Consider the following 70,589-nt stretch of genomic DNA (forward strand, 5'->3'; position numbering starts at 1 on the left):
GCAGGGCTGGATCAGAGAGGGAGGAGGACAGGACAGGATGTGGGTAGAGCCCAAACAGCCTTCAAAAGCAGCTCAGAAGAGCAAGGATGAAAGCATTATGGTGGAGATTGAGAGGAGGTGGCTGAGCTTGACCCAAGGAAGAGACTCCCCAACCTTGCCTGACCCGGAGGAAGAAAAAGGGTGTCAACCTAACCTCATCCCTGCTGGTCACTCTGAGGCCCAGTGTTCAAAAAGGAGAAAAGGTTTATCAGCTTTCCAGCCCTGGAAAAACCAAGACAAAGTCGGCAGGGTGACGTCTGGGCCAGCAACTTCAACCAACAGGTGAGTCACAAACAGGCTGGTAAAAAATCAAGAGGGACCACTGTGACAGTCGTTACCTCTCGCCTCTTCTCTCGCCGTTCAATCTTTTTACTCAGTGGCACAAGCTTCCTCCTGCAGAAGAAGACACTGTTAGTGCTGTGTTCTAACCAGATCAAACATAAACGCACCCACAGAGCCCAGATCAGGGGTTGGGGGTCTACCAAGAGGCAAAAACCCAAAGCCAGACTGTTGGAGCCGAAGGACTCACTGTCTCTTGAGTGTCAGCTTGCGGATCCGGATCAAATACTGCGTGATCTTGGTGAAGCGCTGCTTGCACTTGTGGCGGATAAAGCGTGGCCAGTAGATGAGGTTCTCGTCTATCTCCTCCAGTGCCTTCTCGTAGTTCTTACTCAACCGGACCTGCCGGAAACGGGAAGGTGAGGAGTCTTGCAAAGGCTCTGAGATGCAATGGGAAAGCCAGAAGCATAATGTGGGCAGAGTCTGAGGGGCTTCTGCCCTAGCACTATGCCAATTGGGTGAGTGAAATTTTTCTGCCCACCCATGGCAGACCTCCAGTGCTGCACTCGGAGGTCTGCTGTAGTTGGGCAGAAGCTGAGAGTTGACCAGGATGCTGCTGTAGAGGGATCGAGGGCGGCAGCCACACTGTGAAGCCACTGCTGCTCTCTCCGGAACCAGGAAGTGACGTCAAAGGATTTTGTGACATCAAGCGACTATGATGTTACAGCCCTGAGTGTCACTGTCACTCCTTAAGCCTCTGAGCAAAGCAGCAGATTAGTAAGGAGTGTCCACCAGCCGCCTCAACTTCCTTTGTCTGAAAAAGGAGATAAGGTGCGCAGGAGAGAAGAGTGGTGGGCTAGAGTGCCTCTGACACTCTAGCCCACCACTCTCCTATCCACTTCTGCCTGTCCTTCTTTTCTTTTCAAATTCAGGGAGCAAAAGGAAGAACGGAGGTAGGCAACAGCTGGTGCAGTGCTGGATAAGGTGCATTTGACAAGCTGCCTTAGACACCAGACAATCTTGGGCTGGCCCTAAAGTCAATTGCTATTCTGGCTTGAGGAAAAAAATGCCTCGTGCCTAGGGCAGCTCTGCCTGGAGGTCAGCGCTTGTTTTAAATTCCTTGCTTAAGATACTACCAGCAAGACCCCTAAGTGGTGGGCCAGTTCAGGCAATACTTCAGAGCCTGAACCAGTCCTGTGCAATTAGCGACCTGTGTACTGGAGCTGTGCACTTAGCTCCTGCCCAGTTTTGCTAATCGCATAGGGATGACTTAGGGCACAACCCTAACCAGGTCTACTCAGAAGTAAGTCCTATTTTGTTCAATGGGGCTTACTCTCAGGAAAGTGTGGTTAGGATTGCAGCCACAGGTAGCAAAGTATCACTCAAACTTACCCAGTGATACTTGTAGGGAGGCAGTTAACACCCCATCTAAATATACAGCTTTTTCCTCTCTCAGAAAAAAATGGAACAATCCAATACAGTTCTTTGCAAAGGAAGCTAGCAAGTATCGGGGATCAGGTCCCCTCTTATCACACCATGCAGTGGTTACATTATTGGTCTGAAGACCAACTGCTCTTTATGTCACTCTCTGCCGTAATCTGTGCCATGAGAGCATGACAAAAATATTGAATCAATATAAGTACTTTACACACATCCCCAACCAAATAAATCCTGATTGGGGGGGGCACTTACTCGTTCCCAGAGCCTATTCGGGAAAGCAGAGCGTTCAATGGTCTTCATGTAAAGGTAACACTGCCCTAGGAAAGAGAAGAGGCAACACATCAATTAGGCGCCAGGGTGTGCCTCCTATCTTGGCTGTCAGATGCAGGAAATGTGCCACAAGAGAGACATAGCAGTAGCTCACCAAACGAGCACCTGCTTTTCATGCAGAAGGCCCCAGGTTTGATCCCTGGCAGCGACTCCAGGCAGGACAGAGAAAAAGTTCTGTCTGAAACCTTGGAGAGCTGCAGACAGTCAGTACTGAACTGGGCTTCTTCTAGCAGAGTCAATTAGCCCAAAGGAAGCATGCGCATGGGACAAAATGGCAAGGAATCCTCCCCAATGTTCTCACCTTTCTCTTCCTTGATGGTAGCATACTGGCTGTTGGCCAAGGGGCAGGAAGAGCGATTGCAGAGGCCTGTTACGTTGAACTCATTCCGGCAAAAGTTCTGTGTCTTTGTTCTGCAAGGAAGAGCCGTAGAATGAAACATCCATTCTGTGCATGTGGCATAAATTAGAGAATGTTCTTGTGTGTTGGTGCACAACCAGAGCATGGCAAATTATTCCCCCTGAAATAAGCTGAAGGTATTAAGTGGGAGATTTAAAAGTCACACATTGTAGTAGACATTGCAAAAAATGCTCAATTCTTTGCCCAACAGCAAACATAAGATACTCGCCCATCTAGTATCCAGTCTCCCACAATGACCCACCACTTGCCTGCGGGAAGCCCACCAGAGATGCGGGCACCATGACAGTGAAACCAGAAGTGGGTTGTGGTCACTATTTTTAGACATTCCGAGGCTTGGGGGGCCCTTCCGAGGAGTCCATGGGCTCCCTGCACCCTCAAGAGGCAGGTGCTGCCTCCAGTAAATACAAAAACTGCTTTTGCCCATGGCAGCAGCTCAATCCTGGCAATTGCCCCACCCCTGCAAAAATGCACAGCAGTAAGTAAGTACAGGATTCCTGTACAGACAACATCAAGATAATATACATGGGATAGAATGGTAAGGAATCCTCCCCAAGGTTCCCAAGAGTTTGGGAACTGCTGTAAGTTTTTGCAGGGGTGGGACAAAGGCAGAAAAATGACAACTCAGAATAAGTGATGCTCAGGGCACAATCCTAGCCAACTTTCTAGCACCAAAGTAAGGACAATGCAGCTCCGAGGTAAGGGAAAATACATTCCCTTACCTTGAGGAAGACTCTGCCACCCAATTGCACATGCCCCATTGGCACAGTTGTGTCAGTGCAGGAAAGTTGGTTAGGTTTTGGGCCTAAGAATTCTTATTAATTAGCTGGCATGAGTTTTTATATTGCTGTGTTTGTAGTTGTGGTTGCTTTACCACTTTGGGGAGATTTTATTCTGGAAAAGTGGTCTACAAATATATAAACAAAGAAATAAGACCACTTGGAACAGCAAATTCCACAACTCTTGAACGCAGGACCAAGTCGGGTCAAGGCAACAGAGTAGAAAAACTTACTTGATCTTAAAGGAGCAGAACTGCTTGTTGCCAAGAGTGTCCCAGACAACCTGACAAGAAAGAACACTCCATTAGTAGCTCCCCCAGCACAATCCTATCCCTCAGCCCCAAATCTCCTGGGTGGCCAGCAGAACATTAAAATGAGGATGGTTGGCAATCAGCACAGTGGATCTCAAATTTTGGCCACACAATTAACAAAGCATAAAAAAGAGGCAGACACCAGAGAGGGTGGAACAGCAACACCAGCAGCCCTGTCATGATACATTTGACCCCTGCTGTAGGAAACTTGGGCGACAAGAAATAAATAAAATCTAACTTGCATGACCAAATACTACTGTTGTAAATTGCCATTGTGTTTTATCTTGGACACACTGACTTTTGCATAGAAACATCATACTAAATGGGCATAGGGAAATCAGTTTTATACATTAGGCATCTATCTTCCTATTTTTGTATAGTGTGTGATATAATTCTTATACACATCATAGACATTTCACATTTTGGCATTTTCACCCCAGTGTTCACAATTTCCCCCCCTTATATCCATATTATTGTATCTCAATGTTTGTTTTTCTTGGCCCTGCCACTTCATGTTGTCCACCTCTTCAAAGTACCACTGGAAGGAACTGGCAATGACATCATTGCCAATTACTTCTGGTTGGGTGGCCAGATGCGACACCACAAACAGCAGCAAGAGGCTCGAGATGGACAGGAGGGCTTCTGTGAGCGCAGAAAAGCATGCTTGGGTGTCTCCTGCCGTTGTCCGTTGTGTTGCACTCCTGGTCTTGCTGCCAGGCAGCAGGTGTCCAGAGGTCCTGCGAGCACCACGAGACATCATCTCCAGCACTTCTGGTTGAGAAACACTGCTGTATTGAGCTGCCAACGTTGCATGGCAGGTAGACCTGGGCTCTGCATTGGGAAACCCAGTAGATCCAGGCTCCAAAGACTTTTCCAGCTGTTGCCACCCTCCCCCTGCCCTGTTTTATTCTCTCCCCACCCCTGTCCTGCCCATCCTTGTCACCACCCTCCCCCTGCCCCATTTCATCTCCTCCCCCTTTGGGAAAGTCCCCCCCCAAGAAACTTAGTACCCCCTGATAAAGTGCCTCTTGGAGTCTCTAAACAGCACATGCTCAGAGGCACTCTCTCCTCTAAGCACTTGTCCCAGGAAAGTGGAGCCCTGGTCAGCCACAGCACCTTTTCAGGCTCAGACCAGGTGGCTTCCCACGTGCAGCAGGAGGAGTCCCAGCTGGGTAGGAAGCAGCAGCTACTGGGGGGGGGGGCAGGAAAGGACCAGCTGAGCTTCTCCAGCCCCCCAAGCCCAGCCCCAGTTCTTTCCTCCTCCCCCAACTCACATCATCAGAGTGCATCTTCCAGGCAGGAGCACAACGAGGCTTGCCTCAACTGCAGGAGCAGATGGAGCAGCAAAAGGAGGAAGTCTCGCGAGATCCGGGGAAACAGACGCCAATCCGGGAGAAAGGGCAACCCTTGCAGCCAACATAGACCTAAGAAAGATCTAGAATGCCAAACCCACAAATATTGTTGCCTTCTGTGGATTTTTTTCACCTTCCCAGGAGTGATGCAAGAACCCTCCCATAAAAATCAATGTAAACATCCAGGATATTTCTCTCTCTCTCTCTCTCTCTCTCTCTCTCTCTCTCTCACTTACTTTGTATCTAGCTGGAACTATAGTGTAATGCAGCAATTTTCAGTCTCCTTCATCTCATGGCACACTGACAAGGCACTAAAATTGTCAAGGCACACCATCAGGTTTTTTGCAATTGACAAGGCACACCATGCTGCCAGTGGGGGTCTCACATCCCCATTGGCCCTACTAATAAATGACCTTCCCCCAAATTACAGTGGCACACCTATGGATCACTCACAGCACACCAGTGTGCCACGGCACAGTGGTTGAAAATGGCTGGTGTAATGTTTGACATCTAAGAGGATTTCCTGCTTAAGGCAGGGGGTTGGGCTAGATGACCTATTAGGCTCCTTCCAACTCTATGATTCTATGATTCCTGGAGATGCTGTTACAATCTCCAAAGTTGCTTTCAGTCACCAGAACATAAGAACAGCCCTGCTGGATCAGGTCAAAGGCCCATCCAGGCCATCTTCTTGTACCCCACAGTAGCCCACCAGATGCTTCTTGGAGCACACAAGACTACAAGAGACCTGCATCCTGTTGCCACTCCCTTGCATCTGGCTTTCTAAGGTAGCCTAAGATTAGGGGGCTACATGTACCCATCATGGCTGTAAATCATGATGGACTTTTCCTCCAGAAATCTGTCCAATCCTCTTTTAAAGGCATCCGGGTCAGATGCCATCACGCCATCCTGCGGCAAAGAGTTCCACAGGCTAATCACATGCTAGGTAAAGAAATATTTTATTTTGTCTGTCCTAATCAATTATAGTGGATATTTCCTGGTTCCAGCGCTGTGACTGAGGGAAAAGAACATCCCTCTATTCACTCTACCCATCCCCTGAATAACTTTGTATGTCTCAATCCTGTCCCCTCTCAGGCGCCTTTTTTCTAGACTAAAGAATCCCAAACACTGTAATCTTTCCTTCCCTGGAGATCAATGCCAGTTCCTGGAATCTCCAGGAAAATCCTGGGCAGGGTGTGCACTGCCCCATCTGGGGCTTTCTTCCTGGGGAGGGAATTGTCTTCTTAATTTGTGACTTGCATGACAGGCTCCCTTAAGAATGACAACTTGTTCTAAGTTGAGAGTATCTATGGAGCAGTTGTCGCTCCAGACTTTGCCCACTTGACCTGCACAATAAGTGTGCTCACTCCAGGTTTCCTTTGGTTCAGGGAGGTTTGCCTGTCTTTACTGCTATTTCTAGTTTCTGAGTCACAGCTAGGCAAAAATCCTGAATTGCTTGCTCCGCTGATGACTCACTCCCTCTGTAGGGGAGATTTAAAAATTACTTCTGTGAAAACCCGGAAATTTCCAATGAGGAGAATGAAAAGAGGTACTCTGTTCTTTTCTTGTCTCTGTGCTCTAACTGCAAAAGCTTGACCTGGGAGAGGTGGGGCTAATTGAAAGACACTGGGTTGGCTGGATGAAGCTGTGGGTGGAGCCACCAGCCACCCAAGGACCAATCAGAAAACGCTCAAGTTGCAGTGGCAGCTGCAACTGTTACCCTGCTTATGTCTGATCTCGAAAGCTAAGCAGGGTCAGGTTTGGTTAGTACTGGGGTGGGAGACCGCTTGGCATTACCGGGTGCTGTAGGCTTTCGAGTCTGAAGGTTGCCAACCAACCAGCTGCTCAATTGCCGTTTCCTCCTTTCTTTAACTGGCTTGTTGCTCATTGATGAATCCATAATGTTTAAGTTCCCAGGCATATGGTTACTTTGTTTCAGTATTATGAATAGTCATGCAGCCTTTTATGTATGTATTTCTATAGCATGTGCAATAGGTGTAAAATGCTTTAACAACCTCCAAGAAGTTGTAAAAGCTAGGGTTCGCACAGATCTCTTACAAAGTGTGATAAATGAGAGTACCTCTGCACATGTGCAGATTGCTTTCTTAGCACCACCTAAGTAACCACAACCATTGCTCCTGCTAACTGTGCAGAGAGGCACCTATTAAAGTGACTTTTCTCTTATATTTAGCAAGGGAAGGTAGATTGTCCTTGTCCACTCCAGCCTAGAGCCCATCTCAGTGGCTGTTTGCTGTGATTTTCTCCCTTAGATCTGTTTTTAAATTGCAAACCCCCTTGGGAAACCTTCTCTGCTGTGCAAACTAAACTGTATTGAGAACTTTTTTTATAGAAAAGCAGTAAATATACTTAATAATAATCACTTTGCAAGGAAGAGCCTCTCACTCAGTGGCTGGTAAAGACCCCAGCCTCAAGCTGACAGTACTGAGCTAACCCAGTGATTTGATTCACTATAAGGCAGCTTTCTATGTTCAATCAAATTCAAGGTCTGATTACTTGAAGGCCTATGTGAGTCAGTTCATTCACTATGGCAGGGGGTTCTTAACCTGAGCTCCATGAATTCATGGGTGGGGGCATGGATGAGCTTCAGGGGATCCATGAACCAGGTGCAAAAATAAATTAGTATGATTATATGCATTTTTGCATATAAAGCTAGGGTGCTCCATAGCTTTCATCAAAGCAGTCCACAACCCTAAAAAGGTTAAGAACCACTGCAGGTAGCCTCCAGCTGTTTTATCTGCCCATTTTAGAAAATCCCAAATGAAGATTTTGTTAGCTCTTTGCTCATGCAAAGCCAGAGACAAAGCTAACAAGTTGGTTCAAGGAAAGTTGCAGGCAGCTGAGTCAGCAGAATTACACTGCACCTGTGCCTGACACACCCTAGTTAATTGAGCAGACTCTGATTGGGTGCTCATACTACTTAAGCCTCAGTCTTCAGCTCCACTGGGGCAGTTGGTGTAAACTGTGAAACTGCTGCTGGAGACTTTGACGATCAGATAACTGTGTGTGTGTTGTAAATGACCTTGGATTGACTGTGATTTGTGGATACTGACTTGGATAAGGTAACGCTGGACTGCTATACTCTACGTGTATGACCTGGACTGTTTTTTGACTACTCTGTGTGTGCAACTCCTTTCTCAAATATACAACAGCAAATTCAAAGACTCTGCTGGTTTTTGTGCACCCTGCTCTACACTGGGACACACCCAAGGTTCCTTCAACCTTAACAGATTTCTCTCTTCTTAGTCCTGAGACAGAACCTCACTCTGTAACTCATCCCAACAAAAGTCTTTATCTTTATCTGTATTTATTTATCCAAATCACAGTCCTTAATGCATGCTTAAAGCACTACTTATTATTGCACCTCTGAGTTTACCAGATGAAGTAGCTGTGTTGATGGAGTACTTCTGTGTTTGAAAAAGCAGCTTGCCATCATCATCTTGACTGTCTTCATCAACTTTGGGGAGCTTTTGAAGAAATTGACTAGAACAGTGGTTCTCAAACTATGGGTCCAGGACTCACCAGTGGGCCACTTTCATTGTGGGGTCAAGGAAGAGGCAAGTCACTGAACTCCTGTGCAGCACAGGCATCTCTAGCGGTAGCAGAGATGTGCAGTCGGGGGAGGCAGAGCCTCACCAGACCAAACACAGGCCCCTCAGAGAGCTGCCTCAGGGCCCAATCCTATCCAATTTTCCAGTGCCACTGCTGCTGTGCCAGTGGCGGTGCACTGCATTCTTTGGTGGGGAGGCAATCACAGAGGCCTCCTCAAGTTAAGGGAATGCTTGTTTCCTTACCTTGGGGCTGCATTGCAGCTGCACCGGTGCTGAAAAGTTGGATAAGATTGGGCCCTCAGTCAGTTGGCTGCAATAATGGTTGCCTTCCAATGGAAAAAAAAAAGGGTGCCTTCATCAGCAAGCACTGGGGAGGCAGGAGGCAGATTTGCCTCAGTTCAGTCCAAGTCATGAAAATACCAAGGAGCTGTCTTTGAATTTATTTCTAGTTCAGGGGGATGGGACAGGACAGAGCACACACATAAGTGGATTTTGCAAGGTAGGTTTCTCTGACTCTGCCCCCGAGTGTGTGTGTGTGTGTGTGTGTGTGTGTGTGAGAGAGAGAGAGAGAGAGAGAGATGCTCTCTCTCCCCCATCCCCCCCAGCCTTGGACCTCATCACATGTCACTAGAAGAATCAAGGCTGTGTTTTAGTGTGATGTGTTCATATGTTCAGCTTCACAAACCACCCATGGATGTTTCTACCAAAAACAGAATTTGGAGAAAGACTCTGCGGAATCGGCACTCATACAAAGAATCACACAGCAGCTGAGGATATAGTGGCCTAGATGCAGGTGCGCAATATCTGGCTACCTTGGCCCAGACAGCAGATCTTTCATTATCTTTATTGGGAATGGTGGCTTCATGGCAGGACAGTAAAGGCTGCGTTTTCCAGAGAAAATAACAAGCTGTGAAATCTGTCTGAGGATACTCCATCTCAGGAATCATCAGCCTTCAGCATATCCCACATAATATGGCCATGTGACACTGAACTAGCTCTTATCATCCCAACAAATGACCTTGAAAGGAAATTGCACTTTGAAAAGACCTGCTGTTCTTACTAGTGGATTTTGTCCCTGGGTCAAGTAGCAGAAGGAGTAAATTAGCTGAAAGCTAGAACAAATGGATACCTCATTCACTGAGTATTAAGACTCAAGTCTTGGATATAATAAGAGGTAGGCTTCTGTGAAGGAAAAAGATTGGGGATGTACTAAGGTTAGGCCACTGGAAGATGATGGTTCCTTCCCAATGGCTAGACTGAATCTCTGAATGTCAATCACAATGTCTTACAAGAACAGTGGACTGCAAACACTGGGGACCACCCATAACATGAATGCATCCCATGGGAAATCTAGGGCTGGCTCACTCAGGAAGCCAACTGAGGGACATGCCTCAAGAGGCAAACAGGTGAAGGGTGTCTGCCACTTTCCTCCACCTGCCTCAGCCAGTCCCTGCCACCCCCAGGTTCAAAAAGGAGGAAGCAAATGGAACAGACAGGGAAGTGTAAGGGAGAGGAAAGTAGTGAGCTAGTTTAGAGACACTCTACCCCACCACTCTTCTCTTCCACACTTTCTCTTTTGCTCTGTTCCCCTCTTTTATGAATCCAGGACAAAAGATGACATTATACAACACCATGTGAGAGAGCAGTGGTAACATTTGGCTTGCCACCTCAGGTGCTGGGAGGTCTTGGGACACCCTTGAACCATGTTCTATCAGTTGCTTCAGCACATTCCAGAAGAGACCTAGTTAGGACTCCTCTTGAGAGGGGTGGGTGATGCAAGCTTCACTGCTTCCAAACATGACCTTTTGCTTCTACTCTTCGATCTCAGCTTCTTCACTACTGCTGTCTGTGAGTGGAAACTCTCGGAGAGCCTTCTGGGTGACGTAGCTTGTAGTCTGCATGGGGCACTCCTGGCTTAGAATTGCCTGCAGTGGGGGTGTAGTAAGCAAAACAAAAATCATGGGTATCGTTTCCTCAAGGACACACACCAAAAGTAATTCAGGATGAATGGGCATCACAGTCATCGCTCCCTGGAAGGAGTAATGCTACCGTTTCCAAGTACCACATTTTGTCAGTGCCACCAGGGCCACTAGAGATGGTGACTGGTCACAGCAGTGGAAAGCTTGCCCCACAGTTGGGGCTTTGCTCTGGCCCTCTTTCTCCAAACTGTGCCTTTGTTATAGGGCCAGGGAGCTGCACAGTCACACCTTGCTCACTGGTGCACCACTCTCTCACCCAGAATCATGTGGACACCAGGACAATGAGGTCAAGTACCACCCACCAACCTGTGAAGTCTCACTAGCGGTCTGAGAACCACTGGTCAAAAAATGCTGCCATTTTGGGTGGACATAACTTTTTTGTAATTGCATCCATCACCATCCCCTCGCCACCTTTCTTGGAAACTGTCTCTTGCATCTTCAGGTTTGCACAGAAGTGAAGTGTGATACTAGGTGTGTGGCAACACAGCAGATTAAGCCAGCCAACAATTTCCAGGAAAGGCTACTGGTCCTGATGGGTATATGCTACCTTCAGTCCTCCAAGTATCAGTTGCAGGGGAGCAATGACAGAAGAGGGATATGCATTTTACTCCTATCTTCCAAAGGCACCTGGTTGGCCACAGTGAGAAACAGGATGCTGGACTAAATGAGCCTTGGGCCTAACCCAGTAAGGCTCTTATTCTCATGTTCTTACTTACAATCTTCTCCTCTTTGGCTGGAGGGCTGCGGAGAAACCAGCACAGAGGAGCATAAGCAAGATTGATCCCACCGATGACAGCCATCAGCCAAGGAAAACCGATTGCTTGAACCAGAGCACCCCCTGTCGAGGGACCTGGAAGTCAAGCACATGGGGAAAAGGCATCACTTCTCTTGCTCTTAGTCTAGGAAAAAAAAGATGCCTGAGGTGGGACATGATTAAGACATATAAAATTATGTGAAGGCTGGATACAGGGATGTTCTTTTCCCTCTCACACAGCACCAGAACCAGGGGACATCCACTCAAATTGAGCACTAGGAGAGTCCGAAAAGAAAATATTTATTTGCCTAGTGTGTAATTAGTCTATGGAACTCCTAGCCAGAGGATGGGGTGATGGCATCTGGCCTAGATGCCTTGGAAAGGGGATTGGACACATTTCTGGAGGAAAAGTCCATCGCAGGTCAAAAGCCATGATGAGTATGTGCATATATGCAACCTCTGATTTTAGAAACGGGCTACCTTGGAATGCCAGATGCAAGGGAAGGTACCAGGATGCAGGCTTCTTGTTGTCTTGTGTGCTCCCTGAGCATTTTGGTGGGCCACTGTGAGATACAGGAAGCTGGATTAGATGGGACTTTGGCCTGATCCAGCTCTTCTTATATTGTTATGCTCTCCAACGCTGTACAAACACAAGACAGTGTGCTCACCTGTCCAGTACATTTTTCCAATCCATCTCCACCCCCACCCTAACTCTTTGGGCTTTCTGCACAATCTCTTTATTGTGTTACAAACATACATTTATCATTCCTTGGCAGGTGGATCTCTCATTTTCCTGTAAGGCTACAATTCAATGGCAGGAACACTGCAGTTTGAAGTGTGTGTGGGCGAGACAAGACTTGGGCATTGTGTGCATCAATGGCAGACTACCGCACAGAATGCATCATGGGAACCATCATGCGACCCTGATCTGCCTGTTAGGGAGTGCCCCACTCCTCAGTATGACTGCCAGTATAAGGTTATTGGATGTATATGTTGGCAACCTTCAGTCTCGAGAGACTCTGGTATCGCGCTCTGAATGGTGGTTCTGGAACAGCGTCTAGTGTGGCTGAAAAGGCCGATTCGGGAGTGACAATCTCTTCCACACTGGGAGCAAGTGCAGTCTGTCCCTGGTCTGTCTCCCTGGCTATGGGCCTTCCTTCTTTGCCTCTTAGCCTCAGACTGTTGGCCAAGTGTCTCTTCAAACTGGGAAAGGCCATGCTGCACAGCCTGCCTCCAAGCGGGCCGCTCAGAGGCCAGGGTTTCCCACCTGTTGAGGTCCACTCCTAAGGCCTTCAGATCCCTCTTGCAGATGTCCTTGTATCGCAGCTGTGGTCTACCTGTAGGGCACTTTCCTTGCACTAGTTCTCCATAGAGGAGATCCTTTGGGATCCGGCCATCATCCATTCTCACAACATGACCGAGCCAATGCATAACCAGAAGCAAATTCCTTCACTGGGCTCCTCATGGAAAACTGAACTACTATACTCCTCAAACGTACTGGCAGAGGTAGGGAAAAAGTGATGGATAGCAGCACCTCCCATCCTCGGCAAATGGGGGGAAGAAAGTGGCGCCACTGCTCCATCCCTCTTGCTTTCTCTGATGGGGACAGAAGACAGGAAGAGGAACTGCTGCCACCACTGCCAACTGCCACAGGAACTTATCATAAAGTTCTGTGGCAGGGCCACCACATCCTGTGGTAAGGAGTTCCACAGACTAATAATTATGTGCTGAATAAACGCATAGAGTTGGAAGGGTTCAACCCACTGGTTCAAACCTTGCCCTTCGGAACCGCAAACGGTAAGTCCTCCCTTTCTTTTGTGCCACATCCCTGCTGAAGACAGCTGTCATGTCTCCCCTTCGTCCCCTCTTCACCAGCTTAAGCACACCAGGTTTGCAAGAACTAGACAAAGTAACACTGCAGCGGTGGAGCGTTCATCCATACCAATCGCAAAGCCCATGCAGAAAGCCACGTCGGCAATGGCGTAGACACTGCCGTAAACTGAGGCGTGGCGAAGGTCCACCAAGTATCCCATGATAGGCATCATTGAGGCATCCACCATGCCTAGACACAAAAAGAAGTCATTTCACTAAGGGGCAGCAAAAGTGAGCAGCTCCTCCATCCCACGTATCAGACCATGCTGTGGTCAGTGTTGGTATCGATTGGATACAGTAACTCTATATTTCGTTGTTTTTAATGTCTTGATTGCAAGCCACGTCTGGAGCCCAGAACAGGACACTACTCTCTTCCCATCCATACCTCCTCTTCATTTTAAGGTACGAACAGCAGGAGGAGTAGAGGTAGGTGGCCTGAAGCAGAGAGCGGCTGCCCCTTTGCTAGTCAGTTGCTTTAGCTTCCGCCTCAGTTGGCCTATAGATGGGCTTTCCTGTCTCCAACATGCACCACCCTGTTGGGAACTATATGTCTGAGTGCTTCCCCCCCATCAGAAACTCCATGCACACCTAAAACTAGCATGTCCAAGAGAAAGCTAGCCTAGACGTTTTCTCTGTGATATCCTAGCTGTTTTGTAAGTTCAACCACGGGACCGCCCACCCGCTTTCCAAAGCAGTTCAGCTATTTCCAAACATGCAATTCTGAACAGCTTTGGGCAGAATTCAAAGTCTTTCAAAATCTTACCGAGGGCAAAACCGACTCCAACATTGGGTGCGATGAGACCATATATATTTTGAGCAAGGGGGATCTGTAGGGAGAAAGTCGGGACATGGGAGATGAGACCAAACTCCCAAGCACATTCTCTTATTTGCTACATATAGCATGGAGCAGAATATTGGGCTAGAGTGTCCCTGACTACCACTCTCCTTACCTACACACTTTCTCTTCCTTCTTGAATTCAGCAAGCATGAGGAGGAGGTGTGCCAGAGGTGGGTGAGCAGTTGATGGCAGGTAGCAGATGCTGCCCCACCAATACTACCGGAAGCAATCTCCTCAGTTGCCCTCATGGATTAACCAGGCTATCAGTACTGTGTGTCCAAATTAGCCTCTATAGGCATTCTTTTGGATTCACTTATGAATTGTAATTTTGATCAGGCCTTTTCCCTCATTTATGACAGTCTTTGGGAATCTGAACATCTATGGTTATCTTCCCATTTGAACCGGGTGTGCTCCCCAATTTATTATGGAATTTTCCCTTCATTTGCCAATGGTCATTCTTATTTTCAGTTCCTCACGAATCCCTTAGAGAGGAGGGCTTTTATGCTAGTACGGTTAAACATCTTTCCCTCTGCAGTGCTGACTGGTCGATACTCTAGGGTACCTTTGGACCAAAGGCGTTGCAACCATTGCGGCATAGAACCTGATTCTGTTACTCATTTTCTTTGTGTTTGTCCCGTGTTCAGTAAGCTTCGCCGCGTAATTTTGGGTCCTGTTATTTCTAGTTATTCTGGTCCCCCCAACCTTCTTGCAGCATTTCTTTTAAATGATTTTTCGCAAGAAATTATGCTTCTCGTAGCTAAGTTTCTTGCAAATTTGTTTATTTCCAATAGTTAAGACAGTCCCGATCGGGGTTTTAGTGTGTGTAATCTTATGGTTTTAATTTGTGGGTCATATCTGTGATTGTATTTATTTATTCTGTGTGATGCCATTAAAGGTTGTTGATTGATGGATTAACCAGGCCCAAGGGGGATAATAATACTGTACTTACCTTATAGGTTGTTGTCAGGACTATGTCACGATATAGCATATGAAGTACTTTCCACATTCAGAAGGCGTTACATGATTTTTTTTATTATTACAGCAAGCCCATTTTTTCCTCTGTGCACTTAAAATCTGAGTTACAGAGGGCCTTGCTATTTTTTGCCAGATGAATTTCTCTTAGGAGCCATTGAAAAAACTAATCTTGATTGGATGCAAGATATCACCATCCAGTTCTCTTTTAGGATTCTAACATAGATGGCAGAAGTGAGAGTGGCCTCTCTGTCACGGGTGTATCCCTGCATTGTCTGCTCCCTGCAACTGATCTTTCTGTACATGAGTCTTGAAAGACAGGTTGGTCATACTCACACAGAAAAGGCTGATTCCTACTACCACCATCCCAATCAGTGAACAGAGCCACCTGTAAAGAACAAACAGCAGAAAGCAATAGCGCAGCTTGAGGCAGACCCATTGGCCAGCCAAGGATCTTCCAGCACCTGAGGAGGAGAACCAAATACCACTCCCCCCCCCTTATCTGGTGTCACACCAACAGGTGCAGCAAGCTGGCACTCTGCCTCCTCCTCCCACCATGTTAACTGGATTTGAAAAGAGAAAAAGGAATAGAACAAAAGTGGAAGAGAAGATGGGCTAGGGTGTCTCCAAGGAGACACTCTAGCCTGCCATTCTCTTCTCCTCTCCTTCATTCCACTCTTTTCAAATGCAGCAAGTGCAGGAGAAGAAGCAGGTGTGGCAGCAGGAGCTGCAGAGGAAGCAGGCATGGATGGCAGCAGCACCCATTCGAATCCAAAACCTGAGGCATAAATGGGCCACTCCTGTCTGAAGGTACATGACACAACACATTTGTTGCAGCTAAGCCTATGTGGGTCTGATTTTCATTTCAAGAATCATCGGATTTAGCCACCTGGTGACTGGTTCCCCCGTCACCTCAGGCCTGTTGCTTCACAATTAGGAAGGTACTCCAGAGGGGTCCCCACATCATAATATGCTAACAGTATTTGTACAAACAGCCAAAAGACCTGCAAAGTGAAAACATCTGTGGTCCTCACTTACCGTCCCATTTTGTTGGCCATCATCCCAAATAAGTTAGTACCGATCAGGTAAGACACACTGGCAGGCAGGAAAGCTACCCCTGGAAAACAGAGAAGTGCCTGAAACAAAAGCACCCAGGATTTCCGAGAGAGGAACAGTACTGTATTCTCTTTCAAGCTTGAGCTGAAAATGACATCATGGATATCTAGATGGGAATGCATATCCTTCAACAATCCATGTTGGCATCCTTCAGACTATGGTATCGCGCTCTGAATGGTGGTTTTGGAACAGAGTGTCCTCTCCAGTGCACAAAGCCTGAGTAAAGTAGGTATGGAGGATAGACTGTTACCCATGCAGCAAATTCCCCCCTCTCCACGTTGCTGAAATGGTCCACTGGAAAGGCAGAAGCCAGTACGGTTGGTTCCAGCGGCGTCGCAGGAGTTGCCAGCGCGTGACTGTATACAGGTGCGAACTGCCTCAGGGACTCCGGCTCCTGATTTTGCCTCAAGGTTTTCTCCTGAAGCCTTTTCCATAACTGGATGTAGCCACAAGGCAGTGGAGGTTTGGGATCAGAGTTTTCCTTCTCTCAGATGAGCTGCCTTCCCAGGCTAACAAGTCCTATCTACCCGGTGGCTGTTTAGTCACCTCTTACGACAAGTACAGCCAAACTGAGGGCCTATTCCTATCCCCCAGCCCCCAGGGGCCCTTCAACAATGGTACATGACCATCAGTGCACTTGTTTCATATTTAAGTGGGACAGCAGTTCAGACCCCTTAATGGATAGACAGCAAAGGGAATGAAAAGGCTGCCTTCATGAGGTCTAGTAGTAGCTGTCAGGGTTATAGGGTTCTTTGGGGGCAGGGAGTAGAGCTCCAAGGCTTCTCCTAAAGGCAGGAGCAGTGACATCATCATTAGGAGTGCTTAACTCCTTTGAAAAAAATTTTTTCCCAAAGGCACTTTTTTCCAGGTTCAGTAGGAGGCAAAGTGAGAAATTTATCTAGGAGTATAAGTGGTAGTCTGTCAGCCTCCACATGGAAGGCAAAGGGGCAGGTGGATGGTAGGAGAAGAGGAGATACAACTGGAAGTACATCATCACGTCAATTGTTTTGCTTACAGTGTTTCTCAAACTGTGGGTCAGGACCCACCAGGTGAGTCATGAGCCATTTTCAGGTGGGTCCCCATTTCAATATTTTATTTTTAATATATTAGACTTGATGCTACCATGGGATGTGATTGCATTTGGGGAAATGTTACACATCTGTACTTTTAACAAACTAATATGTATACGCTTTTAACAGTGATAATAAATGGGACTTACTCCTGAGTAAGTGTAGATAGGATTGCAGCCTAGGATTGTTAAAAATTGTCCTGCTTGATGATGTCACTTCCGGTCATGACATCACTTCCGGTGGGTCCTGACAGATTCTCATTCTAAAAAGTGGGTCCTGGTGCTAAAAGTTTGAGAACCACTGGTTTACACAGTCTTACTGGGGCGTGACTAAGGGGTTTTTGTGACAGCTCCTGAACTTCAGAATTTACCAGTACACCACTGGTGGCTACTGTATTTCAACTGAGAGCCTGCTTGGTACAGTGGCTGGAGGAATGTGGGGTTTGGGTATAGGGAACCTGAGTTCAAATCCACTCTGAGGTAGAAAAGTATTGAACAGCCACAGGTCATCCCAACCAGTTACCAGCTATAATCTGGTAACTAATGGGCCACAATGTTGACTTTTTTAAGAAAAGGGAAATAAAACATGAAATAAAAAGCTGGGGTGGGAGAGAGAGTGTGAGGGTGTCCTACACTCCAGGGCTGGCAAAAGATTTCAGGGGCAAACTACCAACCATGGCCTCCTCCTACTCCACTGGGTCCAGAGAAAGTCATTACATCATCACCATACAGTTTGCCCTAGCCCAAATGAAGCAATCATCAACTGCTTCCTTCCTTGCCATTCATTCTTACCTGTACTCCGAACCAACAGAAAGACAATGTGCTCTGCAGTTCTAATTAAACCAGAATCAAATATTTGACTTCTGCTTATTGGCTGGCTGTTGCTTACCGTCAATTTACTTTCCTACAGATTATAAAAGTGCTTCATGCCCTTCTGTTTGTTTGAATATAATACCGCTTCCTGACTTGCTTTTAATTTCCTCTGTCCATCCTTTTTCTTTATCTGGGGCATCTCTAGGGAAATCTGTGCTCTTTCAATTTTGCTAAGAAACACCGGCTTAGAAAAACAGAAACAGGGATTGAAAATGCCCTGTGCCCGTTTTACAATATACTCAAACAGTGACATAAGAACATAAGAACAGCCCCACTGGATCAGGCCATAGGCCCATCTAGTCCAGCTTCCTGTATCTCACAGCAGCCCACCAAATGTCCCAGGGAGCACACCAGATAACAAGAGACCTGCATCCTGGTGCTCTCCCTTGCATCTGACATAGCCCATTTCTAAAATCAGGAGCTTGCACATACACATCATGGCTTGTAACCTGTAATGGATTTTTCCTCCAGGAACTTGTCCAATCCCCTTTTAAAGGCATCCAGGCCAGATGCCGTCACCACATCCTGTGGCAAGAAGTTCCACAGACCAACCACACGCTGAGTAAAGAAATATTTTCTTTTGTCTGTCCTAACTCTCCCAACACTCAATTTTAGTGGATGTCCACTGGTTCTGGTGTTATGTGAGAGTGTAAAGAGCATCTCTCTATCCACTTTATCCTTCCCATGCACAATTTTGTATGTCTCAATCATGTCCCCCCTCAGGCGTCTCTTTTCTAGGCTGAAGAGGCCCAAACGCTGTATCCTTTCCTCATAAGGAAGGTGCCCCAGCCCAGCAATCATCTTAGTTGCTCTCTTTTGCACCTTTTCCATTTCCACTATATCCTTTTTGAGATGTGGCGACCAGAACTGGACACAATACTCCAGGTGTGGCCTTACCATAGACGACATCCATCGTCTTGTCCCTCATCCACCCCATTCCTTCCAAAATAAGACAAATGAATGGTTTACAGACCAGTCCTATAATAGTGCCATCCCGCCAGCACTGAATCCATCTCGACAGCCGCCAGTGCTGGTAAGTACAGCACTGAGTGAGGCAGGGGGAGAGCAGAACAGAGGTGCGGAAGGGGCAGTTAAGGCCTGGGAGGAGAGTGGGGATCCTAATCCCTGTCCCAGGCCTGAAGGACCTACATGGACCTACATTTTGCTGGCACAGATCTGAGTAGCCCCTTTAGGAAGATTGGGGTTCCACACAGGGTAAGGGAACAAATGTTCCCTTATCCTGAGGAGACCACCAGTTTGCTCAGTTTCAGTGCTGGATACGGTGTGAGCCGTGTGGCCAAACTGCGCCAGGGCTGAATAGGATTGGATCGACCGACTAGGATGATGCATTTACTGTATTAGGACCAACACTCTACCACACACTGGCTCTCAAAACAGTACTTTGTTTCTGCACCCTTTAAAATTAATTACTGAAATGAAAACCTACATCTCTCATGCGTATGCTCAGAACAAGAGAGGAAGATCTACCTTTATCGATTGGTGTTGGGGGGGTGGAAGATCATGAGCACAGTGTCACCCTGCCATTCAAATGACTTTTCCCTTCTTCCCACACATCCCAGATCCAGCATAACCAATCTGCAACAACGTCACCCATCTTTGCTGGCTAACAGCCCAATCCTCTGCATGTCTACTCAGAAGTAAGTCCCATTAGAGTCAATGGGGCTTACTCCCAGGAAAGTGTGGATAGGATTGGGCTGTCATTCACCAAAACTTGAAGCTGGCAGAAAAAGACTGATGGATCACCTCCCCCCTAAAGGCCCTTATCTGGACGAGAGTTTCTCCTGGCTGCCTAGTGGTTAATTTGATTAGCAGCCTATCCCAGCAGTTCTGTGAACTTAGGTAGCAATTCAGTTGCAGTAGTAAATGTAGCTAAGAGCATCCCCAAAGGTCATTTTGCCCCAAATTGGATTTCAGTGTTTTATTTTGCTGCAAAAGTAGGCTATTCAATCTCATTATCCAGCACCCTCAGCAAGTTATTGCCTTGCTCGGAGTTTCCTTCCTTGGGCCTCGGGGAAAAAGGCTCTGGGGAAAATGAAAGTTCTTTCCAAAGCCAGGTGGCCCAATATATTTTTAAATTTTTCTCTTGAACACTGTAGGGCTTTTTTTGTTAAAGTCTCTCTCCACTAATTGGATCTCTCACATATAACCACATACACACAATTTGGCAGCATTTACACGCCGCAGAACATACACGAGTTATTTTCATAGGATGACCTCCGTGCAGAATTCATGCATTGTCCAACTTGGAAGTGTGATACCCTTGCAGGACCGTTGTCCTGTGGGAAAGGGCCTTGAGCGTGTGACATGGATCAGAATAGCTCACCCAGTGACTAGTCAGACAAGTACCATGTCTCTTCCTATCAGGGTTGGTGCCAGCTGTGAGGGAGGTCCTCTGGCACAAGCCCCTGTGGGCTTCCATCCACATGCATGTGCAAGTGAGCTGGCACCCATTAACCCCTTCCCCATCTGCCTAGAAGTTGGGCAGCTTTTCCATTCCTCTGCTGATCTCTCAACCACAGTTATTGCTCCCCCCCCCATCACCAGGTAAACACCCTGTGATTTGCTGAGCCATCAGGAGAGCAGTGACTGCATAAGGCCCTTCTCCTTCCCAGGTGCCAGCCATTTAAACATTCCCAGATGGCGCAGGTGTGGGACAGGCACATGCAGATCACATCAGTTGTGTGGGGCCTCGGCAGGTATCAGACAAAATTGTATGCATGACTCTTGCCGTGCTTCCTATCCTGCACTATCCAGAACAACGATTTTCAGCCGGTGTGCCATGGCACATTGATGTGCTGCAAATGGCCTGCAGGAGTTTTGGGGGAGGGTCATATATTAGTAGGGCCATTGGGGAATGCGACCACACTGCCCCCGGCTGGCAGTGTGGTGCAGCTGGTCAATTGTCAAAAAACTGATGGTTTGCCTTGACAATTTTAGTGCCTTCTCAGTGTGCCATGTGATAGTGGTGTCACTAGGGGAAAGCAAGCTGCACTGGCTGATGCACACAGGGGGTGACATCACCACTAGCCAAAAATTTGGTATTTTTGAATAATGCCATCATGTTATATATCAATCAATGTGTAATTTCATGCAGAATGCAATGAAACAAACTGCTTTTAAAGATATTTATTCTATCAAAAGTTATAGCCAAAAAACCATCATCATGCCCACCGCTCAGGGTGTTGCCTTGCCCACTGCATGGGAGGAGGTCCATCACGGGGGTGACGTGTAGGCCTCCCCATACTGGGTGACGCAAACCCCAGTGATGTCACTGCCGTGAGATGACAAAGGTGGAAAATCGCTGCTCCAGTATATGCCTCATAAGGACCAAACGACAAGTGACACAAGAGACCTGGGATCACATCCCCCGACACTTACACTTGAAAAGCATTCATGCGCATCAAATGTATTTGAAGCAGAGGTGCCCAAGAAAGGGAGGGGGAATATTCCATGTGACTTTTTGATCTGGTGTATTGTGTATGGTTATTTATTTTCTGCTTTGACTATCATGTTCTAGACAGGGACATATAAATGCCAGCAATAAGACTACACAAAGAAATAATCCGTTCATAACGAGGAAGAGTAGGATCAGGAACCTACCCAGCTGCCATTCCGGAGAGCACATGGTTTGCATCATCCAGATGGGCAAAGTGGCTTCTAGGATAGCAACCCCCATGTTAGCAAAGCAAATAGAGCCTGGAGGGAGAGAAGAGATATGGAATCTTTGTTATCATGATGCATTGTACAAAACACACAAATGGCACATTCACAGTCACAGAGCAAAAGGCAGATCCCTGCCCTGGAGAGTCTACAGTTGGGTTAAGTTCCAGATTTTATTATTTCCCGAAGTTGGGGGTATGGCCATTTTTTGCTCCATTTTTGGTGCATAACAAAACCGTCTTTCCTAAACTGATCCAAACCTGCTTAAAAAAACCATCGACCACCTTTAAATTCTTTAAATTGCTGGCTGTTTAAATTGCTGGCTGGGATGCCTCCTCCCTTTTCCTCCTTCCCATACTTATGTTTACTATTTAGCCTGATGAAGAATTGCCAGGAATCATAAGCCCATCATTTGATGATTCATTACTTTTTTTGGTCATAATTAAAGTACCGCCCTACTCTGGAATCTAAGTTTAGACCACAGAGAAATAGAAGGGCAAGGGTACCAGGAAATGAATATAAGCAAATGAGGTTGCACATTCCAGCTAGACTGCTATACAAATACTGTACTGTTACACAGCTCCTGGGCTGGCCCATTCATGAGGCCAACTGAGGTAGATGCCTCAGGCAACTGTTCAGTGGGGAGGATTCCACCTGCTTCCATCTGCTCCCAATTTTCTCATCGGTTCCACATAAGCTAATCTATGCCGGTGAATACCTAGAACTTCAAGGCAAAAAGTCTCAGTGGGGCAGAATGACACCTACCTGCTGCAATCAGAATGTACGGGTCCCACAGCAAAGTGAGCAGAGTGGTGCCTTTGATATTCTGGAAGACACATAAGACATGAAGGCAAAGCTGATAAAAAGAAACATACAATGCACCCAGTGACCCTAGACCAGTATGGTCAGCTGCAATCAACAGGATCCCTTTGGCTGAAGGTTCCACCCGGAAAAGGGTTCCTAGAATATAAGTAAGCATCCTTTATAAACAGCACTTCTGAGCAATTCTGTGGAGTGTCAAAGCATGTTTCCGCACTTTTGCCTCCATTGCACAGCCCAGCAAGGGGCTGCTGATGGTGATGAAGGTGCTTAGATACTTGGGCAACTTAAAGAAGAAGCTGGAAAGCACTCAACAATGAAGAAGTTGCCTACTGACCCATAAGTTCTACATTAGATGAATGGGCATTGTCCGCAGTTATTCATTATTTAGGAAAAGGCACTTGACACATGTTCAGAGAATGAATTTAGTAGGGGGAAGGAGTGGACTTCTACAGTAGGAGCAGTGATGTCATCAGCATCAGTGATGTCATCACCTTTTGGGAAGTCTTAACTGAGAAGAAGCATCAAGCTCATTAGGAGGCAAACTGAGAAATCTGCCTAGGGCCAGATATTAATGTCTAGACCAGAGGTGGTCAGACTTAATGTAGGAGCCTCATAAGATAAACTTCAAATGTTTGAGAGCCACAAGACATGGGCAAATATTACACATACATTTTTATTGTAACATGAGATGTATGCAATGGGCCAGCCCCATGTGCCATCTTATTTCAAGACAGTAGGCTATACACACAGTTGTACCTACCTCAGGTGAAATCTTTGAGGGGTGTAGGATGCAGAGCTGTAAAGCTAAAGCAAAAATATTACTGGCTTCTTTCTTGAAACATCATTCCTGAGTGCTATGAATGATCCTTGACCCTCCCTTTGTTTTTATGTACAGAAGCAGCTGCTTCATCAGGTTAACTCTCCTTGGCTTCTAAGCTCTGAATCTTGGTGGTGCCCAACTTACTTGGTCTTGAACACAGTGCAGGCCTGTCTCTCCGACTCTGACAAATGCCAGGACTTACCTCCATCCAGCAGGGCTAAGAATGCCAAGATCAGAAATGGGGAGGACTTCCCCACAAACTCATACATCACACTGCCAAAGGGAGCACCAACTGTAAGGGAAAAATTTTATAGTTGGGCTTGCTGGTGTGAACGTCAGTTGCAGCAGCATTAACAGCAAAAAGAACCACAGAGAAACAGCACCAGCAAGCGAAAAAGATAACCAGAGACCTGCATCTTGGTGCCACTCCCTTGCACCTGGCATTCTGAGATAGCCTGGTTCTAAAATCAGAAGGTTACACATACCCATCGTGGCTTGTAAATCGTGATGTACTTTTTTTTTCCAGAAATCTATCCAATCTCTCTTTAAAGGCATCAAGGCCAGGCACCACCACCACATCCTGTGACAAGGAGTTCCACCAACTAATTACTATTGTGATGATCCTCTTGAATACTGGTTTCAGAAGTTGACCAGGGGAATGATTTGGGGAGGTGTCGTATACTTGGTCTCACACTCCCAGGGTTTTGGGTGCTCAGAGTTGTTGGTTCTGAACCCTAGAGCCCTAGATCCCTGTTCGGTAGTACTGCCACCACCCTGTAAGAGCCAGTGCCTCAGTCCAGGGACACCGAGACCCTCTAGGCTTAACTATATCCCTTGTAGGCACTGAGCACTTTCTTTACTTGAAGTCTCAGTCCTCAAGTTTCTAGTCCACAATGAGGATTTTTGGTAGCTTGCTGAACGGCTAGGCAGGATTCTGAACCTTTGTCCCCAACAGACAATGAACCAACATGGTAAAAGGGTTTTTACTTTATTAAGTACAAAAGGTTACAAAAAATTACAAAAGGCAGCAAATGCTAGAGGCATAAAAACTTCTAGGAAATATATCAGCATAAAACAATAAAGCTAACTGGCTATCTCTATTATTTCCTAACGCTCACCTGGGTCAGCTTCTTTTGTAGATCCTCAGTTACCTAAGAGGCCACATGGTCCTGGCGGGGCAGGATGTGTGTCCACCACCTATCTCACCAAGAGACAAAGACCAAAGACCCTGTCCTCCGGAAGTGGGGCTGGAAGCTCGCCCTCTCAGCTCTTCCCTCCCCCCTGGAGATCTACAGCTGCATTCCATCCTTGATGGGCATCTTTCTGGCTGCCTAGGTGCTACATAATCACCTTCCATTGAGTTGTAAATTCTTAGCAGCTAGGACTGCAAGCCACTTCTGTGTTACTGTTTTAGCTTGGTTCAGGCTTTACATGTTACTAGGCCTAAACTGTACATATTCATGACAGGAGGAGAGATCAGGAAATAGGTCTTGTGAGTTTCATTAACAGCCCCCTAACTTGCCCCCCCCCATTTGAGAACAGGAGATGAGGCTGCATTACAACCACAGACTGAGTTGACCAAGAGCTGTCACTCAACTGTAATCTCATGCACTTCTACCTGCCCAATATGGACGAGGTTTACTCACCAAGTACCCCCAGAGCCAGGCCCCCTAATGCTATCCCCATAGCATTTCCTCGCTCACAGTCATCGGTATACACACTGGCAAGCATCCCAAGACCTGCAAAGAAAGGCAGCAAAAGAAGTCAAGTCAGCATCCAGTATTATTCAGCGACTAGGGCCAGCCCAAGATCTCCCCATGTCTGAGACAGAATGAAAATGGCTGTGAACACCCCCTTACTTGGCAGCATGCACCACCTTGTTGCATCAAATGCTGCCCTCTTAACCAAAGGCAATATCTGCTGGTACTGTTGCCATTGCTTCTTCTTCCTCCTTGGTCGCTGAAGTTGAAGACAAAGAGGAAATGAAACAGAAGAGGAAGTGCGAAGACGAGAATGATGAACTAGAGCATCAGAGACACTCTAGCCCACAACTCTCCTGTCCTCCACACTTTCTCTTCTGCTCCTTTTCATATTCCTTTTCAAATCTAGGGAGCACAAAGGAGAAGTGGCAAATGCAGCTGCAAACTCTTTTCTCCTCCAATCCTCCACTTGAGGCAATTGCCTCAATCTGCCAAGTAGATGGGGCCAGCCCTGGGGCTCTCATTTGCAGCCAGTATACCTGCTGTCAGAACATCATCTGCTATAGCCTGCACATGTGTCTTAAGGAGCAGAATGAGTGCCTATTTGGTGCGCAGATTCTGCGGCACTGCGAATAATACCCACCACCATATTACCTGCAACAGATGAACAGGAAGACCCAATGCCTTGAAGTGCTCGAGCTATGAACAGCAAAGTGTAGGTATTGGAGAAAGCAAACACTAAGAGAGAGAGAGAGAAATAAAAAGAGCACTGCTGTGTTACTAGATACTAAAGAATATGGTATCTTAGTATTATGAGATATTAAAGATATTAAAGAATACCTAATTCAGCATCCCATTTCCCAGAGTGGCCAACCAGAAGCCTCCAAGTGTGCAAAGAAATACTGAACATGTATTCTCATTGGAATCCTTACAACAATCCTACAAGGTAAGTATTATTATCCCCATAATGCAGGTAGGGAAAACTGAGGCCAAGAAGCTTATCAGGCACAATACTCACAGAGTGTCGAGAGGAACATGATGATAAATCCAAGAAACATCGGAATATGGTATCCTATCCTACAGGAGGGGAAAACATCTCAGTTTTGCATTCACTATCAAACACATAACCTTGGAAAGGAGGGTTTATGAAACCCCCCTTTTTTCTGGAGAAAGAGAAAGATTTCAAATCACCTCTCCCCAAGAAAAAAATCCAATATAATTTTCTAAAATACTTATTATAACAAAATAATTTATTAAAGGACTGGGCATACCTGTTGGTTAAGGGTCCGACAAAAGGGTTGGCTATAAGCTGCATCAAGGCCTTGGAAGCAAACATGAGTCCAACCTGCACATTCTCCTTTGTCAAAATGTCCATTCCATCTACACAATTATTACTTGGTGGTAAGGCAGTTGTGGGAAGAGGAGGTTCAGTTATCCCTTCAGTCTCATTGGCGTTTTCTGCAGCATCTTTGGCAGCACTGCCTAAGATGGTCACTGTGGTATTGCCATAGTAAGAGAACACAGAGGTAGAAGGGGCAGCAAAATAGAGTTCAGGGGCTGTTGGGACAGTCGTCAGAAGATCTGAGTGGCCACCATGTTTGTAGGTGGCAAATAGGAAGGAAGGGATGATTGGCACTGCAAGGAAATAAATCAGAGAGTTACCTAGCACTTCTGTGGCTTTGACACAAATTCAGAGATTTTCATAGAATTGGAAAGGATCCACAAGGTCATCTAGTCCAACCCCCTGCATGTAGCAGGACATCTTCCCAGCACATCTCCAGCCTGTGCCCATTGAGCCTATGCTTGAAGATCTACAGTGAGGAGATCTATAGAAGGTGTAGATCTGCTTGAAGGTCTACACCTCCCTTGGCAATCTGTCCTACTGCTGAACCGCCCTTGCCATCAAGAATTTCTTCCTGATGTCCAACCGGAATCTCCTTCCTTGCAGTTTGTAGCCAATAACACTGCTTCAGGTTGTCCTACAAAGGTACCTGTGAATCAGAAGTCTGTTGGCAAGGCAACAAGGGCTGTCTCAGTGTTCATTTGTCCTGCAAAGTTCACGTGTGCCAAAGACTTCATTCTACACCCCACGCTCCCAGGGGAGACCCAATTGGTCCCTGCCAAAACTCCTTTAGGAGTTATGGTAAGACTGGGATTTTCTGTTTAGCTTTTGGAGGGGGTTGATGCCCAGCAGTGATGCTAGGGAGTTATTTAGCAGTGGCTTTTCAGTTGTGCTATTTGGTTTTATTTTATGTTCATTTTCAATTAGTTGTTGCTTTTGCTTGCTTGTATTTCACTGTACAGCACCTGGTGTTCCCAGGCAATCTCCCATCCAAGTACTAACCAGGCCTGAGCCTGCTTAGCTTCCGAGATCAGACGAGATCAGGAATGTGCAGGGTAACAGTTGCTGCCACTTAGGGTTGCCTTGTTAGGCAATAAAGGTGGGATAATCCACTCATCTCTGACATGACCCTGTCCATCCACCAGGGCTGGCCTTATCATGAACCAGGGAGAAACACACTGTCAACCTGCTATCAGAGGTAGCATGGCAGCTCTCCCAGCATGCATGCACACACGCATACTCCCTCACTGTGCACATCATGCTCATGCATGCGCACCCCCATGAATGGCCTGCAGAGGAAGGAAGATGAAATGGCACCTCACTGCTTCCCCTCGTCCCTTCCTAATGGAAAAAGAGGGGAAGGGGAAAAAGAGGGGAAGGGGAGAGGTCCTCCAAAGGATATAATTGGAGGTGTGATTTAATAGCAAAAAGGGGAAGGGCACAACTTACTCAGCCATCCATACCACAAGCAGCAGAAATATGGAGTGCAACCCTTGTGACAGATGTTGTAAAATGAGCAGACAGAAAGCAGGAACCTGCATTTTTGGTCAGGAGCCTCTCCACCCTCTTTCCCCAATGTGGCTTGGGAAGAGATGCTCCAAACCGAAAGCAAAAGGGTGACTTAACTTCCCTTTGCAAAACCGCTGACTGCAGCTGCCTGACCCACAGATAGCTCAAGACCAGGGTTCTCAGGCTGTCTTGCTGCAGGCAGTCACCGAGAGGATCTCTCAGGGAACATGGTTCAGTCTATGGTAAAAACCAATGATAATATTTTATATCTAGACAACAGACTGGACATCATCAGGACGCCCTCGAAGAGAGCCCAGATCACAGCAATACTCCTCAGGGCTGGCCCAAGCCCTCCTGGAGCATACCAAATGCCTCTTCCCCCAAAAAAAACCTAATACTCCCCCCATTATCCAATGTGGCACCAACCTCCACCACTCCTCCTCCTGATGCTCCCTGGATTTGAAGAGTGGAGGAGAGGAGAATGCTGAGCTAGAGAGTCAGAAACATTCTAGCCCACCACTCTCCTTTCCTCCACCATTCCATTCTGTTCCCCTCTTACTTTTCAAATTTAGGAAGTGGGAGAAGCAGTGGAGGTGGGAGGAGGCAGGTGTGCAGAGACAGGCTGGCCCCCTCCCAATCCTTCACCTGCCTTGGGGGATGGGACAGCCCTGCCTTTACCTGAGATCATGGGGAGCTTCTTCCAGTCAGAATACTATGGGGGGGGGGGAGATAGACTAGTGTTCTGACTCCATGTAAAACTGCTTCCTATATTCACAACATACCCACAACAGTCAGCAGCATATTGTCTACCAGCAGAGCCACAAACACAACCAGCAGCACCAGCTTCCGGGATTCCCTTCCCTCCTTGAACCAAGTGACACACTCCATGGGTCGTAACATCTCCGGGCTGGGATAATGTTGGTTTTTGAATGACCTTCTCCTTCTTAGGGCCTTCTAGTGCCTTTCAGCTGCAAGAGAAAGAAGGCTGCCAATTCCCTCTCCAAAAGCTACTGAAATCTTCAACGCATCTTTCAGAAATGCAATCTTCCATTCCTTTTTCCCCCTTTTTAATTAAGGGAGAAAAAACCATTCATTTACAAATGCAAGCATCAATATTAATAGAGTGTTTCTAAAAGTACTCTATTAATATGAATATTAATATTGATGCCCAAGTTATATCAAATTAAGGCCCAATTCTATGCATGTTTAATGAGAACATGGCCCACTGTGGGTTTACTGTGGACTTTAAAGACCCACTGTGGGCTTACTCGCAAATAAGCACAAGACTACAGCCTTAGAGTATTGGCTTTCATTTTAAATTGAACTGAAGTATTCAATTCATGGTGATAGTATTGAGACTTATTGTGATAAAGGCTTGAAAGACTAAAACACTCCATTTATCACTTATTTTTCCAATTCATATTATTTCCTCATGCATCTAGTTTTTCTCCCGCATCTATCTATCTATCTATCTATCTATCTATCTATCTATCTATCTATCTATCTGATAACGACATTAATTACACTTCTACCTACAGGTCCGTTACCTATGGGATCTCCCTTAAGCTAAAAAAAAAAACAAATGATTTTCTTACTACCATGTACCTCTGTATTCTCACATTTAATCTCTATTATTCAATCAATAGTTACAGTATTTCTTTGATATCCAGATAACTTGTGGGTCTGCAACATTTTGCTCCAACAGCATATGAAAAGAGCATCCTCACTGGTGCAAGTGCGTCTGATCTGAGCCACCATAATAACAATCTGTTTGATCCATGCTTCTAAATCTGGTTTCTAAATGTGATCCTGATTACCTTTATAGATCACTGTTGCAGCACTTTGATACAGTTCCAAATTCTGTATTGCTAAACCCAAAAGCAACAGATGGAGGAAAAGTGGGGAATTTATGATTATGAACAACTTAACTAACAAAGGTAGACAGGTGGATACAGAGAAACCCAATCTTAAATAACAGTACAGAAGCAACCTTGATCCTATTCATATGTTATATTGATGCTCTTCTCCCAAGAAAGCCCGTCTCCCTCCGAAAACCAAATGTGTTCATTTCTAATTTGCTGCTCTTACTGTAATCTTCGCAGATTTAATATTGAGAGGGTGCCCTGTTAATTACTCAGTAACTGAGGCTGCAATCCTAACCACACTTTCCTGAGAGTAAGCCCCATTGAACAAAATAGGACTTACTTTTGAGTAGACCTGGTTAGGCTTGTGCCCTGAATCAATCATTTTTTCTCTGTTCCCTAACCTGCCACTGTCCTTGTGTTGATGATTTTTAAATGCAAAAATTTTCTCTCTCTCATTATTATTATTATTATTATTATTATTATTATTATTATTATTATTATTATTATTATTATTTTGCATTTGCTCCATTTCTGCATTTAGAGAACCTTCATCTTGCCTTTCTTTTGGACAAAAATGTGTTTAATAAACCTCATGTTGTCGGTTTTTTTGGGGGGGGAACAGTTTTCCGTTGTTCAAATAAATTACATTGCTGGCACTTAACGCTTGCTGAATTCAGTCGGGCTTATTTAGTATAGCTTTGGACAGCAGCCACAATCTCTTCTTTCTCTTCTGTACCCAGCAGCTACCTTTCCAGTTATGAAAAAGCAGAGCAACTTGGATGAGACTCTGATGCCCTGAGTTGATTTCCAACTTGTTGCCCAGCATTAAGAAAGAAGAGTCCTTACCATTGTTGAGTGCATCGCTGTCCGTTTGTCTCCTCGAGGTCGATGGTGGCTCAATGCTGGGGAAATGCTGCTCCCAGTTAATTTATTACAGCCTTTTATCTGGGAAGGATATGAGTATTCCTTGTCTGGGAAGATGTAATTGGGCGCTCAGATATATTCCATTCAGCCCTACAGCTCCATTTGCGTCAGAGGCAGGGAAGTGAGATGTGGAGTAGCAAGGGATGCAGAGATTGTCTGCTGTGTGGAGGCACCTGAAATGCATCACTCCTATCAGGGTTTCTCTCTCATGTGCTATTGTTGTCGCTGCTTGGAGAAAGTGAAGAAGGCCAGCCCCTCCTCCACGGATCAGAGGGTTCTCTAGATGGACACCATCACCCCTTTTGAATCATGGGGTGCAGCCTTCCTCCTCTAGGATAATCCAATAGAGTCAAGACAGACAAACGGAAGTATCCTTTCATGCAGCACATAATCCATTTATGGAATACGCTTGCGGGCAATGTGGTGATGGCCACTGGCTTAGATCATTTTGAAAGGGGCTTAAGACAAATTCATGCCAGGGCAAATCTGTCAGTGGTTACATGTCATGATGGCTATACTTCCAGTGTCAGCAGCCCTAGGGCTCTCCAGGACAGTAGGAGAGGGGCATGCCTTTGGACTTCTGTGGTGATGGGCAGCCCAATCCTAAGCTACCCGGTGCCCAGAGGAGCAGCAGCAACGAAATGGCTACTGCTGCTTCCTATGGGCAGTGCAGCCACCGCTGGAGGTCTCCTCAGGGGAAGGGGATGTTCATCCCCTTCCCGCGAATAAGGGCGCAGGCCCCACAATGGGTCTCCTTCAGTCTGCACCAGCTATTTACCAGTGTAGACTGGAGGAGCTCTGAGTTGGGCTTTTTAGCAGCAGCAACCGCGCACCCAGCAACCTGCATGGGCAGCAAGTCCAGGTAAGCTAGGAAAATGTAAGATCCCAGGAAATTTCTGGGCCCCCTCCTTTGAAACCTGGGCCCCCTTTTTGGCCCTGGGCCCAGGTACAAATTACCCCCTTTACCTCCCTCTCATGGGACCTGCCGGGCAGGTTTTCCCTAGGAAAGATATTCCACAGTAAATGTGCCTGAGTATTGTGGGAGAGCACAAAGAAGAAGGAAATGTTTGGTTAATCATGGGGCAGGGAGGGGCAGGAGAGGGTTGAGCCACACGTCATTTATTTCTTTTTAATTGTACAATATGTCCTATATTTTTAGAGCAAAGCCTGCCTGATGTACTTTAGCGACAGAAGGATGAAAGGGAGGTGAGATGACTCAGCTGGGCATTTTGTGTGAGAGCGAAATAGTGGTTCCTTTACAAATGGCAGATGTTCGGATCTCAGTCATAGGCTGCATGCGTGCCTGCTGATTTTGCAGGGCCATGAGGCCGTGCGATGAAAGCAAAGGCCATCTATGAACTGTGTGGGGTTTTGTGGTTGTTTTTTTCTTCAATAAGGCCTTGGATGATTTCATCTGATCTCCTTATTCCTTTGAAGACTGACATTTTTTCCCCCTGTTGCTTCCCCTTGTTATATGCAAAGCCCAATTCCTGAAGGTTTGAAAGCAGGGCTGACTGACCTATGAGTAGACTGAGATGGTTGCTTCAAGTCAGGGGCAGCCCAATCCATGAGGCCAACTGAAGCAGTGGCCTCAGGCAAGGGGCACCCACCTGCTAGCCTCCACTGATTGTCCTCCCTGGATTGGAAAAAGGGGCAAACAAAATTATGGAGGCAAGGGGAGTGGAGGGCCAGAGTATTGGAGTGGTGGAGCTGGCACATCACTAAAGGGGCCAGCATTTGGACGACCAGGCAGCAGGAGGTTTTGGACCAGTCCTGTTTCAGATGACATGCTTTCAGGAGTGGGAAGCCTTTACAGCTTGTGCTTCCACTCCTTCTCTCACACTCACTAGACATGAAAAGAAAGAGGGAAGCAGAACAGAAGTGGAGGAGAGGAAAAAATTCCCTTACGCTAGCTGCTATCAAGACCCACTACTGTACTCTTCCAAGACACTGAATGCAGATGAAGGAAGTGGAGGAGAAAAAAAACGAAGGAGATACACTCTAGCTCACCACTCTCTTTTCCTCCACTTCCTCTTCCTTTTTCCTTTTTAAATGCAGCAAGCTTGAGAGGAAGAGGAGCAGCAGTGGCATTTTGGCACCAGGAAAAGACATGGCATTTTGGCACCCTCCACATTCTGGAAGATCCCCCCCCCCCCCGTTTATAAGAGTAGTAGGATCTGGGTCAAGATGACTCCCATTCTGAGAACTCATTCTCTGTGCTAGACTGAGAGGATTTCCCCTGTTCTGCTCTTTGCCCCTGCCTTAGATGCCCAAGGAACTTAATACATTGAGGCCCAAATCCTAGCCAATTTTCCCACACTGACACAGCTGTGCCAATGGGGCATGTGCTGCATCCTTCAGTTGGGGGGCAGTCACCGAGGCCTCCTCAAGGTAAGGGAATTTTTACTCCCTTGCCTCAAAGCTGCATCACCCTTACCTTGGTGCTGGAAAGTTGGTTAGGATTGCACCCTGAGTATGCCAAAAGAGGCCCCAACCAACACGGCAGCTTCTGAAGCAATAAACCAATGGCAACATCTTCAGAGATGGTCTGTGACAAGAGCAGAACCTGCCTGCAGTTAATCTCCCCCTGCAGACGTTATTACTCAAATATTGCATTTGATACCAATCGCGGGGCTCTCTAGAGAATAAACAAGCAGGTTTATCTTGGCATGAAAACCTCAGTCTTTGAAGGTTTCAGTCTATCCACCACTGTGGATAACAAATCAAAGGAAAAAGGGGTGTGGAAGGTGGATGCCTTGTATATACAGGGGCTCACAAACAAGCTATGAAGAATTGCTAGGGGTGGCATTGCAGGGAAAGAAAAGAGCAGGAGGGAAGGCTGGATTCAAAAAGGAAGATCCAGGCACTCTGTTCTAACCCACCACTCTCTTTTCCTCGACACTTCCTCTCTTTTTGAATCCAAGGAGCAGGAAGAAGAGGAGCATGGTGAAAGCACATGTACGAATACAGATACTCCCCATCCATTCATCAGCTGAGACGACTGCCTCAGTTGGTTCCATGGAAAGGCCAGCTCTTTATCTTTGCTGATAGGATAAAGAAGTTGAACACAGTTTCTGAATATGCAGATGCAGACAAGGTCATGGCTCACCAGGAAGCCACATTAATGGGGATTGGCTGTTTTAACATAGGAATGTTGCATATATGTTGTTTCTGCACAACTCTCAGCATTTTATACAATATTTATTGTGTTGCTGCCAGGAAAACATTAAGTCTCTTTGGAAACATTTAGGAAGCTGCATCATGTACTTACAAGTCACTTCTTCTGAGGAGGAGGAGAAGGAAAAGATGACCAGTCACAGTTGAGAAATAGAGCTGCGGTGTGTCTCATCTCTCTTTTTAAAAAAATTATGTGTGGTTCTAAAGTAGAACACAGGAGATTGAGGTTTGGTACCTGGAGTATAGACAGGTACTGTTCTGAGCAGTGGCATCACTGGGGAGATGTGGGCAGTGCAGGCCTCACCAGGTGATGTGCATAGGAGGGTGACTACTGGCCAAAATTTTTAAAATCTTGGTTTTCTTGAATAATACCACCATGTTATATATCAATCGATGCGTAATTTCATGCAGAATGCAATGAAACAAACCACGCTGAAATATCTCTATTCTACCAAACATTATAGCCATAAAACTAGCAAGGTGGGGTAATGGTACATCACCATGCCCACCGCCCAGGGCATTGCCCATGGGAGCTACTCTGCAGTATAGAAGAGGAAGAACTTTGCACATGCTTAGAGTCACTGCTGGGCTGTTCTCTAATGCTATTAAATATGTTAAGAGCTTGGCTGAAGTTAACTTTTTAGCAGAGGCAAGGAAGGTCTTTTGCAAATGCTCAAAGGCACTGTCATGCTTCTTTATGACACTACTCTCTCCATGTGCAGCCCAATCCTGAGCTGCCTGGTGTCCAGAGGAGCAGCGGAACCAAAATGGTGACTGCTGCATCCTGAGCACGCTGGGCAGCCACTGGAGTCTCCTCAGAGGAAGGGGACACACTCCTGGGTAAGGGAGCAGGCCCTGCAATGGGGCTACTCAGGTCTGTGCTGGCTTAGCCGGTGCAGAATCGAGAGGCTCCATGTCAGGCCAGGAGGCCCTGGATGCAGTGGAACCGAGCTCTGCCGCTCCCGTCCCGCTCCTGAGCCCCTCCACACCTTCCCCCTGCCCTCCCCCTGCCCCGGAACACCATTCCCCTCTCCCACTCACTCTCCACCACCCGGAGCTCATCCTCTGCTCCAGGTAGCATGTGGTGGACCTCCAGCCAGTGCTGGCTCAGTGCGGGCTGGCACTGAGCCAGTACCAGAGCTGACCCAGCTCTGAGTGCCTTACAGCACATTTTGACACTCAGCACCAGTGGAGGGCTGGCACTGAGTGGTCAGGATCGAGCCCTAAGAGTTGGGTTCAGGGTTCAGGAGCCTGGTTGAAGTTAACTCCCCAGCACAAGAAATGAAACAGTCTGCACATGCTCAGAGGCACTATTGTGGTGTTCTATGATGCAACTTGCACATTAAGAGCCTAGTTTAGGTGCATGGCTGAAGTTAACTCCTTTACAGTAAAGAGGAAAGCACCCTGCACATGCTCAGAGGTACTGTGGTGCTCTTCTGTTGTGCAGTTTACACATTAGGAACCTGAGAGGTTAACAGCTTCACAGTAAAGAGGAAAAGCACCTTGCACATGCTCAGAGGCACTGTGGTGCTGTTCTGTGATGCAGGTCTGCACATTAGGAGCACATCAACCCATTCACATGAGCGCATGGCTGAAGGGGGAACTCTGCACGTGCTCAGAGGCACTCTTGTGCTGGTCTGTGAAGCTGTGAAGTGAACTCCGCAGCAGAGGAGAGGCAGGCACTCTGCACGTGCTCAGGAGCACTGTCAGACCTAGCGGGCCCTGGCTGCTCCAGCATGCTCATGGGCCACGTGACCGCCCAGCACCCTGGCCAGCTCCTCTCCCCCCCTCCCCGGTGAATGTGGTCTGCGCAGGCGCGCCAGGGCCATGCGGGGGCGGGCGGGGCGGGGAGCGCCTATATCAGCGCGTGCGCAGTGGCACCGCGGCCAGACGGGCACAAGATGGCGGCGCTGCGGGCCATTCGGGGGATGGTGAATGGGGCCGTCTCCGAGCTCAGCGGCGGCTCGAAGGAGCAGGCCGCCGCCGTCACGCGCGACTACCTCTCCCAGCCCCGCCTCAGTGAGTACGGGCCGGGTGGAGGGCGAGGGGGCGGCTGGCTGGCTGGGGGCCCTCCTCCCCCAGGGCTACTGGGGAGGGGTCTCTGGGGGGCTTCCCTCTTGGGCCCCGGCAGCAGTACAGTCACTAAAAGCATTATGTAAGCAGGCTTCTGCTGTAGTCTACTGTTACTACAACTAGGATACTACTAGCATTACTATTGCACTAGTAGTAGTAGTAGCATTACTGTTATAGTACTGGTATTATGCTAAAGCTATCAGTATTACTACTAGTATTACTGCTATAGTCCTATTGTACTACTATTTATACCATTATACTACTGGTTATTACAAGTAGTGTAATAGCAATATTAGTGTTATTGCTAGTCTAGTAATACCATTATACTGCTAGCACTACTAGTAGTATAATGGCAATACTAGTAGTTTTACTAGCAGTATAATAGCAATAAACTAGACTAGTAATACTACTAGTAATACTATTATACTGCTACCATTACTAGCAGTATAATAGCAATACTAGTTTACCAGTAGTATAATAGCAATACTAGAACTATTAGTAGACTATTAATACTATTACACTGCTAGAATTACTATTATACTACTCTGTAACTGGTAGTATAATGGCAGTGCTAGTAGTTTTACTAGTAGTATAATAACAATACTAGTAGTAAGACTAGTCCAGTAATGCTACTAACAATGCTATTATACTACTAGCAATATTAGTAATAAGACTAGACTAGTTTAGTAATAGTCTACTAGTAGTCTAGTAAAATTACTAGTATTGCTATTATACTTCTAGTAATACTAATAATTATCACTTTTTACTTACTGCTGTTCATTGAGGCATTCAGGCAGCTGAGCAGGGACTCTGGTGCAAGGCAGTGGACATGCAGGTAGGAGGCAAGGTGTTGCCAGGAATGGTGGGTGGGTGGAGGAAGGTCCCTGGGACCCCCTGCTGGTTTTCCAGGAGAGCTTCCTTGAGACTGCAGTAGCTGAAGCCCATTGGGAGTAGGTAAAGGTCGTTCAGTGGCCATTGGGTGGGGGGGGGAAAGCTAAACACACATTGATTTCCTTTTTTATGTCTGTCACAGTTGTGAGACTTGTCATTGCTAACTTTGTGTGCCTGCTGAAAAAATAACAAGCATTATTGTTATTTACTTGTTAGGCGTGTACTTAAGAAATTGCAAGTGCTGTGTGTTCTCTCAGCCTCCTTCTCTGAGGCTTTCCCTTACTCAGGCTGTTCTTATCATAGTGCCCTCTATTCCTTGCTTTGCAGAGGTTTAAGTTCTGTGCATGCTTCCTGTTTTATTCCTGTTAATTCCAATGAATTCCTGTTAACAAGGCCTAATTTCTCTTCCAATGTTGGATGTACCTGGTCTGGGCTTCTCTGTAGGCTCTACTCTTTGGGCCCCATTTCTTTTGAGCTCCTCTTTGGTTTTGTGCTGGTCAGGTGGTGGGGATGGACTGTCTCCATCATCCTGATCTGTTCCCCTAAAAGTATCTCTAAAACAAGTTTTGCAATCCTGAGCATGCTTACCTAGGAGTAAGTTCCCTTGAAGTCAGTAGAACTTCCAGGTGTGCCTAGGACTAGATTGCAAGGTTGCATCTACTTATTCAGGCTTCCATCCTGTTCACATTTGCCTGGGAGCAAGCCCCATTGAAAGTAGTAGTGCTTCCTTATTTGTAAACCTGCATCAGATCAGCCTGCCTGTTGTCCATGGCGTGTGCTGCATTGGATGCATGGTTTTAGAGGGGTTTTGCTAGAAAATGGGGGAATTGGCTTATTAGGCCTCCTACTGTTAGGGTCACCACTTTGCTCTGGTGAGGACAGGTATGCTTTGACCCTGTGACCCTAAGCGTGTTTTACAGTAAATATGACTGTGTTCAATGGAAGTTGACTATCAACAGGGATGTCAATACAGAGGGCCAAAGTTGGCATTCATGGTGCCTACTAAGGGCCAGAAGTGACATCATTAAGCAGGGAATGATGTCATTAATCAGATGATGGCCATAAAAAGCACTTTGTTCTCACCTAGAAACTGCAAATGACAGAAGAGAATATGCACATCTTGTCTATATGTTCAAGGTATGAGTCCACTTATCCGGCTGGGAGAACCCAATTATAATGGGGGCAGGATAAATGGTTTTTGGGGGCTGCATTTGGCCCCCAGGTCTTATGTTTGACACCCCTATTCTAGTAAGCGCACTTAGGATTGCAGCCAGAATTGGGTAACTTGCATTCAGAATTGGCTGTAAAAGGTGCTTTTTTAAAATGGAAAAGGGGCAGATGACACAAGCATCAGAGTCATGACATGGGTTGTCTTTGCTTGGCCAGCTTATCAGCCGTGTGTTTCCTTGGCGTGCAAGGGACCGCTTGCAGCACGCTCTCGTTTCCATATCAACAAAAGGGGCAGATGGTGGATGCCGCTCTTGTACTCTGCACTCATCATTTGAAAATGCTATAAACCCCTCTCATTTCTCTCTCTCTTTCTTTTTAAAGGCCTGACAAGGCAATTCTGTGTGTCCTTAAATTGAAGGGATTGTGAAATGTTCTGTAGGTTGGCTAATCTGCTCGGACTAAGTCTCAAGGTCATGTGATATACTGCAGGATAATGTGGAGAGCGTTGAAGCAGAGGGAGGCAAGATGGCTCGAGTATTATGAGATGCTGGTGCTAGACATCCCATAGCATAAAATGCTTTTGTGAATGTTGTGAGCATGTGACTGTAGCTGTTAGAACTTAAGATCTCCTCCTAGGCCTGCAGTGTCAGGAATGGCAGAAATCCTGGGTCAACTTGAGGACTTGACAGGTTTATTTTGGCGTAAGTTCTTGTGGGCTATGATCCACTTCATCAGATGCACAAAATGAAATCCTCCATAGGCAGGGTGTGTGAGTATACATGGAGGCCAAAAAGATTGAAAACAGCAGAGTGAATTTGCATGAGGAAGTGAAACAAGGCAAATCTTCCCAGAGCTTAAACTTAACACAAGATGAATGCAGTGGCAATTCACAATAACAACCTTGTAACAGTGCTAAAATGATGAACTCAGTATTGTCATAAGAAGACCCATGTTGCAGTTGAGACCCTTCTCCTATAATGGTGCCAAGTCTCATGTAAGATGTAGGAGGAAAGAGGGGAGTATGGATAAATGTGCAGCTGAGCAAGGCACATGCCTCCAGAAAGGTGGGAGGACTGATGTGCAGCTATACAGCCATTGCGGTGCATAAGGGATTCTGGTCTAGTGGATTTTCTTTCTCTTTTTCCCCAGTATTGACAGTTAGAAGAATCGCACAAGACTTGCAAAATTAACCATGGAACAGAAAAAACTTGTCAGAGCATTAATAGTATTTATTTTTTAAAAGCAATTGATAACAGGTCGAAGACCATAGGCATTTACTGTCATGGGTTGTAGGCTACCTCGCTGACCTCGGGCTACCTCTGTGCAATTGCTGTCCAAACCCTATTTGTCCAGCTGAAGATCAGATCAGAGTAGAGGTTGAGCACCCATATGTTTGCCATAAATGGGGGAGGAGCAATCTTCTCAATAGGAAGCAGTATACAGGAGTGGAGTGTGAAACCCACCCACCTAACCTTGCTGGACTCAGTTTTTTCCAGCTCTGATACCAGGAGTGTCTTGGATGTAGAACTGCTCAAGACAACTGAGCATGGCAAGGTTGGACAGGACTGTGTGTGTAGCATTTGTTTTGGTGAATGGGACAGGCATGTGCTGAACATGGTGCTTTTAGTCAGTGATACTAGTACCACCACTGGTACTTCAGTATGGCACGTGGCACTTTTGGACAAGCTATGCGTTCTTTCAAAAGTGGTGCAGTTTGGGGAAAGAGGTTTCAGGCTAAAGACCCAAGACTGGAGGAAATGTCCTCATACTGTTCTTTCATGCCGTCACTTGGGAGTAGGTAAGGTGGAAGTGAGGAAGACCTCATTGGTGATTGGGTTCAAAGAGATTGCCGACAAGCATTTCACATGCTTAAGCTAAGCTGCAGGTGAGAGTAGGGACTAAGGCATAGTGCCGAAGGCTTCACCAAAAAGGTGGGTTTTATATGGGGCTTTATTGGTCCAGCACATGGTCTGTCTTCAACTGAAGGTGCTGGGAATTGTATGCAGGCTGCACAAGGCCACACATTCACAGTATGCATATTATATCCACTCTGTAAGATGATGATGATGATACAGGCATTTATATACTGCCTTTCTTGGTTGTCAGATTTCTCCTCAGACTTTAATTCAAGGTGGTTTATATAGGCAGGCTGTGTAAATCCCTGTAGGGATTTTTTACAATTGAAGAAAGGTTCCATCTTTCAAGAACCGCACAACATTTCAGATGGATCTTTTATGGTCTGTTATCGCTTTCTGGCCTCCAGATTCCTCCCACGCAGGCTAACAAGCAGCTCCTTCATCTCTCCAAGAGCAGGCGGAATAACTCAGCTGGGCTTGTCAGCTCCTTCAAGGTCTCAACATTCATTGTGCCGGTGGCCTCGAACTGGCGACCTTCAGATGTTATCTTCAGGCAAACGGAGGCTCAACCCTCTAGACAAGACCTCCTGCCCAAAGATAAGCTTTGTGCAGGTGATTGGATAGGAGTCAAATTGTCCGAAAGCAAATCTTTATTCAGAGGAAAAGCTAGGCTTTGCTCTTATTATTCAGAGCGAAACAAAGATGTTCCATAGACTGATTCTGTCCCTGTAATTCAGGGGTATGATTGGTATGTATTTGTGGAAGTATGAGACAGCACTGTGTTGTGAAACTCGTGGAAAGGGGAAATCTACCGTTGCAGCAAGAATTTAGCAAACTGGTGCAAGAATTTGCAGGCTAGAGTATTCTGCTGGTGCATCTGGTCAAACTGCCTGTTTGTTGGGTGCTGCTAGCATCCACAGGGAGAGGGGCTGACCCTCTTACACTTTTAAAGTACTTCCATGTGGAAAAATTTGCCTCCATACACTTTGTAGTCATGCTTCAGTCTGTTGGATTCTGAAGACCTAAGAAACTAACTCTGCTGAATTCCTGCTGCTGTGGAGATCCAGATGTCCATTCTCTTGTATTGTTCTGCCTTATCTGTATATAAAGGCTTGGGTGCCTTTCTCCTTGAGTAGTTGACCTCTCCCTTCTCTTGCAAATATGGCTCCCCTTCTGATTTAGGCTGATTTTTAGAACTGAGTGAAGTGAGGGCTCCTTGATGCCCATTAATTTCACTGAGGTTTAACTGGCCTATGCCTCTTCATAAGGGCTACTGTCTGGTGGGAGCCTTGCTGCTTGTGACTTCTCAGCATCTCTATGACTGAGTCAGACCTGAAGCTATTCAGTACCTTGTGCACAGTCCTGTAAGGCTTTAAATATAAACTTCCTCTGAAGATATTGGAGAGGTAAGTGTGCATGAGACAGACCTAGACAAAGGATAATGGGAGGAAAACCCAGTGAAGCACAAGGGTACCCTTATGTCAAGAGGGTACAGGAAGGTCCAGGGAGCCACCAGGAAGTACCTTGAATAGTGCAGTGGGGATTCCCATCCAGCTGAAGAAGCGGGGGGGGGGGGGTTTCAAGGCCTTTAACCTGACTTGTGTTGAATCGCTTCTCCCCCCCCCCCCCCCCCGAACAGAGAACCTACATGGTCAGCAAAGGTCTGGGCTGTGCCCTTCAATGCAATCTTGGCCCTTTCTGTAGCTCACCCGTTGAGCATCGGTCTATCAAAGTATTGAGCATAAGCGTTGAGTCACATGACTGGACTGTTGGCTAACTTGCTTGCTGATGATGTTAAAACAAGGAAATTGAACTCTGTAAAAATAACAGGAAATATGATCATTATGGGACAGTGGCAAGTGATGGGGTGGAGTGTTAGCAAGACTGTCACGAGTTAGAGCACCACAGACTCACAACAGTCTAAAAAACAGACTAAAAAAAGCCAGCAGCATTTTCATAGAACTTGGATCTCTTACCTTGTTCCCAGTTCTTACCTGTGTAACTTTGTGTGTTTCCCTTCCCACAGCTGATCAAACACAAGCTCTTCTGTGATCATTGTGTTTTAAGATGTTTGTATTGTATCCTGCTTGAATTGAAAGGTCACAAAACTTGGAACACTCGCAGACAGTATGAGACCAAGATTAAAAACAAAATAGATGCCAAAAAGCTGGTTACCTATTGCAACATTTCCAAAAGCTACTCACTCTTGATCTTTGGCATGGCTTCAGGAGAAATATTTAGTAGTTCCGGGGCAGCTATTGGCAACATATTTCAATATAATCCTGTTCTCTGATTGTGGTGCATATATATACATTTGGTCTCAGTGGGTGTTTCTCATGGTTGTGATAATGCATGAGGGAAGATGCATCAATCCCTTCAGGTATCTTCAGGGTAAACATTTTGGTGAGCTGCAGGAAAGATTTTATCTACAAATTTGTAACTGTTAACACAACACAAACTTCTCAGTATTGACACAACACAGCTAACAAGTATATTAATCTCCGACATAAACAAATCCACACAATTTATCCATCACCTAGTTTCAGACTGCTTCGTAACTATTCCCTGGTCAAAGAGAAGATAATATATTTTTCTTTTATTGTGTTAAAAACTTGGAAGCAATGCGGGCTACCTGGAGGCCCTGGGGCAGATCTCTGCTCTGGGCCCCACATGGCTCTCTTACCATACATTGGGCACAGCCATCTGTACTAAAGGCCTGGTGGGCCCTCTGAGCTTGGACTCTCAGCAGGTGCCCATCTTGGCTGACCATCCTTGCATGGAACTCTTAAAATGATTCATCTCTCCTTAGGAAGAGAATCCCATGTGATTTGGGATACAAGTTAGGATTGGATTCCATTACACTTTCCCTATCCAAGGAAAGAGTGTTGTCACAGCATAGTCCTATATCTGGCTTGTCCAAAAAAATGCCAGAAATCTGTCTAGATAGCCTGTGTTCAGATGATGAATCTCCAAATTGAGACTGGTTGTTACTTGTGGTCTCAAGCATGGGCTAATGGCTTACTCTGATTGGGCATCCACCAATCTGCACCCAGTGGCAAGTGCCCCCCCCCCAAGTTTCTAGCAGGCGAGACACTCGGCACCATACAGATTCTCTCCCCAGAAGACTCCTTTTCACTCCTAAAGTCTCTTTGAGAAGATGAGGAATAGCAGGATTCCCTTCTGAACAATGGGACTTGGACTCCCGCTGCTTGTCACTATCTCCAAATCCCAGCACAAATAAGAAGACACCACCTACTCCAAGCTCTGTGCACACGTTTGTCAGGAGAGAGGGCATTAGTGACACCTACAAGTAATGGCTAGTAAATGAATTAAAGTTTGTGGACTTGGGTCCCATTTCATGCATGTTTATATTGAAGTTGCAGTAGAACTTATTTCTTGGTGTCTAGCATTTCAGCCTTAGTCACATTGAGTCTCTTATCCCATTCTAGACACCGTCTCTTGCTTGTTCATCCTTTCCCTATGTCCCAGGGCAGCTGATTAATGGTTTTTTCTTGACTGTGTGATCCATTGTCTTATGGCTGAATAGGTCACTCCTTTAATCACAGATCATGTGAGACTGTATCTCTGCGTTTGACATCCTTGAGGAGAACTTCCCTATAGAGGCCAGTTATATTCCTTCCTATGGGATCTCTGCCCTCACCCCTCATAATTTCCTATAGTAATCCCTTAAAGGAAGCCATGAGAAGCGAGCTCTTGTTCACTGAACCTGGCCGTATTTACTGAGAGAGAAGCAAGGGCAAGGCATAGTGTTGTCGTTGACCTTGGAATCCAGGTCTGGGGCAGGGAATCGTCTCCTTACCTTTGTGTTCCACCATACTAATACTAGGAAATGGTCATAATACATAATTAAAGTGCATGTGGGTGATGTAGTACCCCCTTCCCCCAAAAAACCTACTGGGTGTACTCATCTCAGGATAACTATACACCATTTAAATAGTTTTCTGAACCCCACTTCTCCTATCTTTAGTATGTTCCTCCCTGTTCCGACACTGGTGGTTTTGTACAGCTGCTCCTCCATTTCCAGCGACAACCAGGACAGCTTGATGGAACACAAAAGTTGCATATTCGACCCCATTTCAAGCTACCCACCCAAGTAGATCTTGCTGGGCTAGGTGGACAAAATGCTCCAGAAGGGCAGGGTCATAGATACTTTCTCCAGGCCTCGAAACCCCCCTCTCTTCCTGCAGCCTTGTGATCAGAGGAGGGAAGGAGCAACAGTGTTTGCCTGTTTGCTCACGGAAAGGAAACCATAGCGGAGAAGTGAGCAACCCAGATAACAGATGGGAAGTTTCTTTGATGGGACAAGGCAAAGGGCAGAGCGGGTTCTTGAAGCACAGAGTTGTTGCTCCTTGATTTGACAGCATGAAAGAACCTGCTCTCACTTTCCAGGGACAAGACAAGGGAGCCTTTCATCACACTATTCCTTCTTAAGAACAGTGTTTTGAAATGACTCGGGCAAGCTCTTGCTAGCTGTAAGAATCTGCCTAATGAATAAACCAGAAGTCCTCTTAATTTATTTGAAGCTGCACACTCCAGATCCATTTAAACTAGTGTAAAAATCCTGCACTGTGGTCATGTACTTAATTGAACACAAACACCCACCATGTCTCTGGTTACTTGGCAGCCTCCAAATAGCTGGGAGGGTGAAGATCACTGGTGCAAGATGAGATAGGGTTAGGTTTCCTGGTTGCTGGCTGAAAGAAACTCAGGCTTGTAGAGCTGAGCCAGTGGCCTTCCCCTGGCTGGCTGGAGTGGCTATTGAGCAATTTCTCTGTGCTAGAGATCCTGTGCAGAAGTTCTTATGGGTCCACACCTCTTGAGTTAATGAGAAATTTCTCCTGGCACCACACCTAAGTGTAAAATAAACGAGGCCTGCTGTAAGTTTCTCTAGAAGAGAGGTTTGCTAAGTAAAAGACTTTCCTGGAAGGAAGGTGTTTGCATGTGCAAGTCTCGGTATAAGCATGGCATAAAATTCATAGCCCTGGGGGTATCTTGTGTCAATATCTAGATGGCAAGCCCCTTAGGGCCAGGGACCTGACCTGGTCATTATTCTGTGTAAAAGTGCCTTGTACAGGAATGACACTATATAAATAATCAATGGGTATCATGGTAATAATAATCATGGGTAACGGCCTATCCTCCATACCTACTTTACCCAGGCTTTGCGCCCTGGAGAGAAGACTCTGTTCCAGAACCACCGTTCAGAGCGTGACACCATAGACTGAAGGATGCCAACATGAAATAATCAATGCAGTTAACACAATGACCAGTTATTTAGTTGAATTTTGTGTGCCCTGCTGATCTGTGTTTCTTGCTTGGTGGGTCTTGCCCATCATAGGGCACTTCCGAGAATGAACAGATAAACAGGGAGTGTAGTGAAAGATAATGTCCTTCATTATAACCACAGCCACGATCTTTTTTTGCCTGAAAATGTGATTCTGCCATCCATGGGTTATGTGTTTGGATGTACCCCAGTCCTGACAATAACCATCTCAGCCTCTGAATTTGAGGTTGTGTAGTTTCCTGGTTTGGCAATTCTGTACAGCAGTTCGTTAATGAAGCTGCTTTATTTTGAGTCATACTGAATGTCTGATTCATTGCCTAAGCTGCCTGGCAGCAGGTCTCCAGAGTTTCAGGCCTGCCTGGAGCAAGCAGGAACCGTCTGCATGCAAACCATGGAGCAATGGCTCCATCTCTTGATGGACACAACAGACATGTCTGAACAAGTGAAACCCCTGTAATGCAGATCTCACCCCAAGCTGGTTGCAGTGGTTCCTTAAGAAAGCTTCTCAAGTCCTCAGTCCCACTAGAGTGCTAGCCTAGGGACATCTTTTCAGGCTAGTGCGGTCTCCAAACACGCACCTCCACCTTTCAGTATATGCTTCAGAAATGCATCAGGTCACCTGAATAAGTGTATTTTTGTCTGTTTTTCAGCGTACAAGACAGTATCTGGAGTCAATGGGCCACTAGTAATCTTGGATCATGTCAAGGTAAGTTCAGTTTTTTGATGGCAACTTGGAAAACAGCATCCTTTTAATTTTATAGCTCTGCATTGTGTGAATTCTTAACACATTTCCAAATATGGAGAGGGAGTGAACCAGCCTAAAAACATGATCTTGGTCACTTGTTCTTGGGTCTTTTCAAGCCCCTAACAGATTTTTAAATTGCACTGGAATTAAAATATTACAGACTTTATCAGCTCTGTAAATTATTGGCCATAACTTTGGAGGGTCGTGTTCTGTTTCATGTGTAATAACTTATTCTCACATGACATGTGGACAGAAGTTGGTGATTTAAGCCATATACAGGATCTCCAGTTAAAGCCCCATTCTTGGTCCTCCTAACTGTCATTCTCCTGGCTCAGTTTCCTAGGTATGCAGAGATTGTCCATTTGACGCTTCCTGATGGAACGAAGAGAAGTGGGCAAGTCCTAGAAGTCAGCGGATCCAAAGCTGTAATTCAGGTAAATAGTGGAGCAACCCATTTCAGAGTTTTGGAATCTGTAGAATCTGAAAACATTTTTGTTCTGTCTAGTGTTTGGGTGATGGGTCGTCTGCCCACCTGTACCACTGTAGCAGTTCCTTGGTTGTAAATGGTCTGCCCTCCTCCAAATGGTTTTATTTATACTTTGTGATTTTATTTATTGTTTTTAATTGTATATTTTAACTGTAAATTATAAGCTGCCTTGGGCATCTGTTCCTGTGGAGGAAAGGCAGGGTAAAAATCTTTTAAATAAATACGTTAGAGTCAGGCTGCTGACAAATATTGTATGCCTTAACCTAAAGAGAAACTCGGACAGGTCTTGCAGCCAAATTTCCATACTTTCCCATGGCAAATTAGTCTTCATCATTTCATGGGCATGGAGAGTTCCAGCTGTGGAGCTGGAGGGGTGAGGGCAGTTGTGTCTCCCACCTTCCCAGCACCAAGTCCGCTGTGTTGTGGAGGCACTTGGGACTTGTTTAGGGATAAACGTCTCTCAAAAGCTTGCAGCTTGTATATTGCATATTCTTTCAGGACAAAAGGGGGTGTAGGAAGGATGTTCTGACCGGATTTTTCTCACTCTTTACAATTTCAGATTTTTCTGTTTTCTCAAATCGATCAGTTTTGAAATCATGGTTTGAGACTGCAGTTGTATGTACCAATTATGTGCTGAGAGATAAGAAAAAACAAGGAAGGTTAAATTATCTGTTTTTAACCAGGTTTCTCTTTACCTATTCTACTGTGAGAAAACAATCTAATCTGTTGCTTCCTTGAGAATGAACTTTAGACAGTTCAAACTTGGTATCTTAACCTTCCATCAAGTCTTGTACTTAATTGCTGCTGCAAGAACTTAAATCACTAGAGTAAACACACATTCTGCTTCTTTTTAGGTTTTTGAAGGAACATCAGGAATTGATGCTAAGAAAACAGCTTGTGAATTTACTGGGGATATCCTTCGAACTCCAGTATCGGAGGATATGCTGGGTTGGTACAAAATTGTGGGTCTTTTGGAACGTGCCTATTATGATGCAGTGTTTCATGTACAAGTGGAACTGCTGCTGTTTGAATGCAAGTACTTATTTTTGTCCTTGCAGGGCGAGTGTTTAATGGATCAGGAAAACCCATTGACAGAGGCCCTATGGTGTTGGCTGAAGATTACCTTGATATCATGGGTATGTTTTTTTATTACATAGTTAACATAAGGCTCAATCAATACCAAGCTTTGGAGGAGCCCTCTGGCACAAGCCCTGTGGGTCACCCTTGCCTTACACCCATGAAAGTACATCAGCTACCTCCACCTGCCCAGGAGATAGAAGAGAACCCTCCATCTCCAGCAGCAGCACAAAGGAGAACTCCCGTCAGTTTCCTCCCCAATTCCATCTTGAATTCCCCTTTGTACCACTGCAGCAGCAGCAACGCAAAAGGACTCAATCTTCCCTCTCCACACACTCCCATCACCTGATAAGCATCTTGTGGCTTGCTGGGTAATTGCAGTGAAGGGGAGTGACTATCCTGGGCACGGGTCATTTCTTAAATTCCCAGATGTCTCTGCCTCGACACAGTGTTAGGATAGGGCTTCTGAGCATATGAAAATGACCAGTATCGGGGAGGCCCACTAGCTGCTTGGGAAGCCACAGGATGCTTATCAGGTGCTGAGGGTGGGAAAGCTTAGCAGAAATATGGCTTATACTAACTTTCTCCCAGTTTAATAGCAGTTCCTCCAAGCATGTCACAACCACCAACCATTGTTCCATAAAGTAGTTTCTTTTGAAAACTTGCCATTCACACTGGGTTTGAATTATGACTGCTTATCTTAAGAATAAAACACAAATACCTTAAATGGTATGTAAATAGCATACATTGTGTTTTATTTTTGTTATGTAAACTGCTTTATGAATGATGCCTTGACTGAAAAGCAATATAGAAACTTAATATAAATATCAATATTACACTTGTAAAAAAAAACTTCATATCATTTTACTGACTTTTCTGCCTTTTAAGAAAGTTAACTTCCTAAATTAACGACAGCATCGTCTTTTTCTATCAAATTGAAATAGGTCAACCAATCAATCCTGAATGTCGAATCTATCCAGAAGAGATGATCCAGACCGGCATTTCTGCTATAGATGGAATGAACAGCATTGCCAGGGGTCAGAAAATCCCCATTTTCTCTGCTGCTGGGTTGCCCCATAATGAGGTATGGGTTTAAGCAGCACTTTCTGCTGAAAGCATAGAGAAAATTAACTGCAGCAATGGTGTAGTTTGCCAAGTGTATTCAAGCATGTGTAGTGCAGACAACCCTGGTTTTTTTCCTGTGGCGGGGGTTTAGCCTTTGTAATAGTCTATTATACTAGATTAAATTAGATTAATCTTTCTTGTTTGTATCCACTCCCTGCATTAGATGAATCTTTAAGGAAAGTGCCATCTTTATCTTACTGATGAGCTCAATTGTTGCACTGGGATCCTTTCTCCTTCTCAGTGTCCTTTATGCCCCCACTAGCCTTTAGCAGACTTGAGATTATAACGTTGACAGGTGTGAGTTACAGTATAAACCCACATGGATGTGCAAATTGTCTTGAGCTGCAAGAGGAGGGAACTCTCATCCTATCAATCTACAAGCTAGTTAGAATATTTATAGGCCAATTTTCAGTTCCATCAAGGCAACTTTCAGCATTCTGTAAAACACTAAAATTAAAAACAATCCAAATACTAACAGGAATAGAATCAGTGAGCAGGGCACAGATAACCACACAGAAGAGCCACAGACAGCTACAAACTCAAGGACAGCCAGGTCTTAACTGCCCACTTAAAAGCAGGTGCATAAAGGCCAACCTGACTTCATGAGGGAAGAAGTTTCATAATTGGGGGGGAGGGCATCACTGAAAAGACCCTGCCTTGCATCCTCACCAGTCACGCTTTGGACAGCAGTAGGACATGAAGCAGGACCTCTGATAGTGATTGCAATGGGCAGGCAGATTGATGAGAGAGGAGACGGTCTTAGCAGTCTTTGCCAAAGCAATCTTGGGTCCCATCTGCAACTTTGTATTATAGGGCTGCCAGTCAGGGAGGTAACAGTCTACATAGTTAACTCTCAAGCACAATGTGTTGTGACTGACCAAAGGTGAGCAAACATGGTCTGCGCAGCTGTGTGAAAAAGCAGCCTTGTCAGTTTTTCCCTTGCACCCTTCCTGGAAGTCCATCTTATTTTGCAGAAGAACAAACTAGCTTTCAACCCTTTTTTCCTTTCAGATAGCAGCTCAGATCTGTCGCCAGGCAGGTTTGGTGAAGAAATCCAAAGACGTGATGGATTACAGTGAACAGAATTTTGCCATTGTGTTTGCTGCTATGGGGGTAAGTAAGCTCAATGCAGACTGATGGGCATTATGGAATGTTTGCATCTCCTACTTGTTGGCTTTAAGGAACAGTGAATTTCCAGCTCATAAACATATTAATGTTACCAAAAATATCACCATGGCTGCTAATGGTACACTCACTGTTTGTAATTGTAAATGTCCCATGTGCCACATAGCATTTTCACCACTGAGTTCAATGTCTCCCTCCTTGTGTTGCCTTAACCAATCACTGGAGCCATCAGTGCAGAATACCTACATTTTCAATTATAGGTGTGCGACACTTAAAGACAGGGATATTTTTCCAATCCCTGTTATGTGATTAGGTCATTAAGTGAACAGTCAGTCCAGTCTATTGCCTTTGTTGTGAAAACAGACACTTGCTGGCTGCACAGGCTACTGGAGATTGCCTTTTTACTGTAAGGGCCTCTCTGTTGTGTAAACACACTTTGCTGCAGGCTATGGGAGATGCGATTGCCTCGTTAAGAGCATCTTTACTATGCTTTGACCACTGTCATATATGCGGTCTGTTAAGTGAGCAGTTGTTAAGCAAGCGCACGCCTGTATAAGTCAACAGCAGGCAGGACTGTTGGAGCCATCTTTGACTTTGCAACTTAACATTCTTTTAACGCTGTGCTGTAGGTGAACATGGAAACGGCTCGGTTCTTCAAGTCTGACTTTGAAGAAAATGGCTCCATGGACAACGTGTGTCTGTTCTTGAATTTAGCCAATGATCCAACGTAAGTAGGTAAAACAGCATTACTCAGTGGTCCCTGGCTAACTGCCTAGAGGCAACTTTCAAAAGGGTGTCTCTTATAGTAAGCAGGGAGAAAGGAACTGTCCCACTTCATTTCAGGACAGCTTCCCTCCTGCACCTGTTTGCTGGTGTATCTCTTGTGTGTTTTTTTTAAATGATTGACCGGCAGCCTGTCTCAATGAAGCTTGCATTTTATCTCTATGCATGGTATGGCCTGACCTGGTGGGGCTTTTATGCTGCTTGTTGGCGATGCTGAGTGTGGTTAGGTGGCTTAACTATCTCCTCTGAGAATCTCACTTGATTTCAGAGATGGCTACTCCAAGCTGCCTGGCTATAAAAGCATCTACGATCTGTTGGGTTGGTTGGTTCATCAGTTTAAGAGATTTATATCTTAACAGATTAAAATCCTCACAAGGCAGCTTAGAAGAAGGGAGGAAAAACAAATAAATGCAATGGTTTAAAGAAGAGCAAGTATAAAAATGACAGAACCAGGGCCACAAGTCAAAGAAGTCTTGTGGAATAAAAAATAAAAATGATGTTGAGATCATTTGAAAGCTGGAAGTGAAGAGAACTCTAGGCAGAGTTGTGGAGACACTGTGCCCAGTTCTATCCCTGGTCCCTGTCAAATGTGTCAAAGAAGAGGGCTTGCAAGGCAGATTGTCAAGCCTAGTCAGACTTGCATGTGTGCAGGCAGTCCTGAAGATGACCTGGATGCTGATTGTATAGGGCTCTGATGAGTCAAACCAGGACTTTGAGCTAGACCCAGAAACAATGAAGCAATTAAGGCTGATGGTACAGAATTGGAGGAAGGCTGTTGAACCTCCAGCCAGCATCCAGGCAGCCACATATTGTCCCAGTTGAAGATTCCAAGTTAAAGGCAGCCCCACACCGAGTGAATGAGTCCAGCCTTGATGTGACTTGTACATGGATGACTAAGGACAAGCCTGTTTTCTTCCATTGGAAATGCCTTGGATGCTGTGCTGGCAGCCTGCTTTTCCTTGAACGAGAGATGCTGATGTTATGCCTCAACTGAAGGGTTCCAGATTCCTCTTGATGGTTGCTTAGTCTTTCCACCTGCTTGTGTTCTGCATTGGTCTCTGGCCTGTGGCTGTAGTAATTGGCCTCTCTTCTTTTCCAGCATTGAACGCATCATCACGCCTCGTCTTGCTCTGACTGCAGCCGAGTTCTTGGCTTATCAGTGTGAGAAGCACGTCTTGGTTATCCTGACAGACATGAGTTCCTATGCAGAAGCTCTGAGAGAGGTATCTTGTTTACCCTGTTCAGCAGACCAGTTGATGTCCTCCATGCGTGCATGCCCTCTTCCAAAAAAGACAGAGTAGGCGGGTGGGAGCTCTTAAATCATTGAAGCTTCACTAGCCACCTTCAGTACTGTGTCAGGCTGCAGATTACTCCAAATTACAGTAAACTCTTAAGGGTGGAAGGTACCATTTGGTTGAACTGCTGGATGACCTGGTTCCTTTGGAAGTGGGTGGGTTTGGACTCCACTGCTCATGGGTGTAACTGAATAGGCATTGCCTCTGAAAATGTGTAGGTTCTCTTTACTGTTATCTGAGGACACTTCTTGACCCTCTGAAGCACAAAGAAGTTTTTCTTTGTAAAGAGGAGCTCTTCCTATGCATTCCCCGTTTCTAGCAGGGTGCTGTGTTGTGAAGTTGACAGCGTAGAAAGCTGCTGTGCATGTGCTTGGACTCTGCAGTGCAGGCTGGCGGTAGAGCTCATGCTTTGGACCTGGAAGGTCCTAGGTTCAATCCCTGGAATTTCCAGGTAGGGCTGGGAAAAGACCCTTGCCTGGTCTACACTGGCAGGCTGCGGCTCTCAGTACCAAGCTTAGGCAGATTGATGGCTTGTCTTGTTGCAAGGCTGCTTCCTGTACTTGCATGGCTGTTGCAAGGGCTTGTTATACTGTATCGGCAACATATATGGTGCTTAACTAATGAGCAAAGAGACTGGTCCCTGCCCCAGTATCTTACAATCTCAAGTGTGTAACCTCGAGTTTGACAGAGAAGGAAGGCAGGGATGGGAGCCGGCTTTGCAGTGGCCAGCACTGCAGAGCCATATTCAGAGGTGGTGTGTGGTGGAAGACTTACAGGAATGTTGCTGGCTGCCAGATGGCAAGCCCTCCTTATCTGTGCCATTTGACCCTGCAGCTTCTGGCAGCAGTCCCAGCCTTTGCTAACCTTCTTTGTCTCAATTCCCCGAAAGGTCTCGGCAGCTAGGGAAGAAGTGCCAGGCCGCCGTGGCTTTCCAGGTTACATGTACACCGATCTGGCCACAATCTATGAACGAGCGGGGCGAGTAGAAGGCAGGAATGGGTCCATTACCCAGATTCCTATACTTACGATGCCCAACGATGGTGAGTCCTCATTTAGCATGGCTTGCCCATGTCCTTGTTATATAGGCATAACATTCCTATGGCACACTGTCTGCAGTCATTCAAAAACCGGAAGTATTCACGTAACTTTTTTTGCAGACATTACCCATCCTATCCCTGACTTGACGGGCTATATCACCGAAGGCCAGATCTATGTGGACAGGCAGCTTTACAACAGACAGGTCAGTGTGCCGGTTGCAGGGCTGTCGTCTTGTCGGACAGCCTTAAGGGCTGGACTTCCTGCCTTTGTGGGCCTGCTTTGCAGGGAGGCCGAGGCTGTGCAGCTCTTATCAGAATGACACCTCAGATTGACAAAGTCAGGTTTAGACTCTTCTCTGCTTTGGAATCTGGCGGTTTGACAACCAGCGTCAGCAGAAGCATTCAGGCTGCTCTTCAAAGTGGATCACAAGATGCAGTGAGGAATGTTAAGGCTTACACTGTTTAAGGCATTCCAGCATGGTTAGGCATAACATGTAGCCACAGGCCTAAGAAAGCTACATCACTGGAAGATTGCCATTGCTACCAGTTGCAGTTCCACAGGACAACTGTGCCTGTCAGCAGTGTCTATGATTAAGCTGGAGAGATACCTTTCAGACTCTGTCTTACCTGGGAAACAGCAAGGAGGTTTTGGGCAGAGCAATGCCTTGGCTCCCTGTTGCCGTCCACTGCTCTTGAGATGGAGAGTTTAGGCTCACTGCACAGGAGCCTGCTCTAAGAATTTCTCATACAGCTCTGGATTTCCAGGGCGGTGTTTAAAATCAGTTTCTGTCTCCAGATTTACCCACCAATCAATGTATTGCCATCGTTGTCTCGATTGATGAAGTCTGCCATTGGAGAAGGGATGACCAGGAAGGATCATGCTGATGTTTCAAACCAGTTGGTAGGTGCAGCTTATCAATGATGTCCATTTCCTTTGGTGGGCGGAGCAGTGGGCTTGATTCCTAGTTTTAACACCCATCTGAGTTCTTATTGCTTGAACCACAGTACACAAAAAGCCCCGATAGGCCCATTTTGCCCAGCATCTTGTTTCCCCAGTGGTCAACCAGATGCTTTTGGCAAGCCCACAAGCCAGAGAGGAAGGCATGCTCCCCCTCACCACTGCAGCTGATGTACAGAGGTACACTGTCTGTGAACATGGAAGTAGCATGTAGTCATTGATCTGACCTTTGTGAATTTATCTAGCTTTTTTCTAAGCCAGTGGCCATTGCTACATCTTGTGGCAGCAAATCCCACAGATGTGCAACCAGGTGCCTTTGGGAAGCCAAAGAAGTAGCTTCTTTTGTCCCTCCTACATCAGTGAGCTTCATTGGATGGCCCAACCTAGTGGCTCTTTTCTCTTTCCACTCCACAAGTGATTTTATAAGCCTCACAGCACAATTCTGTGCACACGCACAATCCATTTCCCAATCCTGGCCGCCTGTCCTTGACCTTATATTCTCTTCTCCCTAGTATGCCTGCTATGCCATTGGAAAGGATGTCCAAGCCATGAAGGCAGTTGTAGGGGAGGAAGCCCTTACTTCAGATGATCTTCTCTATCTTGAATTCCTGCAGAAGTTTGAGAGAAACTTTATTGCTCAGGGTAGGTGTCTCTTCCTTCAGATGTTCAGGAACATGTTACAGATACCCTAAACAGCTTTGATTTGTACCTGTCTGACCATGCCTCCCCTGGTGGTGGTTCTTTTCAGGGCCCTATGAAAACCGCACTGTTTACGAGACGCTGGATATTGGCTGGCAGCTGCTCCGAATCTTCCCCAAGGAGATGCTGAAGAGAATCCCCCAGAGCACCCTGGCAGAGTTCTATCCTCGAGACTCCACTGCAAAGCACTAGCTGCACTTTTTAGCTTTGTGACGTGCTGGGTGGTCTTCCCTTGTGTTGGTGTTTACTTGTCATCCCTTGTAATTAAACCAAGTATAAGTGACATACTTGTGCCAGTGTTCATGATGTTTTAAGCTGATAACAGAGTTTAAAATACGCCCCTTCTCAGGCACCCAGATGGTTTACACTTGATAAAGGGGAGGGCATGGGGTAGTCTCTCTTCACAGCCATGATGTGGTTTACTGGAAGAATTATTTCTTTAAACAGTCAGAGGCTGCCTTTGGCTTGTCCATTGAACTGTGAATTAATGCACTTGTTCAGGAGGCGTAGAGAAAACCCTCCACTTGCCCGAGCCAGTCTAGTCCCTGCAAAATTTCTGCTACTCGGTGCTATTATGTAGAAAAGACTGCTTGGTGCTGACCTGTTGATGAAGCGAAGGGCAGGTGCACAAGATTGAGCAGAGTGATGGCGGGGCAGCCCACAGACTTGCTCACTTTCAATTATGGCTGATAAATTATCACAATTACGAAGTCACAGAATTTGCACACCCTATTGCTTATCTACTAACATGATCAGAATTCCTACCTCTTATGAATTTGTCAGGGAAGCCACTGCTCAGGCTGCTGTCAGTTTCAGGAGATCCCTTCTTGTTTTCCCTCCTGCTGCACGTTCCGTGCATAGGTAGGTGCGAGAATATGAAATGGTAGCAAAATAGGGACCTTCACAGATTTCTTTCTGAATTCCAGACTAGCCGCAGCTAGGAAACTGAACTGTTAGAGTATAGCTCTGCCCACAGCTGCTAGATGTTTATCCTAAAACAGTGTTAATGTTGTGCTTCTAATACAATCCTGAATGTAGCCTTGTGTTACCATATCATATGCGCATACCATAAAGGGGGTCAATGTTGGAAATGGCTTGTGGAGCATCTGATTGTCTATAACCTGATCAGTTGATTGTTGTACAGGTTAATCATCTCATTAGATATGCACCATATAAGACAGAAGAGAGAGAGGGCAAATTTTGACTGTGTGAAGGGGTATTTTAAATTCTGTTATTAAGCAGTCCTTTGGGTGACACTGGGTTTTTTGGACCGGAAGTTTGTGTTTGTGCACCTTCCGAACATGGACTTGGCTTGTCGAGTTGAAATCTGGGGGAAAATGGCTTCCCGTGGTCAGCGTGTCCATCACTTGGCAGCCAAACCCTTGTACGGAATTGGACTTCTGTTGGCTTTGAAGCCCAGCTCAGACGGGATCCTTTATGTTGTCACCTTGATTTTGCTTTCCAGGCTATTCCATGGGGCTATTCCCAGCACTCTGGCTCCAGCAACCCAGGTTGCAAAACTGTTGGCAGCCTCCTAGGTCACAACTGGGGTGTTGCTCAGAGAGGTTTGTGATGGATCAGGTGGTGGAGACAGTGTCTGCTCCAGCATCTTTCCTCCCTCGCCCCATGCAGTTGTCCCGCGCTCTCCTATGCAGATCTTCCTTGTAACTGTTTGGTCTGTGTGCTCTGTTAACTTGGGTGCAGTAGCCTTCCTTTTACTCTAGCGCATTCCATCAAAGTTGTGTCAATTCTATTTTTCTGGAGGGTGGGAGGGAAGGAGAGGGAATCATGGGGGCAGAATGGGGAGATAGCATGAAAATATTTTAATGTAGAAAAATGTGATACTTAAGTTAAACATGGAAAAAATAAATGTTAAACAAATGGGACTTGGTTCTCTACTGAAAAGTGGCTTTCTTCTTGCTTTCTGTTGGACCCATTCTCAGTTTCTAAGGTGCTGTTTTCCTCTCTGCAATTCGTCCAAAGGAACATCCCATGCTCACCACCTTGAAACACGCAACTCTAAATAAGCCCTCTTGTTTGTGTGGGGTTTTCTCCGTGGTTATTTTAAATTCAGCAGATGCAGATTCACTGTGGCCTAACGAGAGCCCCGAAGGATCCAGGCAAAGGTCCCATCTAGTTTAGCATCCTGCTTCCCACAGTGGCGGGTGAGATGTCCCAAGAAGCCCGCAAGCAGAGCATGAATACAGTGGCTCCTCTCCATGGTTTGCCCCTCTACAATGGGTATTGTAGTAAGCCTCTGAATAGAGATGTTTCATTTAGCCATTGATGAGACCTATCATTTTTAATGTATTTAACCCCCTTCTCAAACCATCAAAGCCAGTTGCCATTGCCACATCCTGTAGAACGGCATTCTGTAAACAATGCATTGTGGCAGTTGCCCTGAAGCTACTGTAGGTCAATTGAGCTAGGTGACCCTGAGTCAGATGTGGGCAAAGCAGAGCTTAGCACCAGCTCTGGCCCACTAAAGCCTCCAGTCTCTCCATATACATTTAACAATCTGTGGCCCTTGGAATCTAATCCTTTTCTCCTTGCATGATGCCAGCTCAAATGCTGCACCCTTGCTCTAAGGTCGTTGTTGTGGGGAAAGTTGGCACCTACAGAAGGACAAAACTTGTGCAAATGTGTCCTGTCCCAGGAGCAGTATGGGTCCAAAAAAATTCTCCATGAAGGAGAGCATGCATGTGCAAAAAACTTCCTGGTCTCCAGTTCAAAAATGGAAAAAAGAGTCTGTGAATCTACTCCAAAAAAACAAATGCCAAATACTTTTTTAGGGTTGGAATGAAAGCGACAGGTGGTGTTATAACATTTATTATAGCCCTCCATTCAGTTTCCATACCCTTATGTTGCCATTAGTCTAAAAGATTGTCCCACTGCTTCCATGAGGCCTAATGGTGAGAAACCTGAACACTGCTCCTAGTTAAAGCCTTGGCTGTGTTTCCCCAACCTAAAAAACCTTAAACACTCCGCCCTTCCGTACAGAGGAGGTGCTCCAGCCCTCATGCTCCTTTTTCTGTTGCCCTAGTCTGTATCTTTTTCAACTCTACAGCAGCCTTTTTCAGATGGGGTGGCCCAAACTGTATGCAGCATTCTATATAAGCTTGATTCCACAATACTAGCATGTTCAGCCCTTCTCCCAACAAGGCAGATTCTGTGCAAGGGATTGATACTTGTTCAGTACAGAGTGTGCATGGCCTCTTTTCACTCCTACACATTTTGGGTAAAATTCTGACTCTGGTAAGAACATTTAAATCAACTTCCCCAGCACTCTCCAGGATAGTGGCACTGCTTTTGGACAGGGCTGGGCAGTTACAGAGCTCAGGGCCAAATCTAGCCCAGATGGAAAAATCTTTTCCTTCTCCTCCCTCCCATAGCTTAGCCATTGATTTAAACCATTTCTGCCCAATGTTATGTGTATGACAGGAACCGAATATGTACGCCTGAGGGTTGGGCTGAAATGGTTTAAGGAAGTGTCAAGAAAACCACTTGCTTGTGCTGTGTCACAATGAAGCCCTGATCGTTGCTGCCCATCTCCCCTTTGCTTTCCTACAGTCATGGAAGTGTAGTTCAGTGGTCTTCAGCTTGTCCAGAGGTGTGCTCCATGTCAAATCAAAACATCCAGGATGGGATCTAGAACCCATCAGAGGTAAGAAGGGAGAGTTAGTGAGCAGCTGTCATTCCTCTTCTTTCCGTGCTGTGGGGTTCTGCTCCTCTTTTCTAGGCCACTTGGGAGCAGGTCAACGTGGCACAGTGATTCTGACAAGTGGAGGGTGAGAAAGAGGAAGCAAGGCTGCATGCAGAGATGGTTTGGCAGGAAAGAGCAGAAGGATGGGTGGGAGGCCCAATGAAGGTGGGTGGATTTGACCAACCATCTCTAAAGCAATCTGCTCCTATCAATGATTCTGACTGCTGGCTCTTTGAATTGTGCAACTCGCAATTGAATTGTGAGTTTCAAAATAAAACAGTAGCAGCAGTGCCGCTGCAGCTTTTCTAAGGTTGGGTCATGACCAACTTGGTGAAGCTTTTTTCTGTAGGAGACCAGTAAGGGCAGGGAACAGGTGCAGTGCCTGTGCTATCCTATCACTGGCCACAAAGGGGTGCTGTTTTATAGACGGTGTTTGAGCCAGTCATTGGCTGCAGGAAGATCTTGGGATTTCCACATGGAATGCGTACAGTGTATTGCTGCACATCAGAAGTGGATTTCTTGGTCCTGTGTTCAAATCTAAAGATGGCCTGATGAGCAGTGGAAAAATTTACCTACTGATTTTCAGTGAGATGTTTGCTAGCCTTCCTCTGTTTCTTCCACTATGGGTGGGACCCTGGAAAAATAGAGTACTCTCTGGCTATTTTGTATTTGTGAGCTTGTGAAAGTTCAGTCCTTTGTGAAATGGACTGAAGGGACATAAGAACAATAGCACTTTGGCAGACCAAAGACCCATCTAGTCCAGCTTCATGTATCTTACAGTGGCCCACCAGATGGGTAGAAGGCTAAGGTACCTGCATTCTGTTGCCACTCCCTTGCATCTGGTATTCTGTGGTAGCCTACTTGTAAAACCAGGTGGCTGTGTGTACCCATCAAGGCTTGTAACCTGTGGTGAACACTTCCTCCATAAATCTGTCCAATCTCATTTTAAAGATATCTAGGCCAGGGGCCATCACCACATTCTGTGGCAAGGAGTTCCACAGATCAATGACACACTGGGTACAGAAACATTTTCTTTTGTCTGTCCTAATGCTTCCAGCACTCAATTTTAGTGAATGTCCCCTGGTTCTGGTGTTAGGTGAGAGGGAAAAGATGGAGTAGTGTCTTTGGCAGCGTTTAATGAGAGGAAGAGAGGCTCGGATACTCATCCTTGGTGTTGGAACTGGGTTTACAAGCATATTCTTTATCTCTGAAATGTGGGTGAACCTGATCTAGTAGTAGTAGTAGTATTAACAACTTTATTTTTACCCTGCCTTTCTCCCCAAAGGGACTCAAGGCAGCTAACAACAGGTTAAAACAGATTAGAAAACATAATTTAAAAACAGATAAAAGCATATTAACACATATCATAAAAACAGTAGTCAGATAAAAAGTAGTAAAAAGGTAAAAAGAGCATAGAGCAGCAAATCATAGAAGAATCAGGCCTGTAAAAAATTAAAAGATGTTGAAAATATGTTAAAAATGCCGAGAACTCAGAAGGTTTTTTTAAACAGAAGGGTCTTCAAGCCTTGCAGAAAAGTCTCAAGAGAGGGAGCTATTAAGTCAAGGGGAAGGGAATTCCATAGTGTTGGTGCCACTACTGAGAAGGCCCTATTTCTTGCCGCTGCCCTACGTACCTCCTAGGCGGTGGCACTTGTAAAAAGGCCTTCTCTGATGACCTAAGAGGACGAGCCGGATTGTGCGGAAGTAGGCGGTCTCTAAGATACCCTGGCCTAGAGCAGTATAGGGCTTTAAAGGTCAAAACCAGCACCTTGAATTGGGCCCGGAAACGAATGGGCAGCCAATGCAGCCATTGGAGAAGCGGACTGACAGAGTCAAACCGCCTACCTCCAGTAACTACATGGGCCGCCGCATTTTACACTAGTTGCAGTTTCCGAACTGTCTTCAAGAGCGTGTTACAATCTAAAGCCAGATGCAATCCTAATGTCATCAATAGCAGTTTTCCCTTTGAATTTTGGCCCTCATTTCAATTGATTGGCTATGACAATATGAAAACACAACTTGAAAGATGTTTCATTTATCCTGAAAAGGAAAGTATTGCACTGCCTTCCTTGATTTTGCAATGAAACCACTTTTGGTTGAAAAGCAGTGTATACATCTTTAACGTTTTCCCACTGCAAGGCTAATAATTGGGAGGGAGTGCAGTTTAGATCTGGAAAATGATATGGAGGCGAAGAGCTTAGACATCTCTCCCTCACACCAGTGTCACCACCATGTCCCAGATCAAAATCCCACAGCTGCTTTGGAAAGAAAGAAAAACAAAGGATCATAGATGTTCCACACTGTGGGCCTGAGCAGAGATTTGAACATGAGGCGCCACATTCTTTGTTCTAGCAGATGGTGCCTGGAAGCTCTGATTAAAAGGGCCAATTTTGTTGACTGGAGCTGCCTGGGGTAGAGTGGAGGGTCTTACTGCAGCCTAAGCCTACCAAAAGGACAAGAGCTGACAACTGGACCTTGCTAAATCAAAAGAGGTATCTTGTTTGGGCTGGATCTTTGCATGATGACAAGATTTCCTTGTCTCTGGTGCTTTCCTTTCTGTGACTCCTGGCTCCATTCCTACCTCCTGGCTCCCCCATTCTGATTCATGGTTTGCCCACCTGGTCCTGGCTTCTGACTCTTCCATGGCTGCTGTCATATACTTGGTCTCACTCCCAGGGTTTTGGGGTGCTCAGAGTTGTTGGTTCTGAACCCTAGAGCCCTCAAAGATCCCTGTTCGGTAGTACTGCCACCACCCTGTAAGAGCCGGTGTCTCAGTCCAGGGAAACCAAGACCCTCTAGGCTTAACTATATCCCTTGTAGGCACTGAGCACTTTCTTTACTTAAAGTCTCAGTCCTCAAGTTACTAGTCCACAAAGAGGATTTTTGGTAGCTTGCTGAACGGGTAGGCAGGATTCTGAACCTTTGTCCCCAACAGACAATGAACCAACATGGTAAAAAAGATTTTTACTTTATTAAGTACATAGGGTTACAGAAAGTTACAAAAGGCAGCAAATGCTAGAGGCATAAAAACTTCAAGGAAACATATCGGCATAAAACAATAAAGCTATCTCTGTTATTTCCTAACGCTCACCTGGGTAAGCTTCTTTTGTAGATCCTCAGTTACCTATGAGGCCATATGGTCCTGGCCTGGGGCAGGATGTGCACCCACGCCAAAAGACAAAGACCAAAGACGAAGACAAAAGACACCCCTTTGGGCTTTGTTCTTATACTTCTCAAGCCAAGAGGATGGTGTGACTCTACTCATTTCAAACTGCCCAGTCAGAACTCTTGGGGACAGAATCTTCTGGAAGTGGGGCTGGATGCTAGTTCTCTTAGTTCTCCCCCTCCCCACTGGAGACTCCTGGGCACCTCTCTGGCTACTGAGGTGCTACATTTATTGCCTTTCATGAGTTGTAAATTCCTTTCAGCTAGGATTCAAACCACTTCTATGTTACTGGGTTACTTTGGTTCAGGCTTTGCAATGCTACTAGGCCTGAACTGCACATATTCATGACAGCTGCTGCCTCCTAGGCCCAGCCCTGATGCCTGCTGTGGTTGGACAAGATGACCTTTGTGGGATACCTTTCCAACTCTGTGATTGACTGATGAAGTGATATCTCTGTAACAATAGCAGATGAGCTGGATAGGCAGGAAAAAAGGAGGCTGAACACAGAAAGGCAATGAGTTGCCACCTTTCCTTTTATTCAGTGGTGCCCAGAGTGTGGCGTGTCAAGAGCAAGTGGAGGCAGTGGGATGTCTCCTTCTCATGACCCAAAAAATGACCATCCTGGGCAGAAGAAGGCTTAGAAAAATCCAGCTGTAATGACGATTAAACAGCCTCTTGTTCCGATAGATGAATTATTTAGACAAATAACGCAGCAACTTGGCTGAATTATGCAGAGGGACTCGGGGCTGCTGGCCAACCAAGCAGAAAGCGGCTGGCGTCGTGCAGCACACAGAATCCATCCCAAGAGGAGATCGGCCTGTGGCAAGCAGGGTGGGAAGGCAGCAGGATTCAATATTCGAAGGAAGGCAGGCGACGGAGCCGATCTACTGCACAAGTTGTTCGCGGGGGTGTGTTTTTCCAGAGCATATGTTGCATCCAAAGACTGGATGTACAGCAAATAGGAGCCCTAAGTAAGATGGGGGGGGGAGGAGAAGACTGGCAAAGGGCAATGTTTGAGGCTGGAACTCGAGACACTAGCAGCAGAGCCTCGGGCCTGACCTGAAGGAAGAGATTGCACCAAGGAGCAGATTCGCTGAAGGTACCTGCCACCCATTTTTCTCCTATTCCAGCCCTCCCTTGTAATCAGCCTTTACTTCTCTGTAGGTGGATCTGCTAAAATCCTGCACAGCACTGTTTCTCAGACTGTGGGTTGGGACCCACTAGGTGGGTTGTGAACCAATTTCAGGTGGGTCCCCATTCATCTCAGCATTTTGCTTTTAGTATATTAGACTTGATGCCAACATGGTACGTGACTGCATTTGGGGAGCTCTGTATTTTCAACAGGCTGCAATGTAGATCAGGTTTCACAAACTTTAAGGGAGCTTTACTCCCTCAGTAAGTTCTTGTGGGAAAGGGACTAGGGCAGTGACGTGATCCCCAGGATCATGTCATTAAGGGGGGCGAGGGGTGTGCTTCATATGTACTTGGAAAGATGTAGGGCTGCAGCAGGATGCAGGAGATGTGGGGAGCCCTGTGCAGCCCTCCACAGTGCTCCCAGAGGCTTGGAATCTACAATAGAAGCGGGCGCAAAGCACTTCAGTTTTGCAGGAGGTGCTTTGTGCCAGCTTCTGTTGAAGCTTCCAAGAGTCAGAGAGCGCTGTGGAGGGCTGCACAGGGTTCCCCACACCTCCTGCATCCTGCTGCAGCCCTGACTTTTTAAAGTGCAAAGTACCCCCCTTGCCCCCCCCCCTTAGTGACACGATCCTGGGGATTGCCTCACTGCCTCCCTCCTCTTCCCCCGCCCCTTAAAGGGATGGAAGCGTTACACGAACTGGTGGGTCAGAACCCACCAGCTTGAGAACCACTGATGTATATGCTTTTAACAATGACAGTCAATGGTGCTTACTCCTGGGTAAGGGTGGATAGGATTGCAGCCTAGGATTGTTAAAAATTTTCCCTGCTTGATGATGTAACTTCTGGGTATGACATCACTTCCAGGTCAATGGCATCACTTCCAGTGGGTCCTGACAGATTGTCATTCTAAAAAGTGGGTCCTGGGCTAAAAAGTTTGAGAACTACTGCATGATGAAGAAGTCAGAAGATAAAGAAAATGTGCAGCCCACACAAATAGAAACAGCTAGCAGAACAGGACCAGTTCAAATCGAGCTGCACCTCTTTCTTGCCGCTGTCACTGTTCTTTTTTGTTAACAAAGTCATCATCCTCTTCTCATTTGACATTGAGAAACCCTGGGGAGCAGAAGAGAATATGAATAGGCCGATTGCCTAGACTGTTTCCCAGAAGATGCTTCAGGCCACCACTCTACTATTCTAAGTTGCTCTTCTCAGGTTTCACCTTTGTAAACTTGGGAAGCAAGGAAGTGGGGAGAAGCAGTGGCAGCCAATGCTGCTGGCCAAGCTATAGTGGAAGGAAGGGGGTTAGAGGTTTCAGGACACCTCAACCAGTCTGCCACCACCTCACCAATCTGCCACTTGAACTGGCCACTTCCCCAGGCCTCATCAGTTGGCTGGCCCTGCAGGAGAATGATCCTCAGAGTAGAGCTCCATCAATGTTTAGTTTTTGATGTACAGTTCCAGTACTGCTGTTTTGAAGGGTGTTTGGCATGCAGTGATTGCCCGCGGATGAGGCTCAGGAGTCTGTGGTTTATTGATTTTTCTGCCAAGCCCTGTTCTAGATGCCCTGCAAAGCATCACTGCTTTTTATACAATGTGATGGATTTTTTCAGTGTCGGTTAGGGGTCCTTTGACCTGGAAAGCAGCATAAAAACATTTCTAAATAAGATGGAAATGAAAGCAACACTAAAGAGCCACTGCCCAAGATGGCTTTTTGATCTTCTCCAACCTATAATTCAGGGAATGGGTGGGGTGGGGAGAAGCTCCTTCTCTCTCTCTCTCTCTCTTTCTCTGGCAGCCTTCCCCCATCTCCAGCTAGCACCAGGCAGAAGCTGTGGCTGTTCCGGGCCAGCTGTGCCACGACAGGAGCTGCAGGGCTTCTTCGTTGGAGGAGCCACTCCAGGCTGGGCTGACAGCCTGACAAGAGCCGGCTTCCCACTTTAGCAGCCTCTCGCAGGCGCACCGTGACGTGTGTGGGTGGCAGCAATTAGGAACTCTGATGAGTTATTTCAGAGGAGACAAAATAATCTCCGGGTTCTGCAGAAATGAAATAGGGAATGAAATGAACTTGGGGGATGGAGCTGCTAGGCGCCTGTTAGATTCGGAAGCTACGCCAAGAGAGGCCAGGTGGTGGCTGAGATTCCCTTTGGGAACATGCTGAGCCTCACTGGTAATAGCCAGTAACTCTTCAATATCATCTACAGTGGGCCCCCAGTATCCTCCCGGGATCCGTTCCAGGACTGCCTTGCGGATATAAAAACCTGCAGATGCTGGAGTCTGTGGGTGGTGGCACAGTGCCAAAATTACTTATCTTAGGGCCACGCTGAGTCCTCCAGAGACAGCACTGAGCTCACGGCCTACTCCACAGGCTTTTCCCAGCCTCAAAACACCTCCCAGATATGACCAGAAGTCGCATCTGCAAACTGGAAATAGCTTCCGGTTGCTCTGGAGGCCCTCTGAGGCATGGGCTCAGCATCCACAGATGATGGAATCCATGGATACCAAAGACCCGCTGTACACCTTCCACGCATGGCAGGCCCAAGGCACCAAATGCTGTCCCCCACTTTATCCAGTGGCACACCAGCCTCCACTTGTAGTCCTCCATCTCCTCTCGCTTACTGGAGTCAAAATTAAGGGAACTGAGTGGAAAAGGAAGTTTGGAGGAGAAGAGCATAGTAGGCTACAGCATCTCTGGGAAGACACTCTAGCCCACTACTCTTCTGCACCCTTTTCTGCAAAATTCTCTTGTGTTGGGACTCGGAAGCCATAAAGAAGCCATATTATGGATAAGCGATTCAAGCATCTCTCCTCACATCCTGTTCTTTTAGAGCAGTGTTTCTCAAACTGTGGGTCAGGACCCACTAGGTGGATCGTGAACCAATTTCAGGTGGGTCCCCATTCATTTCAATATTTTATTTTTAATATATTAGACTTGGTACTACCAGGGTATGTGACTGCATTTGGGGAAATGTTACAGACCTGTACTTTTAACAGGCTACTATGTCTGTGCTTTTAACAATGATTGTAAATAGAACTTACTACTGGGTAAGCGTGGGTAGGATTGCAGCCTCGGATTGTTACAAATTGTCCTGCTTGATGATGTCACTTCCGGTCATGACATCACTTCTGGGGGGTCCTGACAGATTCTCATTCTAAAAAGTGGGTCCCAGTGCTAAAAGCCTGAGAGCCACTGTTTTAGACCAAATCATAAACATAGTTAGTCTTACACCTTCTCCAATATATTCCTTAACATCTTGCACAATATTTTGGGGGGGAGTGCGGGGGTGGATCGTTTCATTTGTAAGGACATTTGATGGGGTACAGTGTTCCTGATGGGTGAACATCCCTACTAAATCTACTAAGTGATTTTTTTTTAGAGCGAGGCAATACAAAAAACAGACAGGCTGGCTGACGAGGCAAGACTTCGAGCCGAGCCAGGACAAGCTCTGGCTTGCATGCCACCCATCAACCGGTGAATTGGAGACAGCATTTATTTCCAGAAAAAGAGGCATGGAAGGGAGGCAAAGGAATGGGGAGTGATGTTGAGTTGATGGACCTGGCTACTGAAGTCCATGAGGCTGACAAAAGAAGTGGCCTTGGATGGTGGATTGGCAGAAAGTAACCACCTCCCACTGCCCCAACCATTCCTCCCACTGCCCCAATCAGAGGAGTATAACTTGCAATAATTTTACTGCCCCATTCCCTGCTGCAATGAGGATTAGGAACTGAAACATAACTGAAACCATTGCGCTGCCTCCATCCCCCTTCCCGCCTGCTGTTGTGTCAAAATCTAGATCAGGGGTGTCAAAGCTCGTTTCGTGCAGCAGGCCAAATAGCATCCACAGCGCTTGCGGAGTGCTAGAAGTGATGCCATTGTGCAGGAAGTGACATCATGAAGTCGAGGATGACCAGACATAAGTTCTTTTTTCTCTTGGAAACTCATTAGCTGTAAATGACCAAACAGAAAGCGTGCAAAATTTGATTGTATTTTCAAGATACGGGAAAGCCCAAGTATCAGAGGGACGCAATGAAGAGCTTCCATGGACCATATTTGGCCCGCAGGCTGTATGTCCAAGCACCCCTGATCTAGACTATAAACTCACTGGGCTGCGGACTCATTTTCTCATGGTGAAGCACCACGTATGTTGATTTTGCTGCATAAATCATACTAATGCAGAATGCTGGGTTGTTCTCACCAGACTTCCTCTCCTGTTCCATTCTCCTACAGCTTCACTGGTTTGAAAAGAGGGGGAGCGTTAGAGGTGGCAGGTATGTCATGGAGTAAGGGGGACAGCATTTGGCACTCCGCCTCAGATCATAGGCAGATCATCTTGCTTCAGTTCATCATCACCTTGTGGCTGTTTTCATTTACGATTGTGTGGTTTACCTATTTTTAGCCCTTTTTTGCCTGGCCCATTCGGTCCCTGTTGTGTACATGCAACGCTGGACAGAAATGGCTGAATTAATCTCCCTATCTCATGGGGCAATATGGCCATAGCTGTCTACAGAACGTACCATCACTTCCAGGACGGCCATTCAAAATGTTTTGCCGAGAGGTTACTGTGTCAGTTGCTGCAAAAACTACCAAGAGTGCTGCAGCATCTGCAAGACTGACTCATTTATTTTAGCACAAGTTTTCATGGATGACAGTCTACTCCATCAGACACATGAAGGTAAGCTTGTTGGTTGCCTGGGTAGATTTTGAAAAGTCCCCCTCCCTCCTCAGTCTTTGGCTTCCTTCTGCACTCAGATGTATGGTATCCTAACCCAGTTGGACTAGTGGTTGGTGTTAATGGGTGCCTGCCTCATACTGGAGTGGCCTGTTAGGAGCACTTTCAAGTGCCTGCTTACAGAATCTTGCAGGGTTTCTATGGCTTCCAGCCATCACTGCAGGTTGTACCTGTCTAGCGTCTTTACCTCTCATATTGTTGTTTGGGGCTTGTGCTGACAGCTCCTGGGATTAATAGGCAAGATGGTCTTGTTTCCCCTACGATATCCTTCCCTGTCTCACTCCCTTCCCCCCCCCCCCCCGCCCGTGTCATATATCTAACAGGAGATGTAGTTGTAGGAGCATTTGAAGATTCTGACCCACAAAACAGTCAATCCGCAAAGTGGAAGGCTGTGAGGTTGTGTTGATGGTGCTGGCTACAAATTGATATTTGGGCATTATGTAGTAATGCTGTTGGACCTTTTTCCCCAGTGGTGCTTACAGAAAGAGGTTGTTGTTTTAGCACAAAGAGGGCCTTGGTGGTTGGGGGGCTTTGAGAACACAAAGTCTCTCTTCCAGCCTGAGCCTGTGTGTGTTGACTTTCAAGCAAGCCCTAGGTAAGCATGCTTAGGGTTTCAGCTTTCAATGATGGTCTTGACCCAGAGAAGCCCATGGGGCGAGTCTTAACGTGTAGCAGATTGGAAGTGTGTCACTTCAGGCAGTGAATTTGTGAGACAGGCAGCCGTGCAGCCATCCCCACCTCACTTCCCCATTTTGGCAACAACTAGCAACTCCACAGACTCAGTAGCAGTGCCCCTTCGACCTCTCTCTCCACCTTCCAAGGCCCCTCTGTTGTTTCCCTTGCATCAATATCTGATTGTGAGCCAATCGGGGACCATTGCTCCACTCTGTGCATGCCTGTGGTTGGCACAAGAGGTAAATAAATAATCTTGTTGCATCTAGTATGGAAATTGAACTTGTATATAAGTAAAGGTGCTTGCTGTACTGATTGACAGCTCGCTCGTTGATAGTAGAGCACCCTCAAAATGAAAACGGACGGCAGTTCCGTGCTCATGCAATGAAGGGGTTAATGGCTACTTTTTGAACCCCTGCATTCTACTACATACCTGGACTCCTGCGACATTCCAAGACAGGAACCATAGTGAGGAAAATGGAAGTATTCAGCTCTTCTTAACCAGGGATCTTGAATTCTCAGCGTGCCATCAAGTGGCTCCTCTGTCTTTATCTCTATTTGTGGTTTTTTTGCAATGAGTGTTGACTCACCTGCTTGGAATGTGCTGAGTGGAGGAAGGGGGGGGGCTGCAGTGCACCTTGGGTACCCCCAGCTTGGGGTTGTGCTGTCTGCCATGGGAAGAGGTGGGCAATGACAGAGTGCTCTCTCTCCAGTCACACTGGACAGGTCCAAATCTGTTGCAGCTTCAGTGGGTTTGAGAATCGGTTCCAAATGTCAGTGACTACAGGTAATTTAACATTAATTTTTTTTACGTTGAGCTGCTGAGCTTTTCCTTGCAGTTGTGTATTTAGTCCCTGAGATATCAAAGGTAGCAATAGGGAGGGCCGGGGGGGGGGGGGTTCCACTGGTCTTTGACCATGATGCAAATGGAGTTTCTCAGGCACATGAGATGAGGTCCCCACTTCTCTTGCAACACTGCTGCCACCATCACATCTCTTCTTCCTTTGCCTAGACTGGTAAAAGAAGAGGAGGAAAGAGAAGAAGAGGAAATGGAGAGGGCTGAGCTAGAATACAAGAGAGTGGGAGGAGCAGAGGCTGGCATATCATCAGGTAAGGGGAGCAGCAGTTGCATGCAATCTTGGGACAGCCCTGGCTGGGACCAGCTGAACTCTTTACAACTCACCACCCCCCTTCAAGAGCCCAGTGGGTGGTCACAATGCAGGAATGGGGTAAGTCAACATGGCAGCGGCAGCCCTGCAGCGATCCACCTGAGATTGGGTTGCGACCCACCTCTGGGGCCTGACCCACGTCTTGAAGACCTTGGATCTCAAGTTGTGAAGAGAGAGCCATAACTAGGGTGGAGTCAGAGGGGCATCTGCTCTGAGGTGTTGCACAACGGGGGGCACATGAATGTCCCTCAGGCTCCAGACTAGTTACGGAAAAGATGTTGGCAGCTTCACAAAGCTGCTGCAGTGAGCACCATTCCTTCGGGGAGAACCTGGAAGCGAGGTCATTTGACATGATGTCATAGAACGCTACTCCCTGGGCGCTTGGGCAGTGCGCCTTTGTGTGTATCTCTTGGGGAGCGTGCCTCTGTGTGCAGAGAACAGTCCAGGTATGTGTGTCTCCCCAAGAATGGCTTCCCCCCCCCCCCACTCCCTTTTTGAAAGCTGCTGCAGTCCAAATAGCTTCTTGGCTCATTGAGGGCTGGCATACTTTGTAACCGTGTTGCATGCTGCACCCATGGAAGCAGGCATCTGGGAGGTACTATTTTAAGCTGCAACATGGGAGAGAACAAGCTGATGGTGGTTTGTTTTTTGGAGGAGCAAACTAGTGCGATTCCAGGGGGGACAATGTGCTGTGGGGGGAATGATAGTGGATTTGGTGCCCTGCTTCGGTCACCACAATGTCCTGAGCCAGTGCTAGAAGCCCTGAATGTTTCCAGTCAAGGCTCAGAAAAGGGCTTGATGCTGGCTGGTCTCAGGACGTGTTTCAACCCACTGTGCTATCTGTAAAATGGAATGTCCTACTCTAACCCATTACTCTTAACATGTCGGAACATGTTGCGACCCAAGCCTGCTGAAGGCCATGTTCCTCTCCTAAAATGTGCCGGAGGAAAAGGAGAAAGCATAGCATTCTGCACATGACATTCCAAGTCTCTCGTTTATAGCTTGACACGGCATGTGAAACTGACACCCAGGCTCCAGCTATGACACTGAGGACTTATGAAGGACTTTGCAGGATCAGACCAAAGCTTTGTTTAGTCCTGCACCCACAAGGAAGGTCTAGGGGCAATTGTCCTATTCATACAGTGCCAGTATCAGCTTGGTGGGGGTCCTGGAATAGGTCCCCCCATGGTACCCCCCCTGATGGTAGACTGAGCCCAATCGCTGCCATAGTACTGAGCAAGCAGGAGTTGACCTGGCAAGTGGGTCCTTGGATGGGTGTGGGACCCCCAGCCAATCCTGACTGGGCTGACCGCTGGCATGCCCTTGTCCCCCTCTCCACAACGGATATGTAGTGGCACAAACCTTCTGAACATAGAGCTTCTATAAACCAGGATGCTGTAGTGCAGCGGGCCAAAGTTAGCATGCGTGGTGCCTGCCGAGGGCTGGAAGTGACATCACAAAGCAGATGATGGCCAGAAAGAAGAACTTGGTTCTCACATAGAAACTCATTAGGGGCAAATGATAGAAGAGAAAATATGCAAATCTTGTTCATATTTTCAAGATATGAG

At 46.4% G+C, this 70,589-nt stretch overlaps 3 protein-coding genes across 3 annotated transcripts in view; 1 reads left to right on the forward strand and 2 right to left on the reverse strand.

The window, feature by feature from the left end:
• Nucleotides 1-4,947, reverse strand: part of MAK16 (MAK16 homolog) — an 8,532-nt gene extending 3,585 nt beyond the window's left edge. The window contains exons 1-6 of the mRNA XM_066639319.1: nt 4,868-4,947; nt 3,516-3,565; nt 2,390-2,499; nt 2,011-2,075; nt 569-720; nt 378-432 (exon numbers count right to left, since the gene is read on the reverse strand). Coding sequence (XP_066495416.1) covers nt 378-432; nt 569-720; nt 2,011-2,075; nt 2,390-2,499; nt 3,516-3,565; nt 4,868-4,882 — 447 coding nt within the window. The 5' untranslated portion in view covers nt 4,883-4,947. The remainder of the gene's footprint in view (nt 1-377; nt 433-568; nt 721-2,010; nt 2,076-2,389; nt 2,500-3,515; nt 3,566-4,867) is intronic.
• Nucleotides 4,948-10,322: 5,375 nt separating this feature from the next.
• SLC18A1 (solute carrier family 18 member A1) lies at nt 10,323-28,758 on the reverse strand. The gene is made up of 15 exons (XM_066639680.1): nt 28,641-28,758; nt 26,279-26,642; nt 26,026-26,084; nt 25,662-25,745; nt 24,954-25,046; nt 23,510-23,599; nt 23,248-23,291; nt 22,431-22,491; nt 21,606-21,701; nt 15,965-16,043; nt 15,263-15,314; nt 13,880-13,943; nt 13,187-13,306; nt 11,207-11,340; nt 10,323-10,436 (listed from the first exon to the last, which is right to left on the reverse strand). The coding sequence occupies exons 1-15, from the start codon at nt 28,756-28,758 to the stop codon at nt 10,323-10,325; spliced, it is 1,572 nt and encodes a 523-aa protein (XP_066495777.1).
• Nucleotides 28,759-35,716: 6,958 nt separating this feature from the next.
• On the forward strand, nt 35,717-56,336 carry ATP6V1B2 (ATPase H+ transporting V1 subunit B2). The gene is made up of 14 exons (XM_066639475.1): nt 35,717-35,843; nt 45,770-45,825; nt 46,200-46,298; nt 47,206-47,299; nt 47,410-47,487; nt 48,373-48,512; nt 49,565-49,666; nt 50,308-50,405; nt 51,561-51,684; nt 52,646-52,796; nt 52,914-52,996; nt 53,590-53,694; nt 54,264-54,393; nt 54,500-56,336. Exons 1-14 carry the CDS (start codon nt 35,726-35,728, stop codon nt 54,640-54,642), a joined length of 1,521 nt encoding a protein of 506 aa, XP_066495572.1. The 5' UTR covers nt 35,717-35,725; the 3' UTR covers nt 54,643-56,336.
• Nucleotides 56,337-70,589: the final 14,253 nt, after the last annotated feature.

The sequence above is a fragment of the Tiliqua scincoides genome, chromosome 11, assembly GCF_035046505.1.
Source record: "Tiliqua scincoides isolate rTilSci1 chromosome 11, rTilSci1.hap2, whole genome shotgun sequence".
In the NCBI taxonomy this organism is placed as follows: domain Eukaryota; kingdom Metazoa; phylum Chordata; class Lepidosauria; order Squamata; family Scincidae; genus Tiliqua; species Tiliqua scincoides.

Excerpts from the sequence above, each read along its gene's own strand:
- SLC18A1 (XM_066639680.1), bottom strand. The coding sequence starts at position 28,758 with ATGTTACGACCCATGGAGTGTGTCACTTGGTTCAAGGAGGGAAGGGAA. Across the intron at positions 25,047-25,661 it reads TTCCTGTTCATCTGTTGCAG|GTCTTGGGATGCTTGCCAGT; the intron begins GTAATATGGTGG and ends CTTTCTTTGCAG. Across the intron at positions 22,492-23,247 it reads CCTCAAAGATTTCACCTGAG|AATATCAAAGGCACCACTCT; the intron begins GTAGGTACAACT and ends TGTGTCTTCCAG.
- ATP6V1B2 (XM_066639475.1), top strand. The coding sequence starts at position 35,726 with ATGGCGGCGCTGCGGGCCATTCGGGGGATGGTGAATGGGGCCGTCTCC. Across the intron at positions 46,299-47,205 it reads GATCCAAAGCTGTAATTCAG|GTTTTTGAAGGAACATCAGG; the intron begins GTAAATAGTGGA and ends GCTTCTTTTTAG. Across the intron at positions 48,513-49,564 it reads CTGGGTTGCCCCATAATGAG|ATAGCAGCTCAGATCTGTCG; the intron begins GTATGGGTTTAA and ends TTTTCCTTTCAG.